Source organism: Hemiscyllium ocellatum, chromosome 2, assembly GCF_020745735.1.
Source record: "Hemiscyllium ocellatum isolate sHemOce1 chromosome 2, sHemOce1.pat.X.cur, whole genome shotgun sequence".
NCBI lineage: Eukaryota > Metazoa > Chordata > Chondrichthyes > Orectolobiformes > Hemiscylliidae > Hemiscyllium > Hemiscyllium ocellatum.
The window spans coordinates 115,064,596-115,136,684 of NC_083402.1; positions in this window are offsets into that span (position 1 = coordinate 115,064,596).

The window sequence follows — 72,089 nt, forward strand, 5'->3', positions numbered from 1 at the left end:
GTATCCTTATCTCTAAGTCAAAAACCTAAGTTCAAGTCCCATCTACGTCAGAGGTATGTAAGGTTCTTTATGTAAGGTTCTTGTGGCTCAGAGGTAGTGTGCCCCTGCTTCTGGGCTAGGAGACTTGGGTTCAAGTCTCAATGTGCTCCGGAGCATAGAGTCATCGAGATATACAGCATGGAAATGGACCCTTCGGTCCAACCCGTCCATGTCAACAGATATCCCAACACAATATAGTCCCACCTGCCAGCACCTGATCCATATCCCTCCAAACCCTTCCTATTCGTATACTAACACAAATGCCTTTTAAATGTTATAATTGTACCAGCTTCTACCACTTCCTTTGGCAGCTCATTCCATACATGTACCACCCTCTGTGTGTAAAAGTTGCCCCTTAGGTGTCTTTTATAATTTTTCCCTCTCACCGTAAACTATGCCCTCTAGTTCTGGACTCCCCCACCCCAGGGAAAAGCCTTTGTCTATTTATCCTCTCCATGACCCTCAATTTTGTAAACCTCTATGAGGTCGCCCCTCAGCCTCTGATGCTCCAAGGAATTATAGGCCCAGCCTGTTCAGCCTCTCCCTGTAGCTCAGATCCTCCAACCCTGGCAACAGCCTTGTAAATCTTTTCTGAACCCTTTCAAGTTTCACAACATCTTTCCAGAATTGCACTTAATTTTCCAACAGTGACCTAACCAATGTCCTGTACAGCAACATGACCTCCCAACTCTTGTACTCAATATTCTAACCAATAAAGGAAAGCATACCAAACACCTTCTTCACTATCCTATCTACCTGCAACTCTACTTTCAAGGAGCTATGAACCTGCACTCCAAGGTCTTAGTTCAGCAACACTCCCTAGGACCTTACCATTAAGTGTGTAAAGTTTGATAACATCTCTGAACAGGCTGATTACAAAGATATCTTGAAATGTACAAGTAGCCATTCAGTCCCTTGATTCTATTTCATCATTCAGTTCAATTATGATAAACATGCAAGTACTTGAACACCAGTTTCATGCCTATGGTCCAAGAACTTTACTCAACCAAAATAAAAGTTTCTGTTTTTATTTAAAATGGATATATTTTGGGGTGAGAGGTCTACAGTACGTGGTTTGAACAAGTGTTTCCTAATTTTCTCTTGAATGACCTCACTCCAGTCTTAGGTACACAATTAATCATTTGAGAGTATAACATTAGCAAATTAGCAAAGCCTTTCATTTTGCATTTGTCTAGAAAATTTGCAAAAATACCAATGCAAGGGCAAAATAAAACCCATCATTTGTACTCTCTGAGAGAAGAGTCTTGATTTTGAGACACAGTGAAAAACAACAGATTCTCCTGGTTATTTTTTTTTGTAGCGCCTGCCCGCCTGCCCGCCTGCCCGCCAGCCAGCCAGCACAGAGTCAGTCCCTTAAACTGAGGAGTCTCTAAACCAGCTGGTTTTTTTTATTTTTCCCCCACACTAACACCTAACTGCAGTAGTGCATATATTTGAGAAGAGTCTTGAATGGTTAGCAATCTGATTCTAATTGGGAGAGGTGTTGCCATGGATATACACCAGTTAATGATAATTGACATCTGGTAAACATGGATAATTTTTTTTTCTTTTTTTATTTTTTTTTCCTGTTTATATTTTATTAAACAAATTACAAAAACAGTTTACAACAGTTACATTTACAGCTGCATACAAGGGAGAGGAGCAGCAAAGCCAGGCCCCAAACCCTGCCGTTCAAACAGTTTACAGGGACATGAGGACAAACCTCAAATTCCAGTTTTACACTCCTGTTTATTTTTTTTTCCTGTTTTTTTTATTTTATTAAACAAATTATAAAACAATTTTCAAAAAACATTTACAGCTGTACAAGAGACAGCAATTTTACAAGGGAGATGAGCAGCAAAGCTAGGCCCCAAACCCTACCGTTCAACCATTTTATAGGGAGATGAGGACAAACCTCAAATCCCAGTCCCAAATATGACAAGACAGTGACAATGACATTTGTACATTAAACAATAATGTTACATTAAAAAGTGCAAACAATACAGACCCAGCACGCCCCCATCCCTCCCACCTTCCAACCACTCTAAGGCAGCCTGCCCCTACCCACCTTCTAGCTATGGATTAAATCTTAAACCAGGCAGGTTGAGTCTGATTGGTCAAGGCATTACCCAGACAACTTAACTAGCGAATGATTGTCACCTGTTTTGTTGAGCTGAAATAGGTATAGGAGAATGCATTGTTGATTTTTTTTCTGGAGAATACTGTGGGTCAAAGAAATAAAGTGTCAATAAAGGAACCATTAGGAAACAATGGTCATAGTATTGTAAGTTTTTCGGTAAACTATTGGAAAGGACAAGCAACAGCCACAGGAGGATGACCAATTCCATTAATTCTCCTTTTCCAGGTAAATTGAAAGATTGACTGATAATGGCAGCTCATTGTTCCATTATATTTTTAAGACATTCAGAATGGTGGTAGTGCAACATGACATGATGGAGGACATCCTGAATGTGAAGGGGAAACTTTGCTTTCACATTTACTGATATTATCATGGACAGTCTAATCTGCTGCAGGTCAACTGATGAAGAAAACGTCAAGCACATTTTTACCTCTCCTTTGTTCTCTCATCACATACTTCAGACTCATTCTAGTAGCTATGGCTTTCAGTGTGGGTGGCACGGTGGCACAGTGGTTAGCACTGCTGTCTCACAGCGCCTGAGACCCGGGTTCAGTTCCTGACTCAGGTGACTGACTGTGTGGAGTTTGCACGTCCTCCCCGTGTCTGCGTGGGTTTCCTCCGGGTGCACCAGTTTCCTCCCACAGTCACAAAGATGTGCGGGTCAGGTGAATTGGCCATGCTAAATTGCCCGTAGTGTTAGGTAAGGGGTAAATGTAGGGGTATGGGTGGGTTGCGCTTTGGCGGGTGGACTTGTTGCGCCGAAGGGCCTGTTTCCACTCTGTAAATAATCTAATCTAAATGGCCAGCTCAGTTAGTCATGGTGCAACCATGCCACTCTGAGTGGACAACGTTACATGGACTGCAGATTCTCACCACTACCTTCATGAGATTAAGTTGGAAAAGGTGGTCCAAGCAACAATGCCCACACCCCATGAAAGAACTTTTAAAAACTGTTGGAACAGGCTGAGGGTGTGGTTACAAAGTGACTTAGGATCCTCATTTTTATAAAAAGAAGCAGGGAGTGCAAATTCAATGAAGTTATGATGAATATATATAAATCACAGCTTTGACCTGAGCTTTATTATTGTGTCCATTTTCAGGGCACCATACTTTGTGGAGGATGCTAAGGCTCCTGGGAGATGTAACAAGAATATTCCAGGCATGAGTGATTTCAAATACGTGCATAGACTGGTGATGCTGGGGATGTTCTCCTGAGGAAGAAGATTGAAGAGAGATTTGGTGATGGTGTTTAAAGTCATCAAGGAGGGTGGTTCAGATACAGGAAATCGAGCAAACTTATTGTCATTGTAGAAGCACCAAGTGGAAGCACTGTTGAGGACAATGGTAGCAAAAAAAACCAAAGATGATCTACTTTTTTTTACATAAACCAAGTGATTTGAATATGGATTGCATAGCCTGGGTAATAGAGAAAATTTCAATCATAGCTTTCAAACGTGAATTGAATAAGTAGCCAAATAGAGGATATTTTCAGTACCACAGGGAAAATGAGTGGGTGTGAGATAGCTCTCGGAGAGAGTTAGCACAAACATGACAGGCTGATTGGCTTCTTTTTGGCTAGAATCATGCTAAAACGACACTTGTAGGCACCATTGAATATGATATGGGAGAAATATCATCTGGATATTGAAAACAAATTACAGTTTGAAGACTTTTGATAATTTGTGATTCCAGTTTCACAGACGAGGGGAAAAGATGGATGCCAGCCTATGTAGTGCTCAATGTTGAAATGGAATCTCTAGAAATTCATTCCAGCAGACTTAGCATCTCTAGGGATGCTTTCATAGAATTGTGGAATGACACAGCATTGAAAAAAGGTGTTTAGCCCATTTTGTTATCCCTTTAGTAAATATGGATAATTGAACTTGTTTCTGTTGGCACACCTCATCAAAATAGTTCCCCTTTTTCAAACACGTTGCAAAGATACTTGGACATATTTTTCACCATTAGGATTTACAATTTTCCATCCAATCTGGATTGTTTTTTTTCTACATGAACATCATGAGCTCCACTCTACTTATCACACTGTGAGAACTGCGTAGGTGTTTTAGTTTTGCTGACTCCTGCTCTGCAAATATCTATTGCTTCCCATAACCCTAGAGTCGTGCTTTAGTAATCTGTGGCTGTGATCAGCTCCTATATTGTCATGTATTCTAACTTTAACCAATCTGTCCATGAAGAATCTAAGGTTTAAAATCTTGGGGCTCGTTGTTAATTGATCAATAATCCCTGGAGCTCTGAAAACTGAATGTAAAAACACAGTTTCAAATAGCCTTCTCAGATGAGAAGTATATCCTTCAAACCTGGCTATTGATGTCTTTTAGTTCCATTCCAAGTTCTTTTGGATCCCCTACCACGGCTGAGGCAATCTTCTTTTGTTGCTCTACTAGTTGTTTGTGTAATAGCTTATTGGTATTTTACCTAGTTTCTCTCCGAGGTGCATTCCTGTGGTGAAATATTCAAAGTGCTCTTTCCAAGTTCTGCACATTTCACTGATATTTGCTTCTCGTCTCAAATGATTTGGTATCTTTCAACTGATTTTTTTTTACTTTGTCTCTGACACCATTATGGGCTTTGTCATCTGTTTGACTGACTTTAAAAAACGCTAACGCCTACAGAGCTTCAATCAAAACTTCCACCTACATTTTCTGAGTAGATGAAGGCTGAAATCTGCTGGAATTTTCACTGTTCTTGCATAGTTAATTCATGTGAATTTTATATGATCATTCCTGATTCTGGGCACTAGATGGCTGCACCCAATTTTGACAAATTGGTGCAAAAGCGAAATGCTCGAAATCTGAAATGAAACTGAAAATGACAGAAAAACGAAGCAGGACATCTGAGGGGAGAAAAACTGAGTTAACATGTCAGGGCTATGTTGTACAGATACTGTCTGTCCTACTGAGTACTTTCTAGTATTTGCTGTTCTAAATTTTCCTGGTAAATGCAGTTGCAATGCAACCACTTAGTTTTCCTCTCCACTGATAACCAACAAAATGTAGAATCCTGACAGTGAGGAAGCAGGCCATTCAGCCCATCAAGTCCACACTGACCCTGTGAAGAGCATCCCACCAGACTCCTCTCTCTATCCTATCCCTGGAACCATTTCCCATAGCTAATCCATCTAGTTTGCATATCCCTGGACATTATGATCAACTTAGCATGGCCAGTTGACCTAACTTTGGCTTGTGGGAGGAAACTGGAGTACCCAGAGGAAACCTGCACAGACACAGGGAGAATGTGCAAACTCCACATAGTTACCCAAAGGTGGAAGTGAACCTGGGTCCCTGTCGTTGTGAGGTAGCAGTGCTAACCACTGAGGCACTATTTTCTAACATTCATGATAAAGGGAAAAGAAAATCACAAGTTGTTATATATAATTCACTCAGCCACATTAGAGGCATGTAAACAATCCTTGTATAGTCAGACAGATGATGATGGGATAGTGCAGGGGGATGGGCTTAGATTAGTACACAGGTCAGTGCAACATCAAATGCCAAAGGGCCTGTTGTGGGTTGTATTGTTCTATGTTCTCTTTGATATTCTTATATGAGGCAAAAAGAATTTCCAATGAATATTTTCAAATGTCATTTGAGTAAGATTTACTCCATTATTATCTGTACTTAAATTATTACTGAAACATAAAATTTTGTTCCCAAATTACATAGAATTACTACATAGAATATACAGGATAGACACTGGCTGCCCTGTGTTATATTAATGCTCCATAGCTACTTTTTCACATTCTGACATAAAGCCGATTAATTCAACTGTCTACTCATTTTGAACTCAGTTTCTTATCTAGCTTCCCCTTAAATGCATGTCATTTGCCTCAACTACACCATATGGCTGTGAGTACTATATTCTCACCACTCTGTGCATGAAAAAGTTACTTCAGTATTCTCCATTTAGATTTATGAGTGACTATCTTACATTTATAACATGGAGTTTTTGGCTTCTTTCTGAAGTGGAAACATCTACTCTATCTGATCTATCCCTTCATCAATTCAATGACTCCATCATTCTTTTCTAGAGAAAAGAACCCCAGCCTGTTCTGTCATTTCTAAAGTTGCATCAATATTAATAAACAACCACAATAATATTATAAACATTAAATTTACTCTTTTGGGTGTGATACACAAACATCTTCAGGTGCTGAATATCAATGTATTTGGTTTGGGCATTTGCATTTAATTCAATCGATTAAAAGTAATTCTGAAAAGTGATACATAGATTTGGCTTTGATCGATATATTTCAGTTGCCTGGTGGTTTCTCTGGCAGCAGTGAGAATATAATTTGAGTGGTTTTGCAGAGAAGTTTCTGGTGACACATTGTAACGAATTTGAACCTGATACATTTTGCACAGTGAGGATGTTCTTCTTTGAGGTGATCAAACCAGGAGACTATTACAGTGTTTGGGCTACAGTTATTAGAACATAGAAAATAAGGTGGAATATAGAATATTGCCCCTGGAGCCGGACCTGGCTTTTTTTTTACAATGTAGTATGGAGAGGGAACATAGGTTCACTGGTCATTAATGGCTTAATAGGTTTAAACTGGAGAGACCAACACCAATCAGCCACGAGTGGCTTAGTTGACGCATTAATATCTTTAAGAAAGAGAACATCATTCAGAGCTTCACTGACTGCAATACACTGCTTAACCATTAACAACTCAAAACATTCTTATGGCATTATTTTAAAGACATTGCCTTAGGCAATATTTTAGCTTTATGTGCAGCATTGCCAGGCAGTGTTATTAAAATTATATGTACACAATATTTTTGATGGGCCTCTTGTTCAAATCTTCGAAAATGAATGTTATGTAAAGGTGGAGTAATTTTATTTTATATTGCAAATACCATTGTACCACTTTCAATTACAATAAGAATGATCCCACAGTTAAAGGATTGGTCCTATATTACTTGTGGCAGTTTGCTAAATGCAAAAGGTCCTACTCAGTTAACACACAAGTGTTTATGTACAGCCATTGAAATTTAATATCATTGATTTTTAAAACAAGGGAGAATTCTTCATCAGGTTGGATAAATGAGAATCACATTGATGGTAGATATAGCAGCAGCTATATCATTAATCAGGATGAATCCAGTGGGTATGGCTACAAATTGTTTGGCTTCTCTTTAGTTTCTATTTCAACTACAGCTACATTGACTAAGGTTGTAATTAGAAACCCAGGGGAAATCATATCAATTGATTGCTGTTATTAAATAGGTTCCTGGTTTGTTTAAATTCCTCCCTGTCTCATCTTGAAATAGATTGCTCAAGTGCAGCATTGTTATTTATGTTGTAAAATCATGGAGATGTCTTTGAGCTGGAAATGAAAAAAAAACACTCAAAATCAAGTAAAATCCACCTAAAAGTGAAAAACAAAATCCAACACAATTACTCTAATGCTTGATATTTAGACAAGTTATGTTTCTGTTGAGTCATGTCATAATTGCGACCGAAGGAATTGCTCAGGTTATTAGAAATGGTGAAGTGAACAAGCCAGAGAAATACATCAGACAGGACAGAATAGGAGGACCATTTGTGCTGCAGGATAGTTGGAAGAGACTCATTTGGCATATAAACATTGGCACAGACATTGAGTTGCATGGTCTGATCCAATTATCCACATTCCAGATAATATATGTAGGACCTCTAGACACTCCAGTATCTGAAGTCCTCTTGTTGCATATTAATGCATGTTACATTATGCTCATATACATATTAAACTATTTCCCATATGTATGCATTTGATATTCAATTTCCAGTACATTTAATTTTGAGTGGCCTATAATTGTCCTATTCTTCACAAAGCAAAAAACCCTCCAACGCAAACCTGTAATCTGAAGCACTAACAGCTAACCCAGCAACAACTGGGGAGTGTTGTATTTCCTTTTACTACTGTAGAAAGTTAAGACTTAACTGTTAAGACTTAACTGTTAAGTAGTGTGGATTCAGATCACTTAATAATGTCATACAGGTTCATCTGAACAAAACCTGATAGCTGCAGATAACTATTGAGGTGCCTCTTCCAGCAACCTTTGATTTGATCTTGATTTTTGGTTCATAGCATATCCAGCTCTTAAAGTAATATGGTTCTTCAAGAACTAAGATATCATCCTCTTCTCTCTTCTCAAGTTAAAACTTCAAGCACTAGAAGTATATGCCTTAAGGTAGTTACAAACTTATTCATGCAGGGACAATACTTGAATTAAAAGTGTAAGCATCTATATAATGTAGACGTGGTTTGACAATCCTTCTGGACTTCATGTGTTATAATATTTCAAAGATTTAGACTTCACACTTGGGTGCCAATGTGTCATAGCCTTGCCCATTGTTAGCAAACTGATTGTTGTCCTTCATTGTCCAAGCTTACTTAACTGTGTCTTATGTGCATGTTTGTAGTATTTTAGTCTGAGGAATAGACGGGCAACCTATTATCTAAATGGAGAGACACTTCAGAGTGCTTCATGGCAATTGGATTTGATTGTCCTCATGCATGAATCATAGAAAATTAATATGCAGGTAATAAGGAAGATTAAAGGAATTTTGGCACAAGTTGCTAATGGAATAGAATATAAAAGTAAGGAACTGTTGCTGAAACTGTCCAAACAATTAGTGAGACTGTACTGGAGTCTAAAGTTGAATTTTCATTCCTTTTAATTGTGGAGAGATGTAATTGTATTGGAGGCAGTTCAGAGGAGGTTCCAGAGATTTATTTCAGAGATGAATGGTTTGTCTTCTGAAGAGCGATTGAGAAACTTAGAGTTATACCTCACTCTCAAGTTTAGAAAAATGAAAGGAAATCTAATTGAAATATATAAGATGCTACAACAGACCAGCAAAGAAGATGTAGAGAAGATGTTTCCTCATGTGGGGCAGTCTACAATGAAAGTTCATAGTTTTAAGAACAAAGAGGATCAGATGTGAGACAGGGAAAAGGAAAAAAAATATTTCTCTCAAAGAATTGTGAATCTGTGTACTTCATTACCCAGCTTATGATGAATATTGGAACATTGAATAAAGTTAAAGGTGATATAGACACACTATTAATTAGTAATGGGCTGAAGAGTTTTGGGAAAGGGGCAGGAAAGTGGAGTTGAGGCTTAGATGAGATCAGCCATAATTGTACCAAGTGGTGAAACAGGCTCGAGGGGTTAAATTGCCTACTCTTCTAGTTCTTATGTTTACAGTTACTTGAGTTCCTTAACTCCTCAACATTGCTCTATTTGGTATTATGATATCATAGAATCTAGGCTCACTATACAATTTGGATACCTCTGACGGTACCTATATTAGATTAGATTACTTACAGTGTGGAATCTTTGGCTTTGATTAATATGCAGCTTGCTTACATACCTGCAAGTCTATCATGCACCATCTTTATTCTTCCTTTTTTGTCATGAAATTGTCCTGTATTTCTCAAAATGTGGACAGGTGATGACTTGGCAGGATTGTCCGAACTTACATTCCAAGCATGATCTCGACTGATGACAATAAGTTCAAATATAGAGGTATAACTCTTAATGGAACATAGCATTACTAACATCTTGTTTCATAGAATCACAAGGTACAGAAGAGGCAATTTGGCCTATCGAGTCAATATGACCAAAAATACACTGCTACCTTTATCATCGCATTTTCCTGCTTTACTCTTCTTCAAAACAGTGCCCTGGAATTGTTATAATGGCCAATATAAGTATAAATACTTTGCAAAATATCATCATCTTGCACTTTAAAATGATTGCTTTGACAGTGCAAACCGCTCTCTCTACAAGATCTTCAGATCTGGAATAATGTTGGCACTACACTAGCACTGAAACTCATACATCACGTTACTCATTCTTATGGTAGGTGTCACAATTCTGATGGGAGGAGTGAGTTGGTAACCAACCTCCAATTCTCTGGGAGCCGTATCAAACTGTCTACGTGTTTTATTTAATTATAAAAAATGGCCAAATTGTTTATCTTTTATTACTGCTATCCAGGGCAAAAGAGACATTGATCAGGATTCTCTAATAAATATGAAAATAACCCTTATTATAAATAGAATTTACCCTTTAAACAACTAAGCTACTAATTGAAATCAAACTATATCCCCTTATTCTAAAACACACACAGTCACATATCAGATTAGACATCTGCAGAGATGATATAGGGATTCTAATGCTAATTCTCAAAAAAAGAGACAGATCTGAAAACACCCTGATGTGCTGCTAGTCCAAAATCAAAAATGATGAGAGAAAGGGAAGATTTTGCAGGTCCAGTCAACTTGTTGTCATTGAGAGCAATGCTGCCAGTTGTAGAAGCAATGTGAGATCCTTAAATCAGATTTAATTTAGCTGAGAGTCAAATTATACTGAAACGGCAATTTCAGTTCTTCCAGAGATTGTTGCTAGACAATCTCCAAAATAGGAGAAAGTGAGGACTGCAGATGCTGGAGATCAGATTCGAGATTGTGGTGCTAGAAAAGCACAGCCAATCAGGCAGCATCCAAGGAGCAGAGAATGGACGTTTCCGGCAAAAGCTTTTCTTCAAGAATGTGGCTTGTGGGCCAAAGGTGTGTAAGAATAAATGGGATGGGAGGGGTGAGGTTGGGAGGAAGATAGCTGAGAGTGTGATAGGTGGATGAAGGTGGAGTAATAGGTTCGAGAGAAGGGTGGAGTGGATAGGTGGGAAGGAAGATATACAGGTAGGAGAGGTCAAGAGGACAGTGCTTAGTTGCAAGTTTGGATCCATGATAAAGGTGTGGAGAGGGGAAATGAGGAAATTGGTGAAATCCACATTGATCCTCTGTCGTTTGAGAGGCCCAAGGCAGAAGATGAGCCGATCTTCCTCCAGACGGCGGCTAGTTAGGTTTAGGCGATGGAGGAGGCACAGGATCTGCATGTCCTTGGCGGAGTGGGAGGGAGAGTTGAAGTATTTGGTCACATGATGGTGGGGTTGGTTGGTGTAGGTATCCTGGGAATATTCTCTGAAGTGCTCTGCAAGTTGGTGTCCTGTTTCCCCAATGTAGAGGAGAGCAATGGAACAGCAAATTATGTGTGGAAGTGCAGGTGAAACTCTGATGGATGTGGAGGGCTTCTTTGGGGCCTTGGACAGAGGTGAAGGGGAGGTGTAGGCACAGGTTTTGCAATTCCTGTGGTGGCAGGGGAAGGTGCCAAGAGGGGAGGATGGGTTGATGGGGGTGTGTGGACCTGACAAAGGAGTCGCAGAGGGAATGGTCTTTACAGAATGCGGATAGGGTTGGGGAGGGAAATATATCTTTGGTGGTTGGGTCTATTTGTAGCTGGCGGAAATGGTGGAGGATGATACGATGTACACGGAGATTGGTGGGGTAGAAGGTTTCTGTCTTTATTGTGGTTGGAGGGGTGGGGTTCGAGGGTGGGAAGTGGATGGGATTGTCTAGAGGGCATCATCGATCACGTGGGAGGGGAAATTGTGGTCTTAGATGAAGGAGGACATCTGGTGTGTTCTGTGGTAGAACTGGTCCTCCTGGGAGCACATGCGGCAGAGGTGGAGGAATTGGGACTTAGGATAGCATTTTTACAGGAGGCAGGGTGGGAGGTGGCTGTGGGAGTCAGTGGGTTTGTAGAAGATGTCCATGTTGAGTTGGTCAATATCGATGGAGATGGAGATGGAGAGGTCCAGGAAGGGGAGGGAGATATCAGAGATAGTCCAGGTGAACATAAGGTTGGGGTGGAATGTGTTGGTGAAGTTGATGAACTATTCAATACCCTCGTGTTCAACCTCCTAATCTTCAAAATAGTAGACTATTTCCTTCAGAAAGTATATTAAGAATTTAAAGCCACAAAACATATGTCTTATCTCTCTTAAGAAGCTTGGATGTCTATTTTCCACAAAGTCATCTAACTTATTTTAAACTGTAGGTGACCTACAGCTTTCTTTAATCTGTTTTCTTAATTTCTGCAAAATCAGATGGTAAAAATGCTTGTTAATTCACAATATTCAAACAGTTCTACATTACAACTTGCTTCACATTTTTTTAAAGATCATGTATTCTCAGAATAAGTGAAATATATTTTTGGTTTAATGGTAGTATCGTGTTGTTGAAGAAAAATACTCTTCACTTTATTGCAAAGTATTAACATGAGACAGCTAGCTTCACTTGTTCAAATCTTTGAGGCACCTTCTCCCTGAAGGTTAATGGGAAGTGAACTGGGCACAATTCTGAGCCAAAACTGGTGGACATCGGCTCTTGCACAATATCATCAGCAAGTGATGTTTTAATCATTGTAGTCATTAACATGCAGGGTGGTTTTGATACTGCTAAATTAGCACTAAACTTGCATAGCAAGCAGAGTTCTGTTCATAAGTTTGCCATTAAGACTGAACTTATAGTGCATGGAATTGTAGCAAACCCAACTGAACCATGAATGAAGACTTTTGGTTGATAGTAGTAACATTCTCAATTAATGCATCACACATTAAAGAAATTGGAGCCTTGGTGGTGGCTCTTTAACTATCTGGTGGACATAAAATCCAATCAGAGCACCACAAATTTCCTGGTCTCCTGGCTTTACAACCCATTGTCAGGGCCACCATTACCTCAGCAAAATCCCAGGAATTGTGGCTAGGCCTGTTGTCAGAATCATCAAACTAGAATGAGCATGTAAAGCGACGGGTCTTAAACAATGCACTAGAAAGCTGTATTTGATAAACTACTATGTAGAGGGGTAAATAAATGTTTCAAAACAAGGGGTTGGAAAGCCTTATTTGGAGGTAAGGAGCAAGCAGCCACAGGGACAATGTATATGCATATTTCTACAGCCCAAGATACTTCAGATTGGTACCTCAAACCCTAAGTAGTAGAATTGGTTTAAAAGGAACCACAGACCACAATTCATATATGTCACCTTGATTTGGCAGTTGGTGTTCACATTCTGGAGAAATCTATTAGATGAACATATAGATAGAGTGAATACTGTCTGTGAAAAATGATTGATTAATCCTGCAAATGGACTGAAAACTAATAAATTATAAATGAAATGGAATGTTTGGGAGTAGCTGGATAATACTGTAATGAATAGAAATGAATTAATATTGGCACATTTGCAGGTAGTTAGCTATGTTATTTAAGTTTCATGGAGGAGCACCAGTTGTAAGATGGCAGCTTACAGTTACACATTGAGAAGATGGATAGACTTGGTAGTCAGTGTAAGCAAAGTGTGGAAACTGGGTCGCAAAATTCTCAAGAAGCAAAAAGCAAAGAGAATGAATCTCAGTTGTGCTGTACATTCCCCTCAAACCTTATTAATTTGGCTCATATGGCTCAGTTTCCTCATTTCCCCTTCCCCCACCTCACCCTAGTTCCAAACTTCCAGCTCAGCACTGTCCCCGTGACTTGTCTGGACTTGTCCTACCTGCTTATCTCCTTTTCCACCTATCTACTCCATCCTCTCCTCCCTGACCTATCACCTTCATCCCCTCCCCCACTCACCTATTGTACTCTATGCTACTTTCTTCCCACCCCCACCCTCCTCTAACTTATCTTTCCACTCTTCAGGCTCTCTGCCTTTAATCCTGATGAAGGGCTTTTGCCTGAAACATCGATTTTGCTGCTCCTTGGATGCTGCCTGAACTGCTGTGCTTCTTTAGAGATCAACCCATTTCTTAATGTTTTGAGGTGGGGCTGTTGTTGGAAGGATTTGAATGTGAATGTTGTTTAACTGCATTATGAACACACCTTCGTTGGCCATCAGGTCCTAGGGAGTTGAGTGGGCTGCAGAATATACAATGTGCAAGCTAGAATGTAAAGTCTAATAACTCAAAGATATGATCGTGAATAATAGACACTGGAACACTCCCCAAGACTGAAAAGAGCTGAAATTAATACTCCACTTTAGCATCACTCCTATGCTTTTTAATATTGTCTTAACCTGTTGACTGACATTTATGTAACCCACTGCTGTCTGCATGTATGTGTGTGTGAATTGTGGAGAAAATAAAAACTGCAGAATTAATCTATTTTCAATTGTTTTCTGTCTTTTTGAATTGGCAAATGAAACAGTTTCACCTGTCAGTTACAAATAGAAAGATTAGTAGATTTTATGGTGAGCATAAACTTTAAATTCCACCACTGGTGAAATGATACTGGAAGCATCAGCACAAAGCCATAATATCTGCTGTGTCAGGGATACTAAACATCTAAGAATTTGTGTTCAAATACTTTTTGAGATAGTTTTAACCCCTAAAGTATGTAAAGTTGGTTCAAATGGGATGTTAAAATTAAATAACTGTCAAACATGAACCTAACCCACCTTAAATCCATCAGTGTCTGGTTTTAACAAAGGTCGATCTGAGAGTCTGCTCCCCTTAGATAGGTCTCTTATTTAAATATTCTAAAGGGGTGGAGTACCTCATATTTATCCCTCTTTAATTTGGGTTTCTTGGCCCTTAAGAGGTTCAGCAGCTAAAGAGAAGTGAGGACTGCAGGGTGGAGCACAAATGATTCTTCACAGCTGTCCAAACTAATCTCCTATGAAGTCACAAGCCATGATCTTACACACAATCGACTCCCTACCTTTGTGATCACACAGCCTGCATGTAATGGCCACGGATATCCGCAAAATCACTAAATGACCTCACTACCACCACCTTATAGCAATGACACTGAGCTGTCTCTTTCTCTCTCCTTGAAATTACTTATATGTCCTCAGCAAACCCTCCCAAACCCCTCCTCCCCTCCAATTCTGAAGTGTTTAGCAACTAACACCATAAGACCATAAGACCATAAGACCTAGGAGTGGAAGTAAGGCCATTCGGCCCATCGAGTCCACTCCGCCATTCAATCATGGCTGATGGGCATTTCTACTCCACTTACCAGCGTTCTCCCCATAGCCCTTAATTCCTCGAGACAACAAGAATCTATCAATCTCGGCCTTGAAGACATTTAGTGTCCCGGCCTCCACTGCACTCTGTGGCAATGAATTCCACAGGCCCACCACTCTCTGGCTGAAGAAATGTCTCCGCATTTCTGTTCTGAATTGACCCCCTCTAATTCTAAGGCTGTGTCCACGGGTCCTAGTCTCCTCGTCTAACGGAAACAATTTCCTAGCGTCCACCTTTTCCAAGCCATGTATTATCTTGTACGTCTCTATTAAGTCTCCCCTCAATCTTCTAAACTCCAACGAATACAATCCCAGGATCCTCAGCCGTTCCTCATATGTTAGACCTGCCATTCCAGGGATCATCCGTGTGAATCTCCGCTGGACACGTTCCAGTGCCAGTATGTCCTTCCTGAGGTGTGGGGACCAAAACTGGACACAGTACTCCAAATGGGGCCTAACCAGAGCTTTATAAAGTCTCAGTAGCACATCTCTGCTTTTATATTCCAACCCTCTTGAGATAAGCATTCGCTTTCTTAATCACGGACTCAACCTGCATGTTTACCTTTAGACAATCCTCAACTAGCACTCCCAGATCCCTTTGTACTTTGGCTTTACAAATTTTCTCACCATTTAGAAAGTATACTAATTTTCTCACCAATTAGAAAGTACTTCATCAATCATGCAACTTTCAGGTGGTGAAACTGTTAATGTGAAAATCCACTCACGCTGTAGAGTTAACCTTCTATGGAGCAGAATTCCTCTTCAGTGCTTGGAAAATGCAGCACAGCAAATATTAGGACTGTTGACTCAGAAGACCTCAAAAGGTGGTCACAGAGCATCCCAAAGGAAGAAAAAGAGACTCGACTTTCTGCTGACCTCAATATGTCTCAAAGCACTTAACAGCCAATGAAGCATAATGAAATGTAAAAATAGCAAATAGAACAATTCTATTGTTGAAATAGTACACAGGTTTACAAACAAAAATGATATTGGGTTATGCAGGAAGAATTAACAGGGAATTGTGAGAAAGGTATGGTGATAATCATGGATTATTTTAATATAAATTTTACAAATTAGATCTGCAAAAGAAGTGTGGAATATGTATTCATGGTATTTTCAGGACAATTTCTAAAAGCAGTGCATATTAGAGCCAACTATGGGATAGGCATTGTGATGTGTAACAAGACAGGTTCAATTAATTATCTCATAGTAAAGGAACATTCAGGTAGTCATGATCATAAAAGATTGAATTTCAAGTTTATTTTGTGGAAGAAAAGAGATAATATAAAAATGATGTTTGAAACATAAAGACAGTTAGAAGGCTGTGAATATGGAACTGCCCAAAGTCAACTGGATATCTAATTACTTTATTGGAGCTTTTTTGACGTGCACTCATTGGAATGAAAATGTGAAAAACAGATTTGGTAAAAAGGGGCAGAATTTTATACAGCATGAGAAGAAGGTGTTGATTAATTGAGTCGTCGTTGGCTTGGAGATGTTGAGAAGAGCTAATCATTAATCTAAATTATTTGAGCAGGCAGGTAGATTCTGATCAGTCAAGGTGTTGTTACGGGTACACATCAGAGAATTGGCTGCCTCCACAATTCCTCAGTGTGAAAAAGGTACAATATGTGTACAAATTATTTTTGCCTATAAATTCAAAACAAGAGTTCATGGAAATGTAATTGTACATATGATGTGCTGGCTGGCTGGCCATTGTTAGCAACCTCTTCCTTTGTTGTAACTGTCATTATTTCCAGTCTGCAGCAGCATTGAACACATCGTTTGAAATATTGTTTTGTTTGTTCATGGTATTTGGGTGTTGCTGCCTAAGCCAGCTTCATTTTACATCCCCAATTGTCCAGAATATATATAGAATCATAGAATCCCTACAGGATGGAAGCAGGCCATTCAGACCATTGAGTTCATACTGAACCTCCAAAGAGATCATAACAAAATGAGCAAATCTGGCCCAAGCTTGTATAAGATAAACTTTGAATAAGAAATGCACCTTCTAAAGGCATGGAAAGGTTATTCTGCCACAAACTACCCTTCCAAACTACCTTTCCAATAGTCAAAAAACTACTGAAGCCAAAAGTTGCAATTCTCCCTCCCACTCCACCAAGGACATGCAGGTCCTGGGCCTCCTCCATGGTCAAAACCTAACCACCCGACGCCTGGAGGAAGAATGTCTCAACATCAGCCTTGGAACCCTCCAATCACATAGCATCAATATGGATTTCACCAGTTTCCTCATTTCCCCTCCCCCCACATTATCCCAGTTCTAACTTTCTAACTCAGCACCACCCTCATGACCTGTTCTACCTGTCCATCTTCCTTCCCATCTATCTGTTCCACCCTCCTCTCTGACCTATCACCATTATCCCAATCTTTCCTCAGCGACATTATCTATCTATCTATCTATCTCTCCATCTATCTATCACCTTCCCCCGCTCTCATTTATCTCTCCATCTATCTATCACCTCCCCCCCATTCATCTATCTATCTATCTATCTATCTATCTATCTATCTATCTATCAATCAAGCAATCACCTTCCCCAGCCCCCACCCCCCACCTCTCATTTATCTCTCCACCCCCGAGGCTCCCAGCCTCATCCCTAAGAAGGGCTTTTGCTGTAAATGTCAATTCTCCTGCTTATCAGATGCTGCCCCTCCTGCTGTGCTTTTCCAGCACCACACTTTCGACTCTGATCTCCAGCATCTGCAGTTCTCACTTTCTCCCAACTCCTACAACTGTCATAGGAGTATTTGTACACCATTTGCAGAACGATTATACATCCCTTGAAATAAAAACCAAAAGAACTGTGGATGCTGTAAATCAGAAACAAATATAAAAGTTGCTAGAAAAGTTGAGCAGGTTTGGCAGCATCTGTGGAGAGAAATCAGAGTTAACATATTGGGTCAAGTGACACTTCTTCAGGACTGACAGTAGCTCGGAAAATGTCAGTTAACATGTAGAAGATTGGGTGGGTGGAAGGAATAATGAGTAAATGATAGGTGGGGATCAAGCTCAAAAGAGAAAAGAATTGTTGGATAGACAAAATAATGGCTAAGAGGGTGAGTAGCTGTTAATAGGGACTGTTAGTGGCTAATAGTGCATTGGGTGTAATAGCAGACTACATGTTAACAAGGCCTGGTGTGGGGGAGGGGCAGGGGGGGTGAGGGGGTGGTAAGGACATGGGAGAGCTCAAGCCCTAAATTTATTGAACTCAATATTAAGGCCGGAAGGTTGCGGGGCCCCCAAGCAGAAAACGAGGTGCTGTTCTTCAGCTTGCGCTGAGCTTCCCTGGAGCATTGCAGCAAGGCTGGGACTTGGGCTTGGCCAGGGAACAAGGTGGTATATTGAATGGGCAGACAACTGGAAGTTTTTTGTAGACAGAATACAAATGTTCTGTGAAGCAGTAATCCATGTTATGCTTTGTTTCGCGAATATAGGGGAGATCACATTCTGACCAGTGACTGCAGTAGACTAGATTATGAGAACTGAAGGTAAAGTGCTGCTTCATCTGGAAGGTGTGATTGCGTTCCTAGATACTGAGGAGGGAGGAAGTAAACAGACTGGTGTTACATCTTCTGCAGTTGCAGTGGAAGGTAGTGTGAGGATGTGGATTGGTGTTGAGATTGAAGGAAGAGTGGACCAGGATGTTCCAAAGGATGCTTCTTGTGGAAGGTGAACAGGGAAGGAGAGGAATATATGCCTGGTGGTGGCATTTCACTAGAGATGGCAGAAATGCCAGCTGATGATCTTCTGGATTTACATGCTGGAAGGACAGTAGGTAAGGACAAGGGGAACCCTATCACTGTGGAGAGAAGGAAGAGAAGTGGTCAGGGCCGAAGTACAAGAGATGGATAAGGTGCAGCTGAGGGCCCTATCAACAACAGTGTGAGGGAATCCTCTGTTGAGGAAGAAGGCAGACATTTCAGAGGGATCTTTGTCAAAATTCGCATTATCGGAACAAATGCAACAGAGCTGGAGGAATTGGGAGAATAAAATAGAGTCTTCACATGAAGCAGGGTGCGAGGATGTTTAGTCCAGGTAACTGTGGAGTCAGTGGGTTTATAATAGATATTGGTGGCTAGTCTACCCCCAGAAATAGAACAGAATTGTCAAGGAAGGGAAAGAAGGAGTCAGAGATGGACCAGGTGAAGGTGAGGAGAGGGTGGAAATTGGAAGTGAAATCAATAAACCTTTCCAATTCTGAATGAGAGAGGGAGGCAGCATTGATGACATCATTGATATATTAGAGAAAGAGTTGTGGGTGGGAGCTGGAATAGGATTGGAACAAAAAAACATTCCACACACCTACAAACAGACCAGCATAACTGGAGCTCATGTGCATACCCATGACCACCTCTCTGACCTGAAGAAAATGAGGGGAGTTAAAAGAAATGTTGTTCAGGGGAATACAAGCTCAAAGGCAGGCCAGGCTGGTGTTGGATGGGACCCGGTTCAGGCCTTTGTTCTACGGAGAAGTGGACAGCCCTGAGACCATCCTGGTGGGAGATGGACATATAAAGGGATTGCACATCCATGGTGAACAGGATGCAGCTGGAGCCCGCAAACTGGAAATTCTGAAACTGGTGTAACGTGTCAGAGAAGTCGTAAATATAAGTGGGCAGGGGTTGGACAAGGGCAAAAAAAAACTGAGTTAGTATAGGAAGAAATGTATTCTGAGAGGCAGGAGGACACAGAAACATTGGGTCTGCCCAGGACATCCTGTTTATTAATTTTGGGAAGGAAGTAGAAGTGAGCCATGTGGGTTTGAGGAACTATTATCTTTGGTGGCAGCGGGAATTGCGAGGGTTTGGGGGGGGGGGGCGCAGGGGTGTGGGGAGGTGGATTACCAGATGAACCTGAAACACTAACTCTGATTTATCTCAACAGATGCTGCCAGACCTACTGAGCTTCTCCAGCAATTTCGATTTTTATCACTTGAAATAAAAGGGTCTCCAATTTAACATGAAGATTTTTTTCCTTTTCAAGAATGGTTGGTCTGTGCAATTCTCTTTGCAGAGACCAATGGAGACAGAGTTATTGAATATTTTTAAAACTGAGTTAGACATATTCTTAATTGATAAGATAGTCAGAAAGAATGGAGGAAAACAGGAAAGTGACATTACTATCACAATCAAATCAGCCATGATCCTATCAAATAGGCAATAGGCTCAATGGTGGAATGGCTTACTCTTATTTTTAGATTAGATTAGATTCCCTACAGTGTGGAAACAGGCCCTTTGGCCCAACCAGCCCCCACTGACGCTCCAAAGAGTAACCCACCCAGACCCATTTCCCTCTGACTAATGCACCTAACACTGTGGGCAATTTAGCATGGCCAATTCGCCTAACCTGCACATTTTGGACTGTGGGAGGAAACCGGAGCACTCAGAGAAAACCCATACAGACATGGGGAGAATGCACAAACTCCATACAGACTGTCGCCTGAGGCTGAAATTGAATCTGTGAGGTAGCAGTGCTAACCACTGAGCCACCGTGCCACACTATTTATAATTTGTTGTGTAAATGGTCACTATTGCAATGTAGAAAACATAGCTACCATTTTGCAAATAAAATATGATAATGACTAGATTGATGCTCCTTCAGCTTTTTAATCAATCTGATTCATACTTTATTGACTAAGTATGTTGGGAAATGGAGATTGTTGGTTAATCATTGAGTAGGAGGCGTGAGGTGAAATGTAGAGTTGTGAGTGATTGACTGACTAGTTGAGGTGGGGAAGGCTTCTTTCAATTTTCTGGGTTTGTCCTGAAGCTGCTGTCGGTGAAAAGCTACAGCTATTCCTGTGAATAAAAATTGGAGTGCAGTTTCTCGAATCAAGGCCCCATGAACCTAAGAAAACCTAGTACCTGATGACTGCCTAAAACAGGTGTACTTATTGAGGCAACCCATGATGGAAAGGCTCTTGAGAGGCACTGTCAAGGTCAAATAAGATTTACTCCGTCACTGTCATTGAGTCATCAAACACAGTGGCTCAATGATCTATGGAAATTAGTCTTGCTTAGGGCTACTTAGCAAATTGTCTATTGGGTATGGGGAAACAGCAGGAGAAAGATGATGAAATAAAGAACTAGCCATGTCTATAATGAATGTTGGAGCAGGCTTGATGGGCTGAATGGACTGAACCTACTCCTGCTTTCATGTTTCTATAACCCATGTCTTTACAGGCTGTCAGAGGAGCAGCAATCAGGTTAATGAATGACTATCTACACCCATGGACAAAAAAAATGAACAAGCACTGTAAGGGACCTTGTAGCTGTCAAAGCTTAGTCCAAAATCCATGCCCACCATTCAGAGTTGATAATGGTGACCCCATAATCATACCCTACACCTTCTTTGGAAGTCATGATCATCAGTTTGAGAACTTCTGTTCTATAATCTGTTTTTAGGTGATGTTGCTTGAGGGATAGATATTATAGTCTGAAAAGTGGCTATCTCTCCTACACTTACCTGAAATACAGTCCTGGGATCTTTGATGCCCATATAAGGAGGTCAGACATGCTGTTGTAAGACTAATATCTTCTATTGCAAAAACACCTATTTGACAGTGCAGCAAGGCCTCAGTACCGCAGTCAGAATGGCAACCTAGATTCTGCGCATAAATCTCTGTAGTGGGCTGGACAAGAACAGATGCGTTACCTCTGCTATTTTGTCAAATGTCATGAAGACTCTGCTTTGACACTCCCATTTCAGCAACAGACTGTGCATATATAGACACAGGATCTGAAATCACTACAACTGAAAAGCTGTTAAATGTAATTTTTTTTAATATTGTTCAGTGAAGCCTAATTAATGCTGTGATGTTGTGAAGCTTGCATTAAGGTATCATATAATTATGATCATTTAGCCTCCATTGGTAATTATAAGAATCAACCATTCTTTATTGCAATTACCTAATGGTAGCACTTCAGCCTATTCTGCAATTTTAGTTAAAGTAATAGCAGTGATATGCCATTATATCTGCACCATTATGCCACAATAAACTCATAGAACAAGTAATATAATTGGAATTGAATTTCCAAAAAGGCAAACTTAAAGTATTAAAGTTTGATGGAAAAAATATGGAGGTCACATGTAACTTGGAAAATAAAAATCTAAATTAGTAAAGGGATATTGGGATACAACAATTCAAATCACTAATAGGTTAATTGTTCATAAAAGGCAAACTGAGCACTGGAATTTATTCCTAGAATAATAGAACTGAAAATAAAAAAAAACTTGCCTATAATGCTTTTCTCAAGCATAGGACCTTTCAAAATGTGATGATGCTGCTCCTTTAAAAAGGTTAGGTTGTCCTTGTTTTTTTTTCAGGAGGTGGTAAAGACACAGGCTCTGAAATATCTGGGCTTTGTCTATTTGAGGAAGCTTTTAAGTTTAAAAAAACACTTATACAATGAAAGAGGAGAGGCCAATTCTCCCAGCTGTATTTTTCTCTGTTTTGACTTGAGCAAGCAGTCAGTTTAAGCTGGTCCAAGAACCAGCTACATGGAAGGAGATGTTCCATGCTGAATCTCTATGCCATCTCTCTCTGTCTCCTGTAACACCCTGTGTTTTACTTCACTTATTTTTTTGCAAAGGGGTGTTTATGGGGATTGTTTCAAGTATTTGGCACAGCATCATTAAGTTGGGATTAACTGCTGGGTTTTCAGATTGGTCATTTTATATTCTATTCTCTTTTTTGTTTGTGTTTTATTTGGTAATCTTATAAATGAATTCTGTTTTGTTCAAAACTGAGTGGTTGGGTGAGCTGCATCACACCTACAATATCCACCTTACACTTGTTTAAAACAATTAGCAAAGCTAGGGTCCATGCTACTTTCTTGAAATGTTTTGAGGGAGTCTGGCCTGGTCCATAACAAAAACACTTTACAGTCACAAGAATACAATGAGAGTATAGTCACTACTTTACTGCTCATTATTTGTATTATTAGCTTTTGATAAATAATTGGTCAGAAGTCTCATTGCACCAGGTTATAGTCCAACAGATGATTTTGAAATCACAAACTTTTAAAGTGGTGCTCCTTCATCAAATGATTTCGAGGGACACCCACAGGCACAGAATACACAGGGGGAATGGGTCTGGGTGGGTTGCGCTTCGACGTGTCGGTCTGGACTTGTTGGGCTGAAGTGCCTGTTTCCAGACTGTAAGTAATCTAAAAAAAATCTAATCTAAAATAATACATAGGTGAAGAGATAATGGCAAGATAATTCCAGGTAACAAAGAGTGTAAACAGATAAGTTCAAATAGTGCGAAGGGAGTGTCAACAGGTTGAATAACAAATCTTTTCAGATGATCAAAAGTTTCAGACAGTGTGAGTCAACAGTCCAGCAGCAAGTGAAGAGATTGATTTTTTTTTGTGTAATTATCTCTCTGCCTTAATTAATCAGTTCATAGGCCATCCCTTCACTTGCTATTCAGTTATTTATTCACTGGGGACACCTGGGCAAATTCATTCATAACACTCTGGTTGCAGTCATCTAACTTGTTTTAAGGAGAGACAACACCACACCACTAGTGTTCCGTCACTTCCTTTGGTCCTATCAAGAACAAAGTATTTAATGGCAAAGTCCTTAAACCCAACACCATGGTCGACAGGAGAGCAGTGTTGTCAATCTTCCTGCATGCATTGGAGACATGGTCACCTCAGTCTGAATTAGTACAATATATTTCATTTAATTTGATTGTTTACTTGTATCTAGAATACAATTATCTGTAATAATCAGTGATTTTTGTTGAGTACAGAAACCTGACCTGGATCAGAAACTCAGGTAGTTTGTATTTTGTTTTGCACACTTCCACAAAAAAACATTTAACTTCTGAACAGCAGGGCTTGATTTCCACCACAGAGAGTCATGACATCCAAAAACCTTTCATTTCAAAAATCTCTGACAGACCCAGATAATTGATCAAACACAAACATCAAAAAGGATTGTGAGGAAACCCGAGCACCTTCCCTACCCACTCCAACAAGCACCGTCTGCTGACCTGTGGCAAGCTTCATGGATTAAACTGGTCAATCACCTCAGGATGTGTGACATCAGACTATAAGAAAGTCACCTTTGATCCTGAGGGCTAGCTAAGAAAAACGATGTTGCCATATTATACATCTGGTACATCTGAGATACTGGGGAGGCTGAAAATAAAGATTACACTATAAATGCAGTGTTTAAATAACAAATGAAGGATGGATCTCTCTTCTCATGAAAAAGGAGTGGAAAAGACATAACCCATTTGAGGTCTTAGTGAGTTTTGAGAACATTTGTAGCTCAGGTTGAGGTTCTGGATGCAAGTTTGCTTGCTGAGCTGGAAGGTTCATTTTCAGATGTTTTGTCTCCATACTCGGTAACATCATCAGTGAGCTGTCGGTGAAGCACTGGTGTTAGTGACCCGCTTTCTACTTATGTGTTTAGATTTTCTTGGGTTCCTTGCATTGAACATTATTTCAATGAGCTACCACACACTACAGCATAGAGGAACTATGAAAAGCAGAGGAAAATCACCTATACAGCATATTCAAAAAGAATGGGTACCAAATGAACACAGGACGAAAGTGAGTGCTGCAGATGCTGGAGATTAGAGTCAAGATTAAGGTAGCACAGGTAGGAAGCATCAGAGGAGCAGGAAAATTGATGTTTCAGGCAAAAACCGTTCATCAGGAACCCAATGAACACAGACCTCTGATTTCACAGCAACAAACCCAAACAAGCAAACAAAATGCATCCATAAACCCTCAGCACTCTCCACAACATCAGACATCTCAGAAATGACTGCCAGACTACTCAGACCTCTTGACATCATGGTGGCCCACAATCCCACCAACACACTAAAACAGCAGCTAATGAACTTGAAAGACCCCATATAGACAAAAGCAAAACTATTATCATTTACAAAATACCTTGCAAGAATTATAACAAACACTACATTGAACAAAGAGGCAGAAAACTAGCCTTCAGGATACATTAACATCAACTAGCCACAAAAAGCCGTGACCCACTCTCACTAGTATCCTTACATACAGATGAAGAAGGACACCACTTCGACTGGGACAACACATCCATTCTAGGACAAGCCAAACAGAGACCCTCACGAGAATTCCAAGAAGCATGGCATTCCAACTGAAACTCTATCAACGAAACATTGACTTGGACCCCATTTACTATCTTCTGAAAAAAAGAACTGGAAATGACATCACCACAGGAACTGACATTACCAACCCAAGGAAACCTAAATACCAGAGCTTCACCGGAGGCTCACAGATGATGTTATCTAGTATGGTGACAAAACGTTTGAAAATATACCTTCCAGTTCTTGAGGTCTTTAACAGTGTGAAGGATTTTGGTGGAGTAGACAAAGAGAGAGTGTATTTATTTATTGGAAATACCAAAACTAGAGACCGTCAATGAAGATATTTCCCATGCAAGAATAGAAATAGGGAAATCAGAAAAATAAACTCCTTAGGAAAGTTGTGAGAATGTGGAATTTATTCCCATATCAACTAACTGAGGCAAATGGTATGGTTAAATTTAAGGAGATGCGAGACAACCTTATGAGACAGACGAAAATAGAAGGTTTCCAATAAGGCTAGATAAGACAGGAGGAGCCTTGAATAGAGTATTCAAGCTGGCATAGTTTGACTGGACTAAAGACCACGTTTCTGTGCTGCTTGTCCTCCATAGTTTGAAATTACATCACTGTCTATACTGCTACTTTACAATACCATGTCCAAATAAGTCTTTAATTGGATGAACAATCAAAATCATTGGCTCAGCTGTGTAATAATGAAAGTCTGACAATTTAAATATTATGTGAATGTGAAATTGTAGACATGAAACAGTATATACAAATTAAATCTAAACATCCTAGATGATGAAAAGTGATATCTGAATATGCTCTCACTAATATGTTACCTTACGGATTTCTTTAGAATAAAGTATTCCTGATACTTTGGAGTATTCTCCATCAGTTGCACTTTTTAAAGTTAAAATGAATTGTCTCTTCCAACAACATTATAAATCAACAGTACGTCTTGAAATTACTTTCTCCACCACCTAGGCAGACAAGAGTAGCTGTTGCATGGGGAAACACCATCGACTCCGAGCTTATCACACACATTGAATGTAAATGGAGATAAAGTCAGAAGATCTGTTGGATGCAATGCCCATTTGCTATCACTCATTTTGAATTACCACACAATATTGAAATAACACCTTGAGGTATATGTGGTAAAGATTTCAAATGTGCTGGAACACTTTATGGGTCCAACATACCTATGCCTCACATATACAAAGTTGCATTTGTCAGCATTTGTTTTGTATTATTGATTCTCATACAACGAGCTCTCCTTTGTTTGAAGACTACCTTGGAGCCAATATTCTTGACACATCATGTGGGAGTTGAACATAGTTTTGAATCATAATGTAAGTGCTCAAAACTATCTCCTTTTTACTTGATAGCTCAATCATAGATTGTAGCTCAGAATTCTCTGCTGTAAGAACACAAGGATCAATATCCTGACGAGGGTATTTGTCAAGGGCATCAGTTAAATCTTTAACTGCTTCACATTAACTCCTCACAAAGGAACTATATCTGTTTTTGTTAGCTGGTTTTCAGCCCATGAATGAATGATGTCCTAATCTCCCTCTCCAAGATGTTTGATAAAACAAGTTCCACATTATTTTCACCTTTACACAGTCAGTCAATCTCACAACAGGGTCTGGACAAACCACTGTGGGAATGAATTAACCCTTTCCTGTCAATTGTCAAATAATACAGGGAGCATAGTGACAAACCAATAATTGAATCATAGAATTTTATAGCTCAGAAGGAGGCAATTCAACCTACAGTGTCTGTACCAGTTCCCAAAAGAGCTACCCAGATGGTCCAACTCTCCAGCTCTATCTCTGTAGCCATGTATTTTATCACTTTCAAATAAATATCCAGCTCTCTTTTGAAACCTCTTCTGGAATCCACCTTCACCAATCTCCGAGGAAGCGCATTCCAAATCCTAACAACGCTCTGAGTAAAGCTGTTTCTCCTCATCTCACTCCTAGCTCTCTTGCTGTCAATCTTGAAATTGTGACCCCCCCCCCCCCAAAAAAATGTTACTGACATTCCAACGAATGGAAACAGAACACCCTTCTTTACTCAGTCAAAATTGTTCATTATTTCGAACAGCTCAAGAACGTCACCCTCTTTATTTTCTCTGCTCCAGGAAGAATAAGTACAACCTCTCTCATCTTTTCTTATATCTTAAATGCTTTATTCCTGGTATCATTCAAATACATCTCCTTTGAACTCTCTCCAGTGCTTTAATTTCCTTCCTTAAATAATATGCCCATAACTGAATACAATGTGACCTGAAAATGTGTTGCTGGAAAAGCGCAGCAGGTCAGGCAGCATCCAACGAACAGGAGATTTGATGTTTCGGGCATAAGCCCTTCTTCAGGAATCCTGAAGAAGGGCTTATGTCTGAAACGTCGAATCTCCTGTTCCTTGGATGCTGCCTGACCTGCTGCGCTTTTCCAGCAACACATTTTCAGCTCTGATCGCCAGCATCTGCAGTGCTCACTTTCTTCACAATGTGGCCTGACCAATGATTTGCAGTGGTGTAGCATCACTTCCTTGTTTTTATACACTATACCTGCACTTATAAACTAAGAATCCTATAAGCCTTCTTAGCAACTGTTTCAACTTGCCTGGCCACCTTTCGAGAATCATACACATGAACCCTGAAGTCCCTCTGCTCCTGTGCTCCTCTCAGAGTTGGACCATTAAGCCTGTTTTGTCTCTCTGTGTTTCTTGTACCAAAATACATTTCTCTGTATTGAATTTCATGTGTTTCGGTCAGAGTGGTGCTGGAAAAGCACAGCAGGTCAGGCAGCATCCGAGGAGTGGGAAAATCAGAATTTCAGGCAAAAGCCCTTCATCAAAAATAGAGGCAGGAAGCCTCCACGGTGGAGAGATAAATGAGAGGGGAGGTGGGGGCTGGGGAGAAGGTAGCAAAGAGTACAATTGGAGAAGAGGGGTGGGGATGGAGGTGATAGGTCAGAGGGGAGGGTGGAGTGGATAGGTGGGGAGGGAGATTGGCAGGCAGGACAGGTCATGAGGACAGTGCTGAGCTGGAAGGTTGGAACTGAGGTAAGGTGGGAGGAGGGGAAATGAGAAAACTGTTGAAGTCCACATTGATGCCCTGGGGTTGAAGTGTTCCGAGGCGGAAGATGAGGCGTTCTTCCTCCAGGCGTCTGGTGGTGAGGGAGTGGTGGGGGAGGAGGCCCAGAACCTGCATGTTGAAATGTTGGGCCATGGGGTGGTGGAGTTGATTGGTGTGGGTGTCCCGGAGATGTTCCCTAAAGCGCTCTGCAAGGAGGCGTCCAGTCTCCCCAGTGTAGAGGAGACCGCATCGGGACCAACGGACACAATAAATGACATTGGTGGATGTGCAGGTAAAACTTTGATGGATGTGGAAGGCTTCTTTGGGGCCTTGGATGGAGGTGAGGAGGGAGGTGTGGGCACAGGTTTTATAGTTCCTGCAGTGGCTGGGGAGGGTGCCAGGATGGGAGGGTGGCTTGTTGTTGGAGCGTGGACCTGACCAGGTAGTCACTGAGCCAATGGTCTTTGCGGAAGGCGGAAAGGGATGGGCAGGGAAATATATCCCTGGTGGTGGGGTCTGTTGAAGGTGGCAGAAATGTCGTTGGATGATGCAGTTAATGTGTGGGTTGGTAGGGTGGAAGGTGAGCACCAGGGGCGTTCTGTCCTTGTTACTGTTGGAGGGGTGAGGTTTGAGGGCGGAGGTGCAGGATGTGGTGAGATGTGTTGGAGGGCATCTTCAACCACGTGGGAAGGGAAATTGCAGTCTCTAAAGAAGGAGGCCATCTGGTGTATTCTGTGGTGGAACTGTGGGTGGCACGGTGGCACAGTGGTTAGCACTGCTGCCTCACAGCGCCTGAGACCCGGGTTCAGTTCCCGACTCAGGCGACTGACTGTGTGGAGTTTGCACGTTCTCCCCGTGTCTGCGTGGGTTTCCTCCGGGTGCTCCGGTTTCCTCCCACAGTCCAAAGATGTGCAGGTCAGGTGAATTGGCCATGCTAAATTGTCCGTAGTGTTAGGTAAGGGGTAAATGTAGGGGTATGGGTGGGTTGCGCTTCGGCGGGTCGGTGTGGACTTGTTGGGCCGAAGGGCCTGTTTCCACACTGTAAGTAATCTAATGGTCCTCCTGGGAGCAGATACGGTGGAGGCGGAGGAATTGGGAATAAGGGATGGCATTTTTGCAGGAGGTAGGGTGGGAAGAGGTGTAATCCAGGTAGCTGAGGGAGTTGGTGGGTTTGTAAAAAATGTCAGTGTCAAGTCGGTCGTCATTAATGGAGATGGAAAGGTCCAGGAAGGGGAGGGAGGTGTCACAGATGGTCCAGGTAAATTGAAGATCGGGATGGAATTTGTTGGTGAAGTTGATGAACTGCTCAACCTCCTTGCGGGAGCACGTGCTGGCGCTGATGCAGTCATCAATGTAGCGGAGGAAGAGGTGGGGAGTGGTGCCGGTGTAACTATGGAACATGGACTGTCTTATGTAGCCGACAAAGAGACAGGCATAGCTGGGGCCCATACGGGTGCCCATGGCTACCCCTTTGGTCTGGAGGAAGTGGGAGGTTTCGAAGGAGAAATTGTTAAGGGTGAGGACCAGTTCAGCCAAATGAATTAGAGTGTCAGTGGAAGCGTACTGTTGGGGACATTTGGAGAGGAGGAGAGAGTGCTTGGAGGCCCTGGTCATGGCAGATGGAGGTGTAGAGGGATTGGATATCCATGGTGAAGATGAGGCATTTGGTGCTGGTGAAACGGAAGTCTTGGAGGAGGTGGTGGGCCTGGGTGGTGTCTTGAATATATGTGGGGAGTTCCTAGTGTTAGGACGGAAACTACCGTCCCGGTGTTCGTTTTAGAGGGAGAGAGAGAGACACCCGACCAGATTCAGAATACAACCCGCTTTATTTGGGGGAGAGAGAGAGAGAATCGTCCGTGATACAGCAAGCCGTCTGGCTTGCTGGAGAAGGCGCGTTCTAACCCTTCTGCTCAAATTCGCCCCAGTTATACCCCTCGCTGGCCAGTGTTCCCGGTCAGGTGTCCACGTCTGGCCTTCCTGTTGGCTACTCGTTCCCGGGCAAAGCGTTCCGCTCTCTGGTTGGATGGTTTGAGCTGTCTGTCCGTTTGCCTCGGAGCGGGCAGTCCCGTAGACATTGTGGGGCCACTGGTCCTGCTTATTTAATTAGTGGTTTACCAGAAACAATAGTTCATTACCATTTAAGTGAGTAGTTTCGATGGTTCAATCGACAGCTTAACTGATCCAATTAGCAATGTCTACCAGTTACAAATTCCAGAGGTACAATTAACAGGCTGTCTATCAGCTAGCCTCTGATCAGATTAGGAGGCCAGCAGTTTCCAGTTCAGTAATCATGATAGTTTAACCATTTCAGGCCCGGTATTAGAAGCACTTGTTACAGTTATAGTTTTTTCCCTCCCTAGATCTAGTGTGCCCACCCCACTAGTACAACTACCCCAACACTCCCTCCCTTGGCCTCTATTGAGGCCACACCACCCCATGCCGTAAGAAACGCAACACCACGAGGCGACCGGGGTCTGGTGTGCCGGCAGACGCCCCCACAGACGTCCCTTTGTCATATCCGAGTGCGTTGTCTTGACCAGAATCACCGGTTCTAGGGAGACAGTCATGTTGGGATGAAGGGTGCCCTACGCAACACGTCGCAACACAATTTACAAATAGATAATTAAAACTACATGCAAATCTAAGTTAATGGATAAAACAACTCCGGCAGGCTTCTGCGGAAATGACAAAAGCACAGAATTAATCAAGCATGGCAAAAAACATGGCAAAAAGACAAACAGAGCACTGTACGCGAGTACATAACAGTCGCAAGAGATTTGGAGTGGAGGAATTAAAATAAGTAAGGTGTCCGCAGAACGCAAGTCTGTAGTCCAAAGAACCCCCAAGTGTAAACATTAGTTGTGAGTGTACGCTACCAGTCAGGTACTCGCCAGCGACCGGAAACCCATTGAAAAACTGTACTGTGCCCCGGTCATTCCGCAGACCAGGATGCTTCACAGGACTGCAGCTCTGTCCGACATGAATGCAAAAGCCAGGCCTTCCCATAAAAACACGAACGTAGGCCACCACTTCCGAATTCAAGGTGCGACTGTGCCTGTCTTAGGTAGTCCCTCACCTGAGGAGACTCACCTGTCATTGGCTAACCAGTCATTCCTTATTGAGCAATGGATAACCATATCCATGTCAGAAGCGGCAAGGACGAACTCCGGGCAGTGGCCAGTGGCTCTCTGGTGGCCCCCGAGACCAGGCAAATCCATCGGGCGATATCGGATGATGTGTAGTAGTCACTGATGTGACCAGTAGACGAGTCGCCGGGGCACACAGCATACCTCAACCCATGACTGTAGCATACAACATAAATTTAAGTGTTGCCAATGTAAACGGACAAAACAATTAAGGGGTCTTTGGACAACAGGCCTCACAATCCCAGGGTCTGAAGTAGAAGGGTTAGTACTGGGTAGTAGGAGGAAAAGAGGAAGCACAGACACATACAGTGAGCCATAACACCCGACGGGAACAGACGAACCCGAACCAAAGGCACCGCGCCAGCTGTCATGCACCGGAGATAGAATGATAACAGTGCATTGCATACAGGACGGCAAAGCCGCTTCCGCTCTTCACTCGGAGAAGAGATCTCTGGCAGCAGGGCGCCCAAAAAGGCAATTGAAACCCGAGTTAAACAGTCAGGAAACAGCTGGCTGTACAAAAACACAACAGGAATGAGAGAATAGCTAGTCACGACAATTGAGCTGGACATTGGTAAATGCAGTCATCGTGCAGGGTTTGTACTAACTGCAACTTGTACTTGATCCAAAATCACAAGTCAAAAAGTTTGTCAGGAGTGTCAACACGAATAGACAGGGCAGGCTCCGCTGCAGGGCAGCCAAACTTTCACTGTGACCAGAAAAGGACACTATGCAGGGGATCAGCAAATGTACTGCATGTAACAACCCATTATACATTCTCACAGGAAAATCTTAAAAGCGGGATGTCCTCATTTGTAGAAGACTTCGCGTCGCGACAAAAATGAGAGAAAAAAACCCAATCTAAGCGCTTCTTCAGTTCGCCCCCAAGAGTACCCCGGAAAGTTCTAAAAGAAAACGCATGCAAGACAAACGTATTCAGAAATCATAACACGGCGGCGATAGGTCGATCTCCGTCTCAGTCTCCGCCGATCTGCTTTTCCCATGGGAGGCATCCGCACACTCTTGCAGTACAGCTTGGTAGGGTGGGGGTGCAGGAGATCTAGCATCGTCTTTGCCTGTAAATGCCCGGTCTATGGTCCGGGTCAGTAGGGCTCTTATACAGGGAATACAGCAACAGCCACACGTAATAAAAATAGCAATGGAAATGCTCAGCCCTAGGGCTAGCTGCCCTAGGATTGTCCCCCACTGTCCGAACGTCTTATTCAACCAGTCCACCACTGGGTTACTAACCCCCGACTGCATCTTCAACTCAGTGGCTAGAGCTCGCAGCTTCCTCAGGGTTCTAGTGAGCTTCCCATCTGGACCCGTATTATTTGCTATGGAAGTGCAGCACATAGCGCCAAACATTGCGCACACCCCTCCTTTCTCTGCCAAGAGCATATCCAAAGCCTATCTGTTCTGTAGGGCCATCAGCGAGGTCTGCGCAAGCTGTTCGTGAATTGCGTCCACTGCATCTACAGTCAGGTTGGCCAATCGCTGGACATTATAATGGATGAGATTAATTCTGTAAACATTCTTATTGGTGGTCACGGGGAAAATGGCAGCGAACAAGGGGAAACTCTCGAAGCCCGAGGCTATTTCGTCGGCCAACTTGTACTCATCAGGGATGTTCCTGGCTTGCCCAATAGCATCTATCCAGACACTATGTAGGTTCTTCAAGTCCACTATACCAGTGGACGGGTTTATCCAGGTTTGAGTCCCGATGGCCCACCTATAACGGCCATGGGCATCAACTCCCTGGGGGGGGCTCCCGGAGGGTGTAGTCTCCAGGGGCTCTTGGTGATAAGAAAAGTGGGGCGTTAAGGGATACCAAAAAACACCTCCCCTCCCAATTCAGGGGAAGCCAATTGAAAAGGTTTTTGCCTCCACAGTACCACCATAGGTCTGCTTGGCTCACAGTCAGTCTAGCGGCCTCGTCCTTCCGAAATAGTCTTTTCTGCGCTGCCCTCCTGCCGGCGGCCGCACTATCAGCTACCCTGGTCCTCAAGATCTCCAGCTTGGGCCCCATCAAAAATTCCCTGTCATCCTCCAGGAACCAACCCTTCACTCTCCACTCTGTGACCGCTTTCTGTAGGACTAGCAACTTATTTCTCCCCACCTTGGTTGTGTTATTCTGTTCAATGAGGGCCCGGATGGACTTTAAGACCTTGCCCGTCTTGGGACCCTCAGCGGAAAGGACTGGCGCAACCGGAATTGGCGTGGTTGTGCTCAAGTCCGCCTTGGGTGGGAAAGAGAGGTATGCAGCCAGCCCGGTCAGGACCGTGCATTCCTGGACCGGGTGGGGAGTTCCCACAAGGCTCACTGAAGACAATGAAGGGCCCCCTTCGACCGGGCCGGTGGAGACAACACCCTTTTCCTCCCACTGTTCCCTCTCCCAGACCGGGTAAAAAGTGACAAGGAAGAAAGACTTCCATGACGCGGGACCCTCCCCGGTCCCTCTCCACTCCCTGGGCGGGTCCCCCAAGTCAACTCTCTGTTTAGCAGTACTCCTGGGATATGTGCACAGGGAGTCTAGGGTTTTAACCATTATCGAGGGGTTAGTGAGTGTTGTAGTCAATTTCACTAATATCTCTGCCCTCTGAGTCGGGGCCAGCTCAAGCATCTGAAGGAGGTTACTCCTTTCCAACGTGACACAATCGAGAAGTAATTGCTTTGTTAGGGACAAATTGGCGGACAGACCCAGTCGCCACCACGGTACTCTGGGGTGACGTGTGCGCACGGCCACCAACCTGGGCGGACCGTAATTAAACGCTTCCATCACACTGCGGGTTGGGGCAGCTACCATGGTATGCCTGGTAACTCGGCTTCTCTGGCCAGGGCTTCAGCGGCTGAAACAAACTGAACCCTCCCAACACCACTACCTCGTTTCCGGTAAGTCTACCTCAGTCAAATCAGTCCTCCGGTTTTCATGATTTCCCGCCGTATCACTCACGTCCCTTACGTGTTGGTCCTGTACTCCTAAGTCTCCGTTCGTCCTTGTTTTGGGAAGCATACGCTTAACCTGATTTCGTCAGCGCAGGGGGAAGCATACGCTTAACCCAGTACCGTCAGCACGGGGGAAAGCATACGCTTAACCCGATTTCGTCAGCGCGGGGGGAAGCATACGCTTAACCCAGTACCGTCTGCGCAGGGGACCTGTCTACGTTCCCCTCTCTATTCGTCCCTCACCAGATCCACACTTCAAAGTACTTTAATACTCACCAATTCTGACTCCTAGTGTAATTACTCACCAATAATATCCCCGATTACCGATCCACTCCCGAACCCCACTCTCTTGATTCGCCGGACTCCAGAGTTCCAAACATCGATACCTAGCAGGCAAACAGACTGGCCCGATTCTCTCTCCCCAAATTTCGGTTGGCAAGGGCTTGTGAGGCGCCGAATTAAACTAAGAATTTAGAATATTCAAACACTACACAAAAGGGACCTTTACACAAAGGGCGTCCCCGGACCTGATTTAAAGTGGCCGGCCTTTCGGCGACCCTCAACCCCTGCCAACAGGCGTGTCTCTACTCCTTCCACACGTTCAGGCTCACCATCTGTTAGGACGGAAACTACCATCCCGGTGTTCGTTTTGGAGGGAGAGAGAGAGAGAGACACCCGACCAGATTCAGAATACAACCCGCTTTATTTGGGGGAGAGAGAGAGAATCGTCCGTGATACAGCAAGCTGTCTGGCTTGCTGGAGAAGGCGCGTTCTAACCCTTCTGCTCAAATTCGCCCCAGTTATACCCCTCGCTGGCCAGTGTTCCCGGTCAGGTGTCCACGTCTGGCCTTCCTGTTGGCTACTCGTTCCCGGGCAAAGCGTTCCGCTCTCTGGTTGGATGGTTTGAGCTGTCTGTACGTTTGCCTCGGAGCGACCAGTCCTGTAGACATTGTGGGGCCACTGGTCCTGCTTATTTAATTAGTGGTTTACCAGAAACAATAGTTCATTACCATTTAAGTGAGTAGTTTCAATGGTTCAATCGACAGCTCAACTGATCCAATTAGCAATGTCTACCAGTTACAAATTCCAGAGGTACAATTAACAGGCTGTCTATCAGCTAGCCTCTGATCAGATTAGAAGGCCAGCAGTTTCCAGTTCAGTAATCATGATAGTTTAACCATTTCAGGCCTGGTATTAGAGGCACTTGTTACAGTTATAGTTTTTTCCCTCCCTAGATCTAGTGTGCCCACCCCACTAGTACAACTACCCCAACACTAGCTATGGGGGATTGGACAGTATCGAGGTACGTGGAGATGAGTTCGGTGGGGCAAGAGCAGGCTGAGACAATGGGTCGGCCGGGGTCGTCAGGCTTGTGGATCTTGGGAAGGAGGTAGAATTGGGCAGTGCGGGATTCCCGGACTATGAGGTTGGAAGCTGTGGGTGGGAAACCTCCTGGGGTGATGAGGTTCTGTATAGTCTGGGAGATGATGGTTTGGTGATGGGTGGGTGGAGTCATGCTTGAGGGGTGGTAGGAGGAGGTATCTTCGAGTTGGCGTCTGGCTTCAGCGGTGTAGCCATGAATTTAATGTGCCAGATAGCATTCCATTTGGCCAACTTGTCAATGTCCCTCTGAAGACACCCAGCAATATCCTCACAATTCACTATTCTCCATAGCTTAGTATCATCTGCAAGTTTAGAGATTTTGCTCTCAACACCCATCTCCAAATCACTTACATAAATCAGAAAAAGCAAGGGTCCCAATACCGATCCCTGAGGAATACCATTTTCAACTCATCTCCAATCTAAGAAATGCCAATCTTTACCTACTCTCTATTTCTGATCCTTTTTCCAAATTCTATATGTTCTAATATATAGAACATAGAACATAGAAAAGTACAGCATAGAACAGGCCCTTTGGTCCACGATGTTGTGCCGAGGTTTAATCCAAATGTAAAATGTAGTAACTTTACCTATGCACCCCTCAACTTACTGCTATCCATGGGCATGTCCAGCAGTCGCTTAAATGTCCCCAATGACTCTGCTTCCACCACCACAGCTGGCATTCATAACTCTCTGCGTAAAGAACCTACCTTTGATGTCTCTTTTATACCTTCCTCCTAATATCTTCAAAATATGACTTCTCGTACCAGTCAATCCTGCCCTGGGGGAAAGTCTCTGGCTATTGCCTCAATCTATTCCACTCATTGTTTTGTACACCTTGATCAAGTCTGAGCTTATTCAACCTTTCTTCATATGGCAAGCCCTCCAGTCCAGGCAGCATCCTGGTAAACCTTATTTGTATCCTCTCCAAAGTCTCTGTAGCCTTGCTATAATAGGGCAACCAGAACTGGACACAATATTCCAAGTGTGATCTCACCAGGGACGTGTAGAGCTGCAGCAAAATCTCAAGGCTCTGAAACTCGATCCCCCTGTTAATGGAAGCCAAAACACCATCTGCTTTCTTTACAACCCTCTCCACTTGGGTGGCAACTTTGAGGGATCTATGTACTTGCACACCCAGATCCCTCTGTTCCTCCACACTGCCAAGAATCCTGTCTTTAATCCTATATTCAGCATTCGAGTTTGATCTTCCAAAATGCATCACTTCGCATTTATCCAGATTGAACTCCGTCTGCCATTTCTCAGCCCAGCTCTGCACCCTGTTTATGTTGCACTGCAGCCTGCAGTAGCCCTCCATACTATCGATGACACCTCCAATCTTTGTGTCATCTACAAATTTACTAACCCACCCCTCAACCTCCTCATCCAAGTTATTTATAAAAACTATGAAGAACAGAGGCACAAGAACAGAGCTCTGCAGGACCCCACACAACACTGACCTCCAGGCAGAATACTTTACATCTACAACCATTCACTGCCTTCTGTCAGCCAGCCAATTCTGAATCCAGATAGCCAAATCTCCCCAGATCCCATACTTTCTGACTATATGAATGAGCCTACCATGGGGAGCCCTATCAAATGCCTTGCAGAAGTCAATATACACTACATCCACTGCTCAACTGTCATTGACCTGTCTTAACACCTCCTCAAAGAACTCAATAAGATTTGTGAGGCATGACCTGCCCCTCACAAAGCCATGCTGACTGCCTTTAATTACACTATGCTTTGCCAAATAGTCATAAATCCTATCCCTCAGAATTCTTTCCAAAACCTTGCTGAACACACCAGTAAAATTGACTGGTCTGTAATTGCCAGGGATTTCCCTATTACCTTTCTTGAAAAGAGGAACAACATTCGCCTCCTTCCAATCCTCCGGTACGACTCCCATGGACAGTGAGGAAGCAAATATCCTCGCGAGTGGCTTAGCAACCTCCTTTTTCACCTCCTGGAGCAGCCTAGGATAAATCTGGTCTGGCCCTGGGGACTTATCAAAAGTTTTCCAAAAGTTCTAGCACATCAACTTCATCAATCTTAATCTGATCAAGACTGTATCCCAGCTCCTCTAAGTTTTCATTTATAACAAGTTCCCTTTCCTTGGTGAAATCCAAAGCAAAAAACTCATTTAGAGCTTCCCTTATCTGCTCAGACTCCACACACAAGTTCCCTCCACTATCCCTGATCGTCCTTACCTTCTCCATGATCATTCTTTTAGTTCTCACGTATGAGTAAAATGCCTTCGGGTTCTCCCTAATCCTTCTTGCCAAGCCTTTTTCATGCCCCCTCCTGGCTCTCCTCAATCCATTTCTGAGCTTCTTTCTTGCAATCCTGTAATACTCTAAAGCTGTGCTAGATCCTTGCTTCCTCCACCTTACGTACGCTGCCTTCTTCCTTTTGATGAGAAGTTCCTCTGGTCCCGTCATCTAAGGTTCCTTAATCTTACCCCTTCTTACCTGTCTCAGAGGAACAAATCCATGCACCACTCACAACAACTGCTCCTTAAGTAGTCTTTACATGTCTGCTGTCTCCTTTCTGTGGAACAATTGCTCCCAGTCTGTCTTGATAGTGTTGTAATATCCTTTTCCCCAATTAAATATCTTCCCTCGATAACTGCTCCTTTCACTCTCCAAGGCTATGCGAAAGGTGAGGCAGTTGTGATCACTTTCACCAAAGTGCTCTCCCACTGCGAGATCTGACACCTGTCCCTGGCTCATTGCTGAGCACTAAATCCAAAATGGCGCGTCCCTCATCAGTCTGTCTACATACTGAGTAAGGAAACCCTCTTGAACCCACCTGACAAAAATGGTTCCATCCAAACCATCTACACTGAGGAGGTTCCAGTCGATAATGGGAAAGTTGAAATCACCCATAACAACAACCCTTTTACTTCTGCATTTTTCCAGAATCTGCCCGCTTATGAGATCTTCAATCTCTCTACTGCCATTAGGTGGTCTGTAGAAAGCCCCCAATGTGGTGGCTGTTCTCTTGCTGTTCCGAACTTCCACCCATACTCACTCAGTAGACAAACCGTCCTCAACAAACATTGTTTCTGTAGTTGTGATGCACTATCTGATTAGCAATGCTACATCCCCTCCTCTTTTCCACCCTCCCTGTTCTTTTTAAACATTCTAAACCCTGGCACATCAAGCAACCATCCCTACCCCTGTGAAACCCACGTCTCCGTTATGGCCACAACATTGTAGCCGCAAGTACTGATCCATGCTCTAAGTTCATCACTCTTATTTCGGACATTCCTTGTATTAAAGCAGACACACTTCAATCGATCCCTTTGTTTCATCGCATGAGAAACCTTCCTGATAGATTCAATGCATCCTGTCACTGCCCCATCTGCAACTGACCCCCTCTCACACATGTAGCTCTGATTCCCACTCCCTTGCCAAACTAGTTTAAACCCTCCTGAATCACACGAGCAAATCTTCCACGCAGGACATTTGTACCCCTCCAGTTCAGATGTAACCTGTCCTTCATGTACAGGTCCCACCTTCCCCAGAAGGTATCCCAATGGTCTAGGTATCTGAAGCCCTCCCTCCTGCACCAGCCTCGCAGCCACATGTTAAGCTGCATTCGCTGACTGTTCCTCATCTCACTATCTCGTGGCACCAGCAGCAAATCTGAGATCCCTACTCTACTCGTCCTGCTCTTCAGCATCCAACCTAACTCTCTGTAGTCACTTTTCAGATCCTCAATCCCTTTCCTGGCTATATCATTGGTGCCAATATGTACCACGATTTCTGGTTGCTCATCCTCCCCCTTCAGAATCTTGTAAACCCGATCGGTAACATCCCGGACCCTGGCACCAGGGAGGCAACATACCTTCCGGTAGTCTCCTTCCTGACCACAGAACCTCCTGTCAATCCGTCTAATTATTGAGTCCCCTACCACTAGCGCTTTTCTATTCTCCCCACTTCCCTTCTGAGGCACAGTGCTACGCTCAGTGCCAGAGACCTAACAACTATAGATTTCCCCTGGTAGGCTGTCCCCACCAGCAGTATCCAAAATGGTATACTTATTGCTGAGGCGAACAGCCACAGGGGAACCCTGCCCTGACCGTCAGTTCCCTTTCCTCCCCCTGACAGTAACCCAGGTGTCCTTATCCTGTGTCTACGTATTGACCACCTCCCTGTACATCCTCTCAATTTCCCCCATAGCCTCCCGGATGATCCGTAGTTCATCCAGCTCCAGCTCCAGTTCCCTAACTCAGTTTTCAAGGAGCTGGAGTTGGGTGCACTTCCCACAGATGTGGCCGGCAGAGACATGCGAAGTGTCTCTCACCTACCATGTTCTGCAGGAGGAACATGCAACAGCCCTCTCATCCATATCCTGCTACTCTCATCCACTTAAAACCTCCCTTGCACCTCTTGTTAAATGGAGGCCCCAAAGCCTGAGGTAAGTGTTTTAAACGGTTAGACTCACCTTCCCAGAAGTCCTTTGCTCCTCCCTTGCACTTCTCAGCAAAATGTGTTGTCAAGGACTCAATAATTCCAAACATTTCTAATTTGTTAACCAATCTGCCAGGTGACACTATTTCAAATGCTTTCTGAAAGCTCAAATATACAACATCCAAAGCGTCAGGCTCATCCACTTCTTTTGTCACATCATCAAAAGAGCCCAATCAAATTTGTCACATAAGACTTACTCCTGATAAAGCCATGCGTACTGTCTAGTATGAACTTATTTTTCTCCAAGTGCATATTTATCTCATTCTCTATTATGACCTTCATCAACTTTCCCATTGATTGACGTTTCCACTCAAGATTGATAATTATTTATCAAAATTGAAAGAATGGTTATCAACACATGAACATAATCATGGAGTGTCCTCATGAATTGCTAATATAATTAAGTTAAAAATCATACAACACCAGGTTATAGTCCAACAGGTTTAATTGAAAACACACTAGCTTTCGGAGCGACGCTCCTTGAGCGCCACTCCGAAAGGCTAGTGTGCTTCCAATTAAACCTGTTGGACTATAACCTGGTGTTGTGAGATTTTTAACTTTGTACACCCCAGTCCAACACCGGCATCTCCAAATCATAATGTAATTAAGAGTGCCATTTAGTTTTGTCACACAATTCAGCTTTTACTGGTTGGTGATCATAATTTTCCAAATTAAATTGGCTTCTGAGAATATTCCAGATTGATGGGATTTATTTAGCATTTGACTGTTTGAAAAGCCAACTTGGGAAGTGGCATTCACCAGCTTGTAGTTCATAATGAGTTGTAAACATTATCAGCTGGGGTAGCCTTCTCAGTTTCTTTAGGAGAATGGTGTTAGCTTTTGATGGATCTGGATGATGAAACCCTATCAAAGATATTCTTCTGGATCCACTGTTCTCTTCCTTTTGAAAATAAATAATATATCAGGCAAAGCTGTGCCATCTTAAATTCCTCTTTGTTGATGGTGCATTACCTCTTTCCGCATACTGGATAAATACTGAGATTAAGGACTAAGGAGTGGATTAACTGGTCACCTGACTGTGAAAGTAGACTTATAGATCCAGTTGTGCGTAAAAAGAATTTTTAATGCACAGGAATAAAATATTTTTAAAATCCCTTTGAAATCTGATCAATTGTGACTTCAGTTCACAAGCTTATCAGCTTACAACAGAACATTTTCATTTTTTTTCTTACAGGCTGGATCATGCAGTTGATGGCATTAACCTGTTAAATAAACAATCTTACTGAGTTAAATAACCAGAAATAGTTGGGCTCAGTTAGGAGAGAGTTCACTAATTTGGTATTTAAATGTTTTCCAATCAACCTGTTCATAGATTTTATTATACATCTCCAGAGCAGATGAGACATGAACCCAGGCCTCCTGGTTCAAAGGTAGGGATACCTACAACTGCACCAAAGAGCACTCAGTGATTGGTTTTAATGATAGCGTAAAAAGGGGGAAGGATAACATTGAAAACAGTTACCTCTACAGCTGCTTGATCAATTATCAGTAACGCTCTGTGGACATGTGATCATTTGAATTCTAACTCAGCGCAAAACAAATGGCAATGTTCATCTTCTCAGATATCATAGACTTTCAAATGTTGTTCTTATATGAGAATAATGTAGAATGTTACAAAATATGAGAGAACTTCTCAATTTTGCTGTAAGTGGAAAATTTGAACTCTCAGTTGGATGCCCATTATGTAGCCTACTTGATATTCCTATTTGTCAAGGTCAGTGGAAAAGAACAATCAGTTCAGCTGGCTAAGAGGTGACTGACCATAGCCTCTGTGAAACTAATCCCATACATTCATCATAGAAACTACGATTCATTGTAGTAGAGGGAGAATAAACACCTCGTATCATATAGCTATATGATATGGTTTAATAGAGATGCTTAAAATTATTAATGTTTTGATAGACCATAGAAACAGTTAATAGAACTTTAGAGAAGGTTGGGAGAAAGAAACAGAAGGACAAGTTGACTAATTGAAATGAAACAGGGTTGGAGGAAGCTCATGTGGAGAATAAACAAAAGAGAAGTTGGCACGATAGTAAGAACATTGGACTAGTAACTTAGGCTAATGCTGTGATGACATGCGTTCAAATCTTACCATTATAGTGGAATTTAAATTAAATGAATTAAATATGTAACCAAAATCTAGTCTCAATAGTGGTGAACATGAATATAGTCAACGGGCAGTAAAACCCATTTGGTTCACTAATGGCTTTTAGGGAAGTTGGTCACCATCTTTATCTGGTCTTACCTACATGTGAGTCCACACCCGTAGCACTATGGTTTTCTCTGATCTGCCCTCTGAAATGAACTGTATGACTGACTAGGCCAAGGACAATTTAGGGATGACTAAGAAATGCTGATGCTGTCAGTGATGCTTGTGTCACATGAAAGACCAAATTAAACATTGACATAGAGGAGTTGGGCCAAATAGCTAGCTTCTGACCTGCAAATAACATTTCAATGTATGCAATTAGGGAGAATCTATTTCTAACAGCTGGAGACTTAGTAACCAAAGGACTCAGAATTAGGAAAACTAGATAAACAGAATAGGAGAAAAGAGACATTTGTTTACTCATGGAATGCAAAACCTGAAAGGATGATAGAATTTTATTATTACATTTCAGAAGAAAATTGGATAATTAGTAGAAAAGGAAAAAATTCAAGGACTGTGAGAAAAGAACAAGAGAACGGAACTAACTGGGCAGAAAAATGTGTTGCTGGAAAAGCGCAGCAGGTCAGGCAGCATGCAAGGAGCAGGAGAATCAACGTTTCAGGCATACGCCCATCTTCAGGAATGAGGAAGGTGTGCCAAGCAGACTAAGATAAAAGGTAGGGAGGAGGGATTTTGGGGAGGGGCGTTGGGAATGCGATAGGTGGAAGGAAGTTAAGGTGAGGGTGATAGGCCAGAGAGGGGGTGGGGGCAGAGAGGTCGGGAAGAAGATTGCAGGTCAAGAAGGTGGTGCTGAGTCCGAGGGTTGAGACTGAGATAAGGTGGGGGAGGGGAAATGAGGAAACTGGAGATATTTACATTCATCCCTTCTGGTTGGAGGGTTCCTAGTCAGAAGATGAGGCGCTCTTCCTCCAGGCGTCGTGTTGCCATGGTCTGGCGATGGGGGAGGCCAAGGACCTGCATGTTCTTGGTGGAGTGGGAGAGGGAGTTAAATTGTTCAGCCACAGGACGGTTGGGTTGGTTGATGCGGGTGTCCCAGAGGTGTTCTCTGAAACATTCCGCAAGTAGGCGGCCTGTCTCCCCAATGTAGAGGAGGCCACATCTGGTGCAGCGGATGTCATAAATAATGTGTGTGGAGGTGCAGGTGAATTTGTGACGGATACAGAAGGATCCCTTGGAGCCTTGGAGGGAAGTGAGGGAGGAGGTGTGGGCACAAGTTTTGCATTTCTTGCGGTTGCAGGGGAAGGTGCCGGGAGTGGAGGTTGGGTTGGTGGGGGGGTGTGGACCTGATGAGGGAGTCGCGGAGAGAATGGTCTTTCTGGAATGCTGATAGGGGAAGGAGGGAAATATCTCCTTGGTGGTCGGGTCTGTTTAGAGGTGGAAGAAATGACGAAGAATGGTACGATGTATCCGGAGGTTGGTGGGGTGGTAGGACCAGTGGGTTCTGTCCTGGTTGCGATTGGAGGAGCGGTTGAACAGTTCATCCACTTTACTAACACTTTCCACCCCAACCTCAAATTTACCTGGACCATCTCAGACTACTCCCTCCCTTTCCTAGGCCTCTTCATTTCTGTCTCGGGTGACCGACTCAACACGGACATTTACTATAAACTGACCGACTCCCACAGCTACATAGATTACACCTCCTCCCACCCTGACCCTGTAAAAATGCCATCCCATATTCCCAATTCCTTATCCTCTGCCGCATCTGCTCCCAGAAGGACCAATTCCAATACCGAACAACCCAGATGGCCTCCTTCTTCAAAGCCCACAATTTCCCCTCAGACATGCTTGATGATGCTCTCCACTGCATCTCCTCCACTTCCCGCTCCTCCGCCCTTGAGCCCCGCCCCTCCAATCGGCACCAGGACAGAATCCCACTGGTCCTCGCCTACCACCCCACCAATCTCCAGATACATCGTATCATCCTTCGTCATTTCCGCCACCTCCAAACGGATCCCACCACCAAGGATATATTTCCCTCCCCTCCCATATCAGCGTTCTGGAAAGACCACTCCCTCCACGACTCCCTCGTCAGGTCCACACCCCCCACCAACCCAACATCCACTCCCGACACCTTCCCCTGCAACCACAAGAAATGCAAACCTTGCGCCCACACCTCCCCCCTCACTTCCCTCCAAGGCCCCAAGGGATCCTTTCACATCCATCACAAATTCACCTGCACCTCCACACACATCATTTACTGCATCTGCTGCATCCGATGTGGCCTCCTCTACTTTGGGGAGACAGGCCACCTACTTGCGGAACATTTCAGAGAACACCTCTGGGACACCCGCACCAACCAACCCAACAATTTAACTCCCTCTCCCACTCCGCCAAGGACATGCAGGTCCTTGGCCTCCTCCATCACCAGACCATGGCAACACAACAACTGGAGGAAGAGTGCCTCATCTTCTGCCTAGGAACCCTCCAACCACAAGGGATGAATGCAGATTTCTCCAGCTTACTCATTTTCCCACCCCCCCCCACCTTATCTCAGTCCCAACCCTTGGACTCAGCACCACCTTCTTGACCTGCAATCTTCTTCCCGACCTCTCTGCCCCCACCCCCTCTCTGGCCTATCACCCTCACCTTAACTCCTTCCACCTATCGCATTCCCAATGCTCCTCCCCCTCCTCCCTACCTTTTATCTTAGCCTGCTTGACACGCCTTCCTCATTCCTGAAGAAGAGCTTACGCCCGAAACATCGATTCTCCTGCTCCTTGGATGCTGCCTGACCTGCTGCGCTTTTCCAGCAACACATGTTTCAGCTCTGATCTCCAACATCTGCAATCCTCACTTTCTCCCAGCTAACTGGGCAGATCTAGCATAGGCATGACGGGCCAAATGACTCCGCTTTCCACAGTTTTCCTGTAAGTTTGGTTTTTCTGTGCAATATTAATCAGGATTTGCTTGTAAGTGGATGTAAATATTATGTGAATTGGATCCATTTTATCATTTCTATAGATAAACTAAATCATAAAGGCAATATGAAATTGACAGCACATTGTAACATGAAGTCGCGAAGCTGCATAAATACATCAGGTAAATTCTCCAAGATGTTGGATGCATTGTGCTAAACTCCTCTTGAAGTACACTGGCTGCACAGATGTAGTTAATCAAGCTGTAAGATTACTGTGTAAGATATTTAAGGCCAGTACTGCCCCATTAATGCACAGTGGTATATATTAAAATTGACTTCCAAAGCGAGTGCAACCTGCCTTTTAAAAGTTCAGATGAAACTGTGGAGTCAGAAGAAAATCTATGGAACCATTTAAAATGTTATTGGATGTCAAATGAGCTGGGAAATTAAAAAAATGAAAGTCACAGAGCAACTGGTCCAATGAGCATGTCCCACATCATTGTGCTATTTCATGCTGCAAAGTCCACTCATCACCCACCCACAAACGTTTTATTCTGCTGGGATTGATAAGAATCCATATAAATATCTATATTAACACTGGTTGGATATATGGGCCATTCCAATCTCAAATTATCTTGCACTGGAGCAGGTTTGACTCCAAACTTATAAGTATATTTAGCACAACAATCCATTTATTGCTTCACTTTCTGTGCATTTAAAGAATAAACAACCAAGGGGGCACATGGTGGCTCAGTGATTAGCACTGCTGCCTCACAGCACCAGGGACCTGGGTTCAATTTCTCCCTCAGGTGACAGACAGTGTGGAGCTTGTACATTGTCTCCCTGTCTGTGTGCTCTGGTTTCCTTGCATAGTCCAAAGGTGTGCAGGTTAGATTGATTGGCCATGCCAATTTGCCCATAGTGTCCAGGGATGTGTAGATTAAGTGTATGAGCCATGGGAGTTGCAGGGTTACAGGGATCAGGGTGGGTCTGCATGTGATGCTCTTTGGAGGGTCAATGTTGACTCAATAGGCCAAATGGCTTGCTTCCACACTGTAGGGAGTCTATGAAAGATTCACAGATGGATTATATTGCATGTAATTCTATTGTACAGTCCAGAAATAATATGCATGTTTTAAAAGCAATACAGTTATGACTCCTGTCACCCTTTCAAATGTGAATTTATTATGTTTCACCCTGTTAGTCACTGCTGAATAATTATACCAGAGGTTTAAAAAGTGTAGGTTCATTTAGGATATCTGGATAATAATTAACCTTGAATTTCCCAAAGCTGTTCTGAAGTGACCTATTACCATATTGTGTATGTAAGTCAACATTGTTTTGAACTAATTTATTTTGACCTTTCACGTCTACATGCTATCAGTCTGTCGAGGGGATAGAATACTTTGTAGTTGTCTGCTATAACAGCTATAGTGCAATTTTGTCAGGACTTTACTGGTTAAGTTATGAGGATTGTTAAAAGTTTATGAGGTTGTAATAAGCTTGGTTTGTGTTCCATAAGTGTAAAAAGTCATGACAAATGTTTATATAATAATCTGTTAACATAGCATGTGAAGAGGAAGAGAATGGATTTTTGTTTTCAATCTGTGGAATCTAACCTGATGTTTTGAGGGGAGAAAATGTCATTTTGAAGAGAGGGCTAAAAAACAAAATAAAAACATACCCGAAACTTTATTATAAATAAGCGACTAACTGACACACACACACACTCTCTGAAGGTGTTTGCTGATTTGCACTTTGCTAACTAGAAAAAGGTGATGGGGAAGGAAGATATAACAGAATCAATCAGTGACAAGGAGTTCAAAACAGTAGAGTTTCCTTTAGTAGTAGTTTCCAAAGCATTCAGAGGAAAACATTCTGGGGAAAAGCCCTGAGTTGCTTAAAAGAAAACTTAGAAACAGAAATGGAAATGTTGGAGAGGAAGGTATTCTACAAAGCAGTTGAAGATCAATTTAAGAAACTCATATTCAGGTAGTAAGAGTGAGCTGTGTTACAGCTTAATTAAAAAGCTTGCAAAAAGATATTAATTAAGGAAATTGTATTGAATGAATGCACAGAACTTTGCTAGAAAGCAAATTGATTTCAGCCGTGCAAGCTGAACAGGGAGTTTTCTGGAGTGATTGCAATGATTTAAACCAGGTGGAGCTCATCCAATATGCCATTCCCTGAGTGGGGCTGGTAATCTGACCTAATCGGGGAAACCCCTGGCTGACAGATATAAAGAGAAGTGTTGGCGCTTCTGCTTATGGTGAGAGCTGGCTTAGTGTTAAGGACTTACCAAGTGTAAATAAAGGATGACTTGGTGATGGTATACTGATTTCTATGGAGTTATTTCACTTTTGTGTTGAGATAGGTGTGATCTTTCACTGAGGTTTGAGTGTGAGAAGGTTACTATTAGGGTGAATGGATTCAGTATTTCTCCCTGATATTTGTTATGAGTTTGGTTCAAATGCTTCAAGAATAGTCTAATTTATTGTGTTTTTAATTTTGTGCAATAAACATTGATTTTCTTTTTTAAAAGTACTCTAGCAGCCTCTTCTGAATATATTCAGTGGCTAGCCTTCACAGTAGGCAAAAAGAACAATACAAAATGTAACCACCCATACAACCAGGCCTCGCTTTGAAATTTGAGTTGTATTTCATCTTGGATTATAAGATGAAAGACCATTACTTACAAGCAGTGTAGGCCATTCAGCCCATTGAATGTGCTCTGTCATTCAATGAGGTCTTGGTTGATTTGATAACCCTCAACTTCACTTTCCTGCATTTTCTCAAAACCTTTGATTCCCTTTTTGATTAAAAATCTATCTCAGCCTTCAACATACTCAACAATCCAGCCTCAATAGATGTGAGAAACAAAGCCCACGCACTTCAATAATTTCAGTCCGAGACAAGATCTGAATCAGTAGTATTGTTTATTACGCTCTTGCAAGAGGGGTGTGGTGTCTACTGTGTACAAAGGCAGTCACTCCCTCACACACACACACAGACAGTGAATTCAACTAGTACACAATATTTATGTAATTCGTTCCTATTCCGTCCTCCCATTGTTCCTCCCCGTTTACATCTCCCACTTCTCTAAGACAGCGCCCATTACTTTTGTTCATCTCTTGCCTTATCCGGCCTTGTCTGTGACAGAATGCTTATTTCTGGCCTTACAAGGCCGTTTGACCACATCCTGCTGTGGTCTATTGTTAGGTATATCCTCCTTCACTACCAGCTGTTTCCCTTACTTGTTATGACCTTATGACCTCATGACCTCTTGATTGTGGTTTGTCCTTGTTTTTGCAGAAGCGGGAAATAGATGCTTATAACTACTGTTTGTACAGGCATATCTAGCTTAATCCCCTCCCCTCAGCACCTTATCTATTTGTCTGTAACATCTACCATTGTTTGCAGGCACATTTCATTCTTGTATGCACATTTTAGCTAATACAAAAACAATTATATATTTCCTTCACATAGTTTTCATTCTTGTTGACTCAGCTCTTGGCTGAAACAATTATACGCTGGCGTTAGTTCATTTACCTTGCATAAGTAATTATGATTGCAGAAGTAACACTGCTTTGTAGGGGGGCATGGACCTGACCAGGTAGTCATGGAGGGAACACCGGCAGGTCCGTAATTACACTCCCCACCTCTTCCTCCACTACATTGATGACTGCATTGGTGCCACCTCGTGCTCAGGAGGTTGAGCAATTCATCAACTTCACCAATACATTCCACCCTGACCTTAAATTTACCTGGACCATCTCTGACACCTTCCTCCCCTTCCTGGACCTCTCCATCTCCATTAATGATGACCGACTTGACACTGACATTTTTTACAAACCCACCGACTTCCACAGCTACCTGGATTACACCTCTTCCCACCCTACCTCTTGCAAAAATGCCATCCCGTATTCCCAATTCCTCCACCTCCACCGTATCTGCTCCCAGGAGGACCAGTTCCACCATAGAACACACCAGATGGCCTCCTTCTTTAGAGACTGCAATTTCCTTTCTCATGTGGTTAAAGATGCCCTCCAACGCATCTCGTCCACATCCCGCACCTCCACCCTCAGACCCCACCCTTCCAACCATAACAAGGACAGAACACCCCTGGTGCTCACCTTCCACCCTATAACCCTTCGCATAAACCAAATCATCCGCTGCCATTTCCGCCACCTCCAAAAAGACCCCACCACCAGGCATATATTTCCCTCCCCACCCCTTTCTGCCTTCCACAAAGACCGTTCCCTCTGTGACTACCTGGTCAGGTCCACACCCCCCTACAACCCACCCTCCCATTCTGGCACTTTCCCCTGCCACCGCAGGAACTGTAAAACCTGTGCCCACACCTCCTCCCTCACCTCTATCCAAGGCCCTAAAGGAGCCTTCCACATCCATCAAAGTTTTACCTGCACATCCACCAATATCATTTATTGTATCTGTTGCTCCTGATGCGGTCTCTTCTACATTGGGGAGACTGGGTGCCTCCTAGCAGAGCGCTTTAGGGAACATCTCCGGGCCACCCCCACCAATCAACCACACCGCCCCGTGGCCCAACATTTCAACTCCCCCTCCCACTCTGCCGAGAACATGGAGGTCCTGGGCCTCCTTCACCGCCGCTCCCTCACCACCAGATGCCTGGAGGAAGAACGCCTCATCTTCCACCTTGGAACACGTCAACCCAAGGGCACCAATGTGGACTTCAACAGTTTCCTCATTTCCCCTTCCCTCATCCCATCCTAGTTCCTAACTTCCAGCTCAGCACTGTCCCCACGACTTGTCCGGACTTGCCCTACTTGCCTGTCTCCCTTTCCACCTATCCACTCCGCCCTCTTCTCCCTGACCTACCATCTTCATCCCCTCCCCCACTCACCCATTGTACTCTATGCTCCTTTCTCCCCACCCCCACCCTCCTCTAGCTTATCTCTTCATGCTTCAGGCTCTCTGCCTTTATTCCTGAAGAAGGGCTTTTGCCCGAAACGTCGATTTCAAGGTTCCGTGGATGCTGCCTGAACTGCTGTGCTCTGCCAGCACCACTAATCCAGAATCTGGTTTCCAGCATCTGCAGTCATTGTTTTTACCTGTGTGTATTGAGACTAGTGAGAGTGAGTCATGTCTTTTTGTGACCAGTTGGTGTTCATGTATCCTGGTGGCAATTTTCCAGCTAGTTTGTATGATGTAGTGTTTTTTTTACAGTTCTTGTATGGTATCTTGTAAATGATGTTAGTTTTGCTGGTGGTATCTAATGGATCCTTTAGTTTCATTAGTGGCTGTTTAAGTGTGTTGATAGGTTTGTGGGCTACCATAATGCCAAGGGGTCTTGTAGTCTGGAAATCATTTCTGATATGTCTTTGTGAGGTAATGTGGCTTAAAAAAGACTTAAAAGGGACAAAAACTTTGTTATCCTACTTGCAGACAAGGGACGCATGACCATAATTTTTTAAAAATCCGACCATCTTGAAAAGACAAATGCACTGTTTGCAGATACTGACACTTACCAGCAGGTGGCAATAGACCCAACAGCAATTAAACAGAATCTCATCCTTTCTAACAGGACTTAAAAAATCAGGAGAATTTAACAGGACAGGCTTTCAAAACATGAAACCAGATGGATCCAACACGCCATACTTCTATGGATTATGAAAAATACAAAAACCTGGTGGCCCCCTCAGACCCATTCTCTGCCTACCTGGTATACCAACGGACAGACCAGCCAAAGAACTCCACCAAAAACTAAAACACCTAATTGAAGATTCATGCCACTCCATTCCCTCCACCCAAGAATTCCTGAACACCAAAGACACCAAGATAGAAGAGGAAGAAATAATGGTATCCTTTGACATTAGATTAGATTAGATTACTTACAGTGTGGAAACAGGCCCTTCGGCCCAACAAGTCCACACCGACCCACCGAAGCGCAACCCACCCATACCTCCTACCTAACACTTAAGGCAATTTAGCATGGCCAATTCACCTGACCCGCACATCTTTGGACTGTGGGAGGAAACTGGAGCACCTGGAGGAAACCCACGCAGACACGGGGAGAACGTGCAAACTCCACACAGTCAGTCGCCTGAGGCGGGAATTGAACCCAGGTCCCTGGCGCTGTGAGGCAGCAGTGCTAACCACTGTGCCACCGTGCCACCTAATCACATCAATTAACATCAACCTGGCCAAAGAAACACTAGCATCACTACTAAGAAAACCAGGACCACAAACTGCAGACAGCACCAACTTCATCAGCAATGACAACATCCTCAAGCTAGTGGACCTGTGCCCCACCACACACTTCACCTTCAATAACAAACCTACATACTAGTCAACAGAACACCTATTGGGTCACTAATATCAGGGTTCATAGCCAAATTAGTAATGCAAAGACTTGCCCTCCCATCTATCCAACCCAAACTTTGGGAGCACTATGTAGAGGACACCTTCATCATCACAAAATGGAACATATTAGAGGAAACATACAACATTATCAACAATATCCTGAAAGGCATAAAATTCACAAAAGTGGAGGAGAACAACAACAGATTCCCATTCCCACACATTCAGTTAATGGAGAGCTTCAAAGTAGTGTCTACAGAAAAACAACAGGCACGGACCAAATATTTAACTTCAGAAGTAATCACCCCAACACCCACAAGATGAGCTTCATTAGGACGTTATTTTAACAAGCTAAATTACACTGCAGCTCCCAAGAACTACAAAAAGCAGAAGAAAAATATCTGTACAACATTTTCAAGGAAAATGGGTACCTAATAAACACAATCCGCTGATTCCTCAAAACAAACTGAAAGAAGCAGACAAAATGCAACCAAAACCTCTTGCCACATTACCTTACATCAAAGGCATATCAGAAATTACCTACATACTACTCAGATCCCTTGGCATCATAGTAGCCCACAAACCTAACAACACACTTAAACAGCCACTAATGAAACTAAAGAATCCATTGGATACCAACAGCAAAACTAATGTCATTTACAAGATATCTGTAAAACACACTACATCGGACAAACTAGCAGAGAACTCACCACCAGGATACAGGAACAACAACTAGCCACCAAAAGACATGACCCACTCTCACTAGTTTCCATACATACAGACAAAGAAGGACACAATTTTGACTGGGACAACACACGCATCCTAGGACAGGTGAAACAAAGTCACGCACAAGAATTCTTAGAGGCATGGCATTCTAACCAGAACTTCATCAATAAACGTATCAACTAGATCCTATCTAACTTTCCTTGAAAAAAAAAGGAATGGACATATCATCACCCATCTTAAGAAACCAAGACCTATAAATATAGAGGTGGGACATACCACAAGTATTTGACCAGAGACTGTCACTGATGATGTTACCCAGTAACAATGGTGATGATGACAAAACATCCAAAAACTAACCTTCAAGCTCAGCGAGCTAATTTACATACTTATCATCAACTTGAGCTACAAATCTTCTCAAAAATCGCTTAAAATCCAAAGCTAACCAAAATCCAACTATGTGGTCATGGGGTTATAGCACTTAAAATTAAACATATGCTGCAAATGATCTAACACAAGGGAAATCAGACAATAAAGAACTGATGCGTATTTAATCAAGAATTCTCACTCTTGAATATATATGTATGTCTTGATTTCAAACACCTTCAAATAGTGAAAAGAGTATGACTAGTTAATGCCATAGAATAAAAGGTCAAGGAGCATTCTGATAAGGAACAGTTGGTAATAGAACAAACAGTTGAAGGACAATCAGTTAGGGCTCCCTAGACGGCACGGAACTAATGAAGGAAAGTGAGTTTAGTGTGGGTCGTTTTGTTTTGGTGGGCAGCACGGTGGCACAGTGGTTAACACTGTTGCCTCACAGCGCCAGAGACCCGGGTTCAATTCCCGTCTCAGGCGACTGACTGTGTGAAGTTTGCACATTCTCCCCGTGTCTGCAAGGGTTTCCTCCGGGTGCTCCGGTTTCCTCACACAACCCAAAAAAAAATGTGCAGGTTAGGCAAATTGGCCATGCTAAATTGCCCGTAGTGTTAGGTGAAGGGGTAAATGTACGGGAATGGGTCTGGGTGGGTTACGCTTCGGCAGGTCGGTGTGGATTTGTTGGGCTGAAGGGCCTGTTTCCACACTGTAAGTAATCTAAACTAAAACTTGTGGTAGAACTTATGCAAAAGGCAAAATCCATCAAAGTTGGTTCTACTGGCATAAGAAATTTGATTCTTACTATCATAATGAAGGGAACCAGTGGTCAATACTGTATTTTCCACTGCTATTGGCACTGAAGAGAGTTCAGATGGTTAGAATCAGAAAGGTTTGTGAGAAAACACAAGGTAGTCTCAGCATTCCCCACTTGAACTCATTGTTGAATCTTATCTAACTGAATTTGGATTGCTTCACAGTATGATGAACAAACAATAATAACAGATTTGAGTCTGATGTCAGTTAATGAAATAATTCAGAAGATGTAAGTTGAAAAAGAAAATATAATTATTTTCCTGGAAAGAATTTTCAGTATCAATGACAGATCCTATCAAGCAAGAAGTATGCTACAAGTAGTAGTGAGTATATTCCTTTCAACACTATTGCAACTGCTGAGAGTCAATGGAAGTGTCCAAACTAATCAACACCTAAATTATTGTGAGCAATATTACAGACAGCTCATACAATATGATGAGCAGTGGTGCAGATTGCCTATGTCATATGAACAATCTTGCCATTGCTCCTCTCATGAGACCTCATTGCTCCACTCAAAACAAATGATAAACAGCAAGGGAGTAAGCATGGTGGGGGAGGGGCTGGAGGTAGCAAGGGCCTGAGGGGTTGGCAGCAAGACAACCAATAAGGATGTGAATAAGGTCCCGAACAAAGTGACTTAAGTGTTAGAAATGGGGCATTGAGCAACGCATTAAAGTCAAATTATTTGAGGAGAAACTTTTCACCCAAAGGATGTTGGGGGTCTGGAACAGGCTGCTTTGGGAGGGTAATTGAGGCAGGAAACCTCATATCCTTTAAAAGATACCTAGATGAGTACTTGAAGAGTCATAACATTCAAGGCTGTGGGACTAATGAAGGAAAGTGAGTTTAGTGTAGGTCGTTTTGTTTTGGTGGGACAGACTTGATCGGCTGAAGGATCTCTTCTGTGTGGTATGATTCAATGATTTTTTTGATTTTAAATCACAATTGTGATCCTAGGATTTTTAACTGTATCTTGCAGATCAATATGCTGTGAAAACTATAACCTTTAACCATAATATTAGGATGTTACAGTCAAATTACACTTCATATAAAGGTTCGGTGTATCAATAAAAATAATTGAAAATATGCATATGAAAAATGTACATGTTATTGTTGGTGTATTGTTGAAATATGTTTACATTGCTTATTATTACAGATGGTCCAGTCTTTGATGCAACTACCTGCAGTGTCATTGACATTGACGTCACTGACACATACTGTCATTGTGTGTGCAGTGTGTGTGTGTGTTTTGTGCAGTTGCAGTGACAGTATACATAACCAAAAGGAAAACTATATTTGCTCAGCAAAATTTTCCCACTTGCTCATTATTAATTTCTATCCAGTTTGGCATATAGCAGAAATCTTATTTAATGTAACTTATTTCTTGATTGAAGTCAGTATTGACTAAAATGAAACATCAATTTAAGAGTTCATAACGTAATCCAAACTCTTGCTTACAATAAAGCCTTGCTTTTCACTCCTTCCTTTTCACTACACTAGTAACTTTGTTTAGTAGTGTATACAGAAGCATTAAATCAGTCTTGAAAGTGATTCCATCTCGTTGATGTATGGCAACTGAAGCTTAATAAGACGAAAGAAAGGTCCAGGTTAAAAAGAAGAAACTAGCTCAAAATAAATTGAACTAGCGTCAAGAAAGATCATGAGAAACTCCTCAAAGATTGTCTTAAAAGAACTTTGGTTCATTGATCATTAAAGAGTAGCTAAAACTAGATTATCTCTGTGGGGGCATCAGAAGGTCACCTATCATTACAATCCAACTGGGCATTTTGCCCAGCTCAGCAACATTCAATGGATGATGAGTAGCACTTTATCTCAGCACAACCTTTGAAAGCTAGGCTGGTTTCACTTACTGCATGCAGTTCAAAGCTAATTGTAGAATTACAGTACTGAATCTGCTTCCACCACTTTCTCAAGGAGTGAATTCCATATCTTTACAACACAATATGCAAAAAAAAAAGTGTCATCCCCTCTGGCTTTATTGACTATCATAATTTTGTGTTATTTTATATTACTGACCCTCCTGCAGAAATACCCTTTCTCGTCATCATTTTGAACATGTCTATTCAAATCTCCCATTGACCTTCTTTGCTTCTTTCATCTCTCTATATAATTAATACCCTTATTATTTAAAAGTCATGAACAGCTAAATCTCTTTTGCACTCTCTCGAATGTTTGATGTCCTTTCAAATGTATAGTGTCCAGAATTGTACACAATATTCTAATTGAGGACTCTGATTAACAAAAGTATCTCTTTACATCCTGGCTTTAGTTCTTTATACCTATGTCTTTATTTGCTCTGCAAGTTTAAAGATTTCTGACTTTGAATTGCTAATTCTCTCTGATCCTGTGCCCCATTTAAGACTAGATTATTTAGCTTAGGATCTTTCTTCATTCATTCAGTCATATACTGTGTTGTAAATAGTTAACTATATATGCTACATATATGGTTGAATAAAATGGACTGCATTGTTACAAAATTGAGCAGTGAATCAGCAGTATGTTGTTCTAAAGTTAACTGGAATGGTATGCTAAACCTGTTCTGGGGACAATGTTGTGAGCAAATTATATACTAGAAATTGAGTTCACTTAAATCAGCCAACATCTCTAACATACAAACCACTTCAGTCAGCTAAAATTAGCCCTCTTCAGGGATTGCTATCATCCAGACACAAGAGAACCTGCACACTATTAAGAATGAAATAACTGTTGTATGCGACATTTCATATCAAAAAAAGGTGAACTGGCATAAGATAAGCTGTACCCTTCAGAATATAAAGGACTGTTCTTTGGAGGAGTTAACCAGTTGTAAGATTAGTTTCTGAGTCCATTGCAGCTAAACAGTAAAATACATTCACAGGTCCAATCTGAAGTCCAACAGGATATTCTCATTTAACTTCAATATAATATGACTAGCTGTTAAGTACAATATAGTAATAAACATACTCCAAATCCCTTTTTTGCCATAAAGTTCAAATGGACATCCTTTTTCATTTGATATCAGCAAGGTCAACATTGATTTCTAAAGGAGAAATCATGTTTAAAGGCTCTGTTGATTTGATATACATGGATTTCCATGATGTATTTCATACAGTATCTATTAAGGCTATTCATGGCTGAAGCAGTATAAAATGGCTGAAAGTGGTTCTCAGTTAACATAAAATGGCTGAGGAAAATTTTCAGCTGAAGCAGCAACTTCCGTAATCTGATGTTTGAAGTTAAACTATAGCTGGAGCAATTGTAGTCTTCAGATGGAACAGCAATGATCTTTTGAAATGCATACAAAAGAGTTCTGTTGAATAAAAAATGAAAATGCAGACGCTGCTTGTACAGAGACAGTTTGTTACCTTGAATATACTCTAAGAAGGCTACAATTGTTCTAGCTTATTCTTTAACTTCAAAAAACAGACTATGAAAGCTGTTGTTTCAGATAAACATCTTTTCAGCTATTTAACGTCAATGGAGAACCACTTTCAGCTGTTTAGTGCTGCTTCGGCCATGGGCAGCCCTAACATTGCCCCCTATTGGTAAGGATTGGTTAGGAAAAAAGCCCTTTAACCAAAGCTACTGCTACTTTTGTCAGCATGTTCTGTTGTTCCCTTACTGTGTCAGGGCCAGTACTAGTTGTACTCTTACCAGTCCAAAGGTGTGCAGCTTAGGTGAATTGGCCTTGTTAAATTGCACAAAGTGTTCAGGGATGTGTAGGTTAGGTGCATCAGTCAGGGGTAAACATAGAGTAATAGGGTAAGGGAATGGGTCTGGGTAGGTTACTCTTCAGAGGTTAGGTGTGGACTTGTTGGACCAAATGGCCTGTTTCCACACTATAGGATCCTATATTACTAAGGGATCATGATTCCTGATGAAGGACTTTTAAAAAAACACTGTTTTTCCGGTTCTTCAGATGCTGACTGACCTGCTGTGCTTTTCCAACACCACACTCTCAACTCCAATTCCAAAATCCTTGATTGTTCAAATCTATTTTTTTTTTCTTTTTTGTTTGCAATTTTGCTCACTCTTTCAATATGTTCTACTTTATCCCAATTGTTTTAAGATTGGTTTCTCTAAGGAGCAGTTGCCATTGCCTTGTCAATTAAGATATTTTCTCACTTTACTGGCCACATTAACCATTTCATTCCAAGTAGGTGCATGTCACTGAAGCCCATTCTTAGATGCAACATTTCCCATCTTGGGCCAGTCTTTTTGGACTAGTATCAGAATATCATTGGACATGAACGTGGTAATAACATGCCATTCTATTCTGGCCTCTCAGATGATTTTTGTCAAAAGATCTGCAAGATTTTATTAATTCTCCATGTAGGGTCACGGTGCTTCAGGTGGTGGCTTGATTGTCACGTTCAGTTCTTTTAAAAGGAGAGACAAGGACACAAACATCACCAAGAGAAAGTTTCCAGTTCAATGTTCTTATCTAAGCTTCCTTTCAGTAGAATGCATGTTCATCTCAATTGACATTAGGACACATTATTGTAATTTTGTTGGCTGCAAGGCTTCTTCTGCCACCACTCCTCGACCTCTAATCACTTCCTCTCATCCAATTTTGCAATTCAACTAATTACTTTCCTATCTTTTCCCTGAGCACTGGAGAGATTTACAGTCTAATCAAATATTCTCATAATAATCTTAAAACAGAAGTCTAACATTTCTGTTTGATTCCAAGCAATAACATACTTTGTTCATTCTTTCGCTTGGACAACCTTTTTTTTCCGAAAAGGTGTTACTTGATAAATCACTCTGACTATGTAGCATAACTAGACATTTGTCCAAATTCAGTATTTCATTTATTTCTCTGTCCAACAACTGTGCATACATTTTTATTAGTTTGCAGAATCTTTTCAAATTTCAGGTGACTGTTCCCTTTAAATGTTTTGCTGTACTAACCAATGTGAGACTTAATATACTCTTGTATTATTATGTGCTTTAATATGTATGGGCTTAATGATTTTGAAGTAACTGACACTTAACCCATTTAATGTTTTCACAGTAGTTCTCTGATAGTGGTACATTTTTAGTAAATGGCTTGATGGGTTAAGGGTTACTCATTAACCAATGTATTGTGTCTTAGAAATCTGCAGACAAATTCAAAAACTTGGAGCTCTTAGAAAAATCTTCTGTGTCTGCAGTGCTCTGAAATACAACAGTTTTCATCAATCCCAATATCGGAGCAAATTACTGCAGATCCTGGAATCTGTACAGAAAACAATAAATACTGGAGATCAGTGGGCCAGACAGCAACCATGGAGGAGAGAAAGCTAACATTTCGAGTCCAGATGACTTTTAATCAGAGCTGAATTTAAGTGTGGAAGGGGTAGGATTGATGCTATAGATGGGGAGGGGGAGTAATATGGCAGTAGTTGGGTGTAGATTGCTGGTGGAAAACAGATGTTGAGAGTTCAGATTAAGTGATCGGAACGTGAAAATGGCAGAACAATGGTGTGTCTAACTGCTGGACTTGAAAGAGAAGACAGCCCCACTGTGATGGAAGGAGGGGAGAAAGGACATGGTGACAGGGAATGCAATAAGCTAAAAGAAAGGGAAGAAATTGGAGTTGGTTCACAATGTGAAGATGAACTCCATTTTAAGTCCAGAAGGCTGTAAAGTGCCTAGTTGGAAGATGAGATGGTGATCCTCCAGTTTGTACTGTGATGCACTGGAGCACTGCAGAATGCCGAGGACAAACAAAAAGCAATGTAAATAGGATACTATGTTAAAATGACTGGCTACAGGAAGGTAGGGGTCATGTTTACGCCAGACTGGTGGTGTTCTGCAAAGCAGTCACCCATTTGGTGTTTGGCTTCTCCAATGTACAATAGGCCACATTGGATACAGCAAGTACAATACAGAAGATTAGAGGAGGTACAGGTGAAATGCTGCTTCACCTGGAAAGACTGTTTAGGCCCTTGGATGGTGAGCAGGGAGGTGGGGAAGGGGCAGGTATTGTACCTTCTGTGTTACATGGAAAGGTACTGCGGGAAGGGGGAGTGTTGTTGGTGGCTGTGGAATGGACTAGGGTGATCCAAAGGGAATGATCCCTGCAAACTACATATTGGAGGAATGAGGGGAAGATGTGTTTAGTTGTGGCGTTCTGGTGGTTATTTCTCAAATACTGGAGATTGATTGTTTGAATGTGGAGGCTGGTGGGATGAAAAGTGAGGACAAGGGGGACCCAATCACGTTGTTGTGAGTGATGGGAAGGGCAAGCGCAGAAGCATGGGTGATAGGTTGGATGCAGTTGAGGGCCCTGTCAACCACAGTGGCAGGAAACTATGGTTATGGAAGAAGCAAGCTATGTCAGCAGCACTGTTTTGGAAGGTGGCATCATCCAAACAGATGCAACATGGGTAAAGGAATTAGGAGAATGGGATGGAGTCCTTGTAGCTCATGGGGTATGATGAGTTGTAGTGAAGGTAGCTAAGAGAATCCGTCACCTTGTAGTAGATAAAAGTAACAGTTTATTCCTCAAAATGGAGACTGGGAGGTCAAGGAAAGGAAGGAAAGTGTCGGAAATGGATGATATGAAAGTTATAGAGTGGTGGAAATTGGAGGCAAAATGAACAAATTGTTTAAGGTCCTAGTGGGAATATGAAGCAGCACTGAAACAGTCGTCGATGTACCGAGAAACGAGTTGTGGGAGGGGCCAGAGCTTTGAATCCCGCTCATGACTCCATTGGCCAAATGCCACAGCACATTCAGCAAGGCCTGAGGTGATGGAGGGGATAACACATACACCTGGAAACAGCTCCTCAATGAAGACTGGCAACAAGACTCGTCACAGAATAAGCAAGAAGTTACTGGAGAAGATTGACCCTAACCTGCGAGATGACCTTCATGGAAGACAGCCAGCCTGAGATCAGAGAAGAAGGAGATTCCATTGGCTTAGCTCAAAAACATGAATCATTGTGGGTAATACCTTATGGTTCAACGTGGTGGCTGAGTAGCAGTGCTGCATTTGGGCTCCTGGCCCAAGACGTGTCAGCTTCCATCCGCTTTTTTGTGTTTCTTTCTTTTTTCTTTTTACTGTTGCCTTTTGTTTCATGCTCTATTTCTTTTTTCCTTTCTTTAAAAGACACTTTTGACATCTTTGGCAGGGTCAAAGTGGCCCCAGCCTCCTGAGCAAAGACGACAATGGAGTCCGCTCCTCCTAACGATCAGAGGCCGCAGAGGCAGAAACAAAGGCGACTTGTCCTGGCAATCAGAGGTGGCATGTTCTAGTGGTCAGTGCAGCATCAATGGTAGCAAAAGCGATCAGTGCACAGCCCAGCAGGAGGCTGATTGAAACGCTAGGCCCAGGGAGATAAGAAATGCTTCCTGAAAAGCTGTGCTTTTCCAACAACACACTTTCAACACAGGGAGATAAGATTTAAAAATGTGGATTTTTTCCTTTTCTTTTGGATGCGGATTTTAAGATCTGAATGTTTTTCTTTTTCTTTTGGCTCTGTTTCTTTTATCAAAACATTCTGGTTTTGTATTTTGCACTTTAAGATGGTGTAGAATGGTGACTTTGCATACTTTTCACTGTACTCGTGTACTCCTGCATTTGAGCATACATGACAATAAAATCTAATTCTAATTCTGATATCCTTTCTCAATTTGACAGAGAAATATAGAGAGGAAATAGTGAGGGAATTTGGAAAATGCTGACATGGTGTTTTTAGTAAAGAATATTTTGTTCATAAAACCGAGTTGTCCCTTTCTCAGCCTCACTGACAAGAACACTTGGGTAAAGTGTTTTCAATACATGGACTGGTTGAAATGTCCAAAGCTTGGACAACACAAATCTCACAGAAAGACAGCAGAAATGGTGCAATGACATTTATATTGCTAAGAAAGAAAAGTTGTGAAAGCAGCTAAGAAGAAGGGGAAAAGATATAAATCTGAAGTCTTTTCCTCCATCTTGGAAAACTAAAAATCCTGAATTTCTCCATTTTAAAATATTTCAATGATCTTTAAATCTAGAAAATAATTTATTTCCAGCAGAATTATAAGATGATAATTCTGAAACTTAGTTTCCACGCCCAAATTCAAGCCAGAGTATTTAATGACAAGTGAATTATTTTCTTTTTAACCGGATGCTGTGATGGTCATTGCTATAATGGAACATGGTGTTATCAGCTGAATCTTATAGGTTTTTGGTGAAGTGTCAGTTTGTCATGTTTCATGAAGGCTTTCTCTATATAGCTTCAATATATCTCTCACTGCACCTTTCTAAACTTTCCCCACATCTAAAACATCTTGCTTGCCTCATTCTACCCCAATTCTACCACTCTCTATGATGAGAACAATGTACCACTGCTGGGATGTCCTGGAATTAATTAGCATTCCTGCATCATCTTTCAAAGGTGTTTGTAGATACAGATAAGCATTCACAATGTGGAGCTCCCCTGCACGATTCCTAACATTTGCCTCGAACATGGCAAAGAAAAGAAAATTGGCCCCTCACTTTGTAGACAGACACGTGGACTTCCTGGTGGAAAAGGTGGTGCAGAGACAGATTATCATCATTTCTGAGTGTCTTCAGAGAAGACAATGTTATCAGACCATGCCAGCCCAGTTGGAGATTGCCTTCTGGTTTCATGTAGTTTTAGTCATCTGAAATAGTGCCAGAAATGTGTGTTACTCTCTTCTCTATGATCTCTCTCTCTCTCTCTTTCTCTCTCTCTCACACACACACACACACACACACACACACACACACACACACAGCACCCACCTGCCACCAAGGCTTATGCTCTACCACTCTCTGTATTGCCTGCAACATCATCTCCACTTGCTCTAACATAACACAACCCCACACACTTTTAACCCTGCATGCTCTCATTTGGAAAAACTCACCACTTACAACAAGCCTGCTTTCATCTATCCTAAGAAGTGGCCCTCAACCCAGGAGAAAAACATCCCACAATTCAGCAGTAGGAGGTCAAGAGGGGTGATGGGTTGTTCAATGTTCAGCTCCTTACCCCTTCGGAGTAAGGACACTGAATGCCCCAAGCGACTGATCATGTCAAGCCCTGGACTGGTATCAGACTCTGCGCTTGAATTAATTTTGGAGGTTGGGACCCCTTGAATGAAGACTAACCTTTTAATACAGAAGAACTGGGAGTCTGTATCTCTGGCTGAGGGTCAAGATGTTAAGAGGCAAATCAAGACAAGGTACATAATTTGAGAGGCTCCAGATAGCACTCATTCACTTTGAGCCTAAGAGAGAAAACAAGCTGGCTGCAAGGTGGATAAATCCCCAGGACCTGATCAGGTGGACCTGAGAACTCTGTGGGAAGCTAGAGAAGTGATTGCTGGGCCTCTTGCTGAGATATTTGCATCATCGATAGTCACAGGTGAGGTGCAGGAAGTCTAGAGGTTGACAAACGTGGTGCCATTGATTACGAAGGGTGGTAAAGACAAGCCAGGGAACTATAGACTAGTGAGCCTGACCTCAGTAGCGGGCAAGTTGTTGGAGGGAATCCTGAGGGACAGGATGTATATGTATTTGGAAAGGCAAGGACTGATTCAGGATAGTCAACATGGCTTTGTGCATGGGAAATCATGTCTCACAAACTTGATTGAGTTTTTTTGAAGAAGTAACAAAGAAGATTGATGAGACCAGAGCAGTAGATGTGATCTTTATGGACTTCAGTAAGGCATTTGACAAGGTTCCCCATGGGAGACTGATTAACAAGGTTAGATCTCATGGAATACAAGGAGAACGAACCATTTGGATACAGAACTGGCTCAAAGGTAGAAGACAGAGGGTGGTGGTGGAGAGTTGTTTTTCAGACTGGAGGCCTGTGACCAGTAGAGTGCCACAAGGATCGGTGCTGGGCCCTCTACATTTTGTCATTTACATAAATGATTTGGATGTGAGCATAAGAGGTACAGTTAGTGAGTTTGCAGATGACACCAAAATTGGAGGTGTAGTGGACAGCGAAGAGGGTTACCTCAGATTACACCAGGATCTTGACCAGATGGGCCAATGGGCTGAGAAGTGGCAGATGGAGTGTAATTCAGATAAATGTGAGGTGCTGCATTTTGGGAAAACAAATCTTAGCAGAACTGATACACTTAATGGCAAGGTCCTAGGGAATGTTGCTGAACAAAGAGACCTTGGAGTGCAGATTCATAGCTCCTTGGAGTCACAGATAGATAGGTTAGTGAAGAAGGCATTTGGTATACTTTCTTTTATTGGTCAGAGTATTGAGTACAGGAGTTGGGAGGTCATGTTGCGGCTGTACAGGACATTGGTTAGGCCATTGTTGGATTATTGCGTGCAAAAAGATGTTGTTAAACCTGAAAGGGTCCAGAAATGATTTACAAGGATGTTGCCAAGATTGGAGGATTTGAGTTACAGGTAGAGGCTGAACAGGCTGGGGCTATTTTCCCTGGAGTGTCGGAGACTGAGGGGTGACTTTGTAGAGGTTTACAAAATTATGAAAGGCATGGATAGGATAAATAGACAAAGTCTTTTCCCTGGTATCGAGGAGTCCAGAACTAGAGGGCATAGGTTTAGGGTGAGAGGGGAAAGATATAAAAGAGACCTAAGGTGAAACATTTTCACACAGAGGGCGGTACGTGTATGGAATGAGCTGTCAGAGGATGTGGTGGAGGCTGGTACAATTGTAACATTTAAGAGGCATTTCGATGGGTCTATGAATAGGAAGAGTTTGGAGGGATATGGGTCAGGTGCTGGAAGTGGGACTAGATTGGGTTGGGATATCTGGTCGGCATGGACGGGTTGGACCGAAGGGTCTGTTTCCGTGCTGTACACCTCTATGATTCAATGACTCTATGTCCTGTGGAGAAAAGTGTCCTTGCTGCAGTAACATAATGATAGTTACTGTGATTACCCTACCCTGCCCGAGGGGCAGCATTGGAGAAGGACTGCAAGTAGATTGGAGATGTACCTTGAGAGCTCTTAAAAGGTTGGTACATGGGACATGATTGTTGATGGGCCCAAGGTAAATATCATCAGTTCCCTTGGAGCAAACCCTGAGATGCAATTGCTTGGTGCCCAACATGGCGTGTCTTCATGCAGCCAACAGTGAATTAAAGTTGGCAAGTTCCTACTCTGACTTCCACGAGACGAATTATCAACATCTAGTTTGCTTGTGGCAGATGGTCAGATTGGAAGTTTGATATGAATGTCACAAGATTTGAAGTTAATAATGTCATTAACAAGCAATAATCTCCCCTAATATGGCAAATTGCTGCTGACTAGTGAGATGCTCGCCTCAACATTCAGAAGTTAGTTGAAAAACACAAGTTGGTCTTGATGCTGCAAAAGTCTTCATTGGACTTTTCGTGCAATTCCTCATCACAGGCCATATTATTCGGTACTCAGTAGGATTCCAACATGTGTGTTTTTCTCATTTCTGGCTTGCAGTACACTGCCAATGGGCCAAATTCACTCAACAAGCAACCAGAGTCTTTGAGCTGAGTATTTACTGAGGTCTATTCTGCTGAAAGCCAGCCTGAAAGTCTATTATATTTGTAGTCACGTATGGGAATTTAAGTTCTCATCCAACACAGAGAAATCATTCAACAATAATCTAACAGTTATCAATATCTCAGAGTAAGCATTAAAAATGTAATGGAATTTCTATTTTATGGTTGAAATCCAACAGGTTACTGTCAGTTACAATCACCTGTGCATCTTTTCTAAATCATTGTCTATTGTCCTTGTTACAATGTGGAAAAATCAATGCAGTTATAATTCCAGCTGATGGTACCACAGGACAAGTCAGATCCCAGAATTAAATCTGTCTTGATAGATTTTTTTCTTCTTGTGGTAAATGTAACTTCTTTCAATGAAACATAAGCACAAAATGCTGCAGATCTGGTTTTATCAATAAATTAACAGTTTAAGAAGTAGTAAAAACAAAATAAACAAAATCAATCTATTTAAATATAACACAGAATAAACAATTTCAAAATACATAGCAAAGTAAAATATAATTTATTACTTAACTCCATTACTTTACAGTTAATCAAATTCAGAGACTTTTTTCTTCCTTGTTTGAATTAAGTATTTATCTCAGTTTCGATCTCATGAGCCATGAGGCCTTTTCTTTGAATACTCACACAACTAAGAGCTTAGAGGTTCCTAGACTTTTAATAACCTGCAGAAATTTAGCCACATACTGTTGGTCTGCAAGTTTCACATCCTATGTTCTTTCACTGAAGTAACTTATTTTCTTATCTTACCGTGGGGTGGCACAGTGGTTAGCACTGCTGCCTCACAGCGTTGAGGACCCAGGTTCGATCCCAGCTTCGGGTGACTGCCTTGTGTGGAGTTTGCACATTCTCCCCGTGTCTGCGTGGGTTTCCTCCGGGTGCTCCGGGTTCCTCCCACAGTCCAAACATGTGCAGGTCAGGTGAATTGGCCATGCTAAATTGCCCATAGTATTAGGTGCATTAGTTAGAGAGAAATGGATCTGGGTGAGTTACTCTTCAGAGGGTCAGTGTGGACTTGTTGAGCTGAAGGGCCTATATCCACATTATAGGAAGTCTAATCTAATCTGTACTGAACAATCTCCTGTTTGAGGAGATTACATTGGCCTTTCACTTCAGTCAGGTGTCCTTTGAAATGAAGCCAAAAAACTTTAAAGTAATTGTTTGAAAAGCTTGTTCATCACTGATTGTGCTACTCAATGTATTATCTTTCTTTTTGTAAACCTCAACAGTATAAACAAGTTTCCCTGAACACTCCCGCAGGCTTTGCAGTCACTTGTAATCTGTGTATTGCCTGTAGGGTTTCCCTGGGGCAGGCTATTTTGATGTGACCTTCAGGAGCGTGAAGAATTGTGAGAGCTCCTCAAGGTCTTCAAGGAGAAGGAAAGGGAACCTCTGTTCTCCATTTTGTCGGCGGTCCCGTTGTGTGTGCTTCCTGGGCAGAGGAGTCTGGTTGTTACAATCACATATGTACAACCCCCATGTCCCAGCAGTGGATGCCCTGACCTTCCTGAGAAGATACGTCCAGGTTGAGGGAGAAAGCACCGATGTGGTCAATCCTTTCAGGATCTGGACCAGCAAGCGGCAGGTCAGGATAACCCTGAGGGTCGATGCCAGTGGGAACATTCTCCACCCGCCCTCCAGCTTCGCAATTGGAGGAAGCAAAAGTTACCTGATGTACGCAGGGCAGCCGAAAGTGTGCCGAACCTGCAGGAGGTGAGGCCAAATGGCGGTGGATTGTAAGGTGACCGTCTGTCGAAACTGCAAGTAGGAAGGCCACCTGACCAAGGAATGTAAAGAGGCCAAGAACTGTAATCTGTGCGGAGAGGTGGGCCACATGTACAAGGCCTGCCCAAGACGAGGGGCCGCCACCTACACATAGATGGCTGGAGGTGGCATTGTGAGTCGTGGACCGCAAAAGGCCAGCAAGGTACCACAAACCAGCAGAGGAACGGTGTCTGGTGGCACCCAGAAGGAAGGCTGTAGCGGAGCAGATGGCAGACAGCGGGAGGTGCAGCAGCCGATCCAAGCTCCTTCAAGACAGTCAGAGGAAATGGAAGAGGAGGGAACAAAGGAGGCAGAGGATTGCATTACTGTCAAAAGCAGGAAGAGGAAACCTCACCAGGCCTCCAAAGTCACCCAGCAAAGGGGGAAATGACACCAACATGACGAGGATACTGGCAGCTCTTTGGATGGTGAGGACGGGCGCAAGGAGGGTCATCACCAAAGGAAGAGACAGAGTGCTGCGGGGGAAAAGGAGGGCAGCACTCTCCAAACAGGAAAAGCCGGAGTCCTGTTTCTGTAGGAGTGTGGGATACTGCACCTCAGCAGCTACAGGAGATGGTTGAGCTTGTGGGCCCATGGGCCGTCAGTTTGGTCGGCGGTGGGGGGCAATGATAGCCGTGCCTCCGGCTTGGGTATCCTGTTGTGAGGAGGCAACTTCACCACCTCCGAGGTTAAGGAGGTGGTGGGCGGGTTCCTCCTCGTCACTGACGTCATATATAGAAACGCTCCCCTGAGACTGATTAATGTGTACATCCAGTGGATAAGAGTGAACGGTTGGCTGTCCTGCAGCAGCTTCCACTGTTGCTGGCTACGTCCAGGCTGGTCGTTCTGGCCTGAGACTTCAACTGTATCATTGATGCAGATAGACGATCCAGTGGGGGGGACAGTAAACTGGACACCACGCCCAGAGTCTTGATGGAAACGGTAAAAAATGCAAAGCTGCACGATGTCTTCAGCACCCCTGCAGATGGAGTGCAGCGTTGATACACCTGGTCACGGGCAGACGGGTCTATCCACTCAAGGGTAGATTACCTGTTTGTGTCCCGAATGCTCTCGGTCAGATCCACCAACGTCAAGCCGGTGTTCTTCTCTGAACACTGCCTCCTGCTGGCCGACAGTCACCTACAGAGTGAGCAGAGGGCTGGTAAGGGAACACAAAGCTGTTGACCTAGGGAAACATTGAGGAGCTCAAGAGGTTCTTCAGCCTCAAAGGTGTTCAGGAGGCGAGAGAGAGGTGGGGAAAACTGTCCCAACTCCAGGAAATTATGCAGAACCTTCTCCTGCTGCAGTTGATGGGGCTTGATATCACGTAGGACCTCAAGGAGGTGAAGGGCAAGCAAGCCTTACTCTTTGCCTCAGAGATCTCCAAGGTAATCTTCCGGTCCAGGGTCCGCTCTGTGGAGCAGGATGAGACATGCTCACGTTTCTTCTTCTAGAAGGTGCACAAAGAGAGCTCCATGCTCAGCAGCCTGAAGGAAGAAGATAGCTCGATAATGTCTTCTCAGGCTGACATCATGAGAATCAGCAAATCCTTCTATTCCAGTCTGTATGACACGAAGCCAACTGACAGCGCGGCCTCCCGGTCATTCCTGTCCTCTATCACAGAGGTCTTAGACGATGGAACACGAGAGAGGCTTGACCAGCTGCTATCTCTGGACGAGCTGACCAAGGCCTTCGAGTCCTTCGAAAAGAATAAAACCCCCGGACGCGATGGCTTACCCTTCCTGGAGTTAACCCCTCTATGTGACTGTATCTGAGACTTTCCCCCCTTCCTATACTTGCCATCCATCACATACTGTTGCTGTTGCAAATTCCTCATCGCTTCTATTTGTCTTTCCAACCGATCCACTCGATCTGTTAAGATTTGCATCCAACAGCATTTATGTCAGATATAATCCGCAGTAACCCTTAAACTCTCTTTAAACTCCCACATCTGACAAGAAGTACATATCACTGCAAAGGCCATTTTTGCTTCTTCACAATCTACAGACCCAGAAAATAACACCGTCTTATTCCTCTACAAACACTGCCCCAGGTTAAATTAATAGCGATGGCTTATATTTTAAGGTTAAACAAGAGACTTATCTCCAAAAATATATAATCAAGAAAGAACCCACTGTACCCACTACTGCAGCCTTTCTCTTGGACAGACTTAAAACAACGATTCGTTTTAAAATAGTGATGGAAAAAGATAGACCAGATCTAAAAGTTGAAGTTCTAAATTGGAGAAAGGCCAATTTTGATGGTATTAAGCAAGAACTTTCAAAAGCTGACTGGAGGCAGATGTTTGCAGGTAAAGGGATGGCTGGAAAATGGGAAGCCTTCAGAAATGAGATAACAAGAATCCAGAGAAAGTATATTCCTGTCAGGGTGAAACGGAATGCTGGTAGGTACAGGGAATGCTGGATGACTAAAGAAATTGAGGGTTTGGTTAAGAAAAAGAAGGAAGCATATGTCAGGTACAGACAGGATAGATCGAGTGAATCCTTAAAGAGTATAAAGGAAGTAGGAGTATACTTAAGAGGGAAATCAGAAGGGTAAAATGGGGACATGAGTTAGCTTTGGCAAATAGAATTAAGGAGAATCCAAAGGGGTTTTACCAATATATTAAGGACAAAAGGGTAACTAGAGAGAGAATAGGGCCCCTCGAAGATCAGCAAATGGGGGAGATACTAAATGAATATTTTGCATCAGTATTTACTGTGGAAAAGGATATGGAAGATATAGACTGTAGGGAAATAGATGGTGACATCTTGCAAAATGTCTAGATTACAGAGGAGGAAGTGCTGGATATCTTGAAATGGTTAAAGGTGGATAAATCCCCAGACCTGATCAGGTGTACCCGAGAACACTGTGGGAAGCTAGAGAAGTGATCACTGGGCCTCTTGCTGAGATATTTGTATCTTTGATAGTCACAGGTGAGGTGCCAAAAGACTGGAGGTTGGCAAAAGTGGTGCCACTGTTTAAGAAGAGTGGTAAGGATAAGCCAGGGAACTATAGACCTGTGAGCCTGACCTCGGTGGTGGGCAAGTTGTTGGAGGGAATCCTGAGGGACAGGATGTACATGTATTTGGAAAGGCAAGGACTGATTAGGGATAGTCAACATGGCTTTATGCATGGGAAATCATGTCTCACAAACTTGATTGAGTTTTTTGATGAAGTAACAAAGAAGATTGATGAGGGCAGAGCAGTAGATCTGATCTATATGGACTTCAGTAAGGCATTAAACAAAGTTCCCCATGGGAGACTGATTAGCAAGGTTAGATCTCATAGAGTACAGGGAGAACTAGCCATTTGGATACAGAACTGGCTCAAAGGTAGAAAACAGAAGGTGATAGTGGAGGGTTGTTTTTCAGACTGGAGGCCTGTGACCAGTGGAGTGCCACAAGGATCGGTGCTGGGCCCTCTACATTTTGTCATTTACATAAATTATTTGCATGTGAGCATAAGAGGTAAGTTTGCAGATGACAGCAAAATTGGACGTTTAGTGAACAGCAAAGAGGGTTACCTCAGATTACAACAGGATCTGGATCAGATGGGCCAATGGGCTGAGAAGTGGCAAATGGAGTTTAATTCAGATAAATGTGAGGTGCTGCATTTTGGGAAAACAAATCTTAGCAGGACTTATACACTTAATGGTAAGGTCCTCGGGAGTGTTGCTGAACAACGATACTTTGGAGTGCATGTTCATAGCTCCTTGAAAGTGGAGTCGCAGGTAGATAGGGTAGTGAAGAAGGCGTTTGGTATGCTTTGGTTTATTGTTCAGAGTATTGAGTACAGGAGTTGGGAGGTCATGTTGCGGCTGTATAGGACATTGCTTAAGCCACTGTTGGAATATTGCGTGCAATTCTGGTCTCCTTCCTATCAGAAAGATGTTGTGAAACTTAAAAAGGTTCAGAAAAGATTTACAAGGATGTTGCCAGAGTTGGAGGATATGAGCTACAGGGAAAGGCTGAACAGGCTGGGGCTGTTTTCCCCTGGAGCATCAGAGGCTGAGGGGTGACCTTGTAGAAGTTCACAAAATTATGAGGGGCATGGATAGGATAAATAGTCAAAGTTATTTCCCTGGGTGCGGGTAGTCCAGAACTAGAGAGCATAGGTTTAGGGGTGAGAGGGGAAAGATATAAAACAGACCTAAGGGACAACCTTTTCATGCAGAGGATGGTACATGTATGGAATGACCTGCCAGAGGATATGGTGGAGGCTGGTACAATTGCAACATTTAAGAGGCATTTGGATGGGTATATGAATAGGAAGGGTTTGGAGGGATTTGTTCCGGGTGTTGGCAGGTGGGACTAGATTGGGTTGGGATATCTGGTTGGCTTGGACAGGTTGGACTGAAGGGTCCGATTCCATGCTGTACATCTCTATGACTCTATATGAGAGATGTTCTCTCCAAAATGGGCTTTGGGGAGGGAATCTGCAATTGTGTCAGACTGCTCTACACCAACATTGAGACTGCACTGACAATCAATGCGTGGGAATCAGATAGCTTTCCAGTCAGATCTAGAGTCATGCATGGCTGCCCTCTCTCTCTCTCCTGCCTTGTTAGTGTGCTGCATAGAGCCATTTGCCGAGTCCATCACGAAGGATGCGAGCCTGAGAGGGGTGACTATTCCTGGCATCGGGGGCCTACAAGTTAAGGCCTCCCTGTACATGGATGACGTCGCTGTTTTCTGCTCGGATCCACTGTCCGTGCACAGACCCATGTGCATATGTGACCAATTCGAACAGGTCTCGGGGGCCAAGGTCAATCGAGGCAAGAGCGAGGCCATGCTCTTCGGGAACTGGGCTGACCAATCCTCCATCTCCTTCACTGTGAGGACTGACCACCTGAAGGTGCTGGGTATTTGGTTTGGAGGGGTTGGGGGGGGAGCGTATAAAGAAAGTGAGGCAGAAACTGGGCAGATGGAAGCTACGGTCGCTCTCCATCACGGGAAAAAAACCTGGTTATCAGGTGTGAGGCACTGTCATTGCTGTTGTACGTGGCACAGGTCTGGCCTATTCCCAGAACCTGCGCCGCTGCAGTCACCCGGGCCATCTTCCATTTTATATGGAGGTCAAAGATGGATTGGGTCCGAAGGGACTCTATGTATAAAGATCTGGGCAACGGGGGAAAAAACACACCCAATGTCACCCTCACCCTGATGGTCACCTTTGAGTGTGAGCTGCATCAAGCAGTGCGTGGATCTCCGGAACACAAACATCAAGTGTCACTGCGTACTGAGGTTCTACCTGTGCCTGGTGCTGCGAAGGATGGGCCTGGCCTCACCGCCGCGGAATGCTCCAAGTAATTGGACCGTTCTGTATCACCTGTCCTTCGTGGA